This window comes from Lutra lutra, chromosome 1, assembly GCF_902655055.1.
Source record: "Lutra lutra chromosome 1, mLutLut1.2, whole genome shotgun sequence".
NCBI classification, from domain to species: Eukaryota; Metazoa; Chordata; class Mammalia; order Carnivora; family Mustelidae; genus Lutra; species Lutra lutra.
Window position 1 is genome coordinate 26,366,304 of NC_062278.1, and position 65,834 is coordinate 26,432,137.

At 38.8% G+C, this 65,834-nt stretch overlaps 1 protein-coding gene and 1 long non-coding RNA gene across 4 annotated transcripts; one reads left to right on the forward strand and one right to left on the reverse strand.

Moving 5' to 3' along the window:
* Window positions 1-21,570: 21,570 nt before the first annotated feature.
* LOC125095399 (uncharacterized) lies at window positions 21,571-26,758 on the reverse strand. The gene is made up of 4 exons (XR_007125866.1): window positions 26,625-26,758; window positions 24,925-24,959; window positions 22,570-22,688; window positions 21,571-21,785 (listed from the first exon to the last, which is right to left on the reverse strand). It is a non-coding gene; the product is annotated as an uncharacterized LOC125095399 (long non-coding RNA).
* A 47-nt stretch (window positions 26,759-26,805) lies between these two features.
* On the forward strand, window positions 26,806-57,011 carry C1H21orf91 (chromosome 1 C21orf91 homolog). Of its 3 annotated transcripts, none has more exons than XM_047721732.1 (5): window positions 26,806-27,076; window positions 27,982-28,115; window positions 51,815-52,351; window positions 53,783-53,845; window positions 55,034-57,011. In XM_047721732.1, exons 1-5 carry the CDS (start codon window positions 26,943-26,945, stop codon window positions 55,198-55,200), a joined length of 1,035 nt encoding a protein of 344 aa, XP_047577688.1. In that variant the 5' UTR covers window positions 26,806-26,942; the 3' UTR covers window positions 55,201-57,011. The 3 variants fall into 3 exon arrangements, with proteins under 3 accessions (XP_047577688.1, XP_047577705.1, XP_047577696.1); XM_047721740.1 differs by lacking the exon at window positions 26,806-27,076 and adding an exon at window positions 27,519-27,605; XM_047721749.1 differs by lacking the exon at window positions 53,783-53,845 and having other exon boundaries at window positions 55,034-55,172.
* The last annotated feature ends 8,823 nt before the right edge of the window (window positions 57,012-65,834 follow it).

Here is a 65,834-nt window from a genome sequence, read left to right on the forward strand (position 1 = left end):
CTCTCCCTCTCTCTCTCTCTCTCTCTCTCTCTCTCTCTATATATATATATATATATATATATACATATATATATATATATATACATATATATATATATATATATATATATATATATAAAATAAATAAATAAATCTTTAAAAAGAGAGAGAGACCGGGGCAGGGAACCCGGTGGTCAGGGAGGGTCTCAAGGAAAAGATAACATTTGGGCAAAGATGAAGCAAGGGAGTCAACCATGTCAATACCAGTAGAAAGAGCATTCTGGGTATAAAGAACAGAACCTGAAAAGACCCCAGGTGAGGACCTGGTGGTCATGTCGCAGTAACAGCGAAGCCAGTGTAGCTTGACCTCAGTGAGTGAGGGGAGCAGTAGTAGGGGTCAGAATTGGAATGGGAGCTGGATCACGATGTAGAGCCTCACAGGTCACTGGAAGGACTTGAAATTTTGCTCTTTTTTTTTTTTCAAATTAATTTCTTTTCAGCGTAACAGAATTCATTGTTTATGCACCACACCCAGTGCTCCATGCCATATGTGCCCTCCATAATACCCACCACCTGGCTCCCCCAACCTCCCACCACCCACCCCTTCAAAACCCTCAGATTGTTTTTCAGAGTCTATAGTCTCTCATGGTTCGTCTCCCCTTCCAATCTCCCTCAACTCCCTTCTCCTCTCCATCTCCCAATGTCCTCCTTGTTATTTGTTATGCTCCACAAATAAGTGAAACCATATGAAATTTTGCTCTTAATAAAATGGAAAGCTACTGAGGCATTTTGAAAAGTTTACCTACAATGCTCTATCAAGAATAGACTGAATGATAACCAAAGCTAGAGAACGAGACCAGTTAGGAGGCTGCTAGTATAACGCAGGAGAGAAGTGACAAAGATTTGGATTGGGAGAGTAGCAGAGGAGCTAGTGCAGAAAAGAAGTGGGAGAGTATTTTAAACATAAAGCTAAAGGAGTTGCTGACAGATTAGACGTGGGCTGAGAAAGAAAGAAAGGGAAATCAAGAGTGACTCTGAGTAAGGTTTTTTGGTCCCAGGAAACTGGAAGAATGGAATCATCACTCATTGGGAAAAAGACAAGAGAAAAAGTAGACTTGAGGTTAATGGAAAGGAAAATCAGGACTTCAGTGATGGACATGTTAACAGGCAATAAATGGCCTGGATCTGGAGTCCAGGGGCAAGCTTTGCTTAGACTGCAGACATAAGTTTGTGAGTCTTCAGCATACACACAATATTTAGAACCATTGACTGGATGAGATCAATGGAATGACTACCAGTAGAAAGGAATCCCAAGTCACTCTGGAAAATGATCCAGCAATTCCTCAACAGGTTCAAAACAGAGTTACCCTAGGATCCAGCAAATCCACCCCTAGATACACACCCAAGAGAAATGAAAACACACCCATGTAAAATCTTATATATTAATGTCTATAGCAGGAGTATTAGTAATAGGCAAAATGTGCTCACAACCCAAATGACCATCAACTGATGAATGAGTAAACAAAGTATGCTATATCCATACAATGGAATATTATCTGGAAATTAAAAAGACTGTGGTACTTAGTATAGTGTGGACCTTGAAAACACTGTGTGAATTGAAAGAAGCCAGTCACAAGGGACCACATTGTATGATTACATTAACATGAAATGTCCAGAATGAGCAAATCTATAGAGGCAGAAAAGTACCTAAGGCTGGGATAAGGCACGGGGTGGGAGAGGAAAGATGGGTAGAGGTACATGGGATTTCCTTTGAGGGTGATTAAAAAATGTTCTAAAATTTGTTATGGTAATGGTTTCACAACTCTATAAATATACTAAAATTCATTGAATTGGATACTTCAATTGGCTGAGTTGTACACTATATGAGTTACATCTCAAAAATGAAGAAAGGAGGGAAGGAAGGAAGGAAGGAAGGAAGGAAGGAAGGAAGGAAGGAAGGAAGGAAGAAAGAAAGAAAGAAAAAGGAAGGGAGAAAGGGAGGGAGAAAGGGAGGGAGAAAAAGGGATGGAGGGAAGGAGGAAGGTGGGGTAAAGGAAGGAGGGAGGGGAATTTGTAAGGTTTGAGCTTGTAAGGTTTGAGCTCTGGAGTCACTGGACATTTGGGGATTTGTGATGCTTATTAGACATCAAAGAGGAAATTCTGAGTAGGGGTGTGGGTATGTGAATGTGGAGAAGAGAAAAAAGGTTTGGGCTTAGGAGTGATTTGAGACTAAGTCTGGGGTATGTCAATGTAGAGGTTGGAGATGTATAACAAGGCCCAGAGAATGGGGCACAGAGCAAAGGAGACTTGAAAAGGAGGGTAACGAAGTCCCAAAAGTCAAGAAATAGTTAAGGGAAAAGTGATCAACCCTGTCAAATGCTGCTGAGAGCTCAAGTGAGATGAAAACTGAGATCAAGCACTGGTTTTAACCATGTAGAAGAGCCAATGGCAACTTCACAAAAGCTGTTTCGTGGAAGCCCTGAGGATGAATGCCTGATTAGAAAATGGGAGACAAGTACATTGCAGATATCAAGTAGCTATAACTACTGAGAAGATTTGCTTTTCACAATAGCAGAGAAGTGATCCAGTAACCGAAGGCAGTTAAAGAGTCTGGAAAATTCTGCCTCCCTAAGATAGGAGAAATAATAGAATTGCATAAACTCATGAAAACGAGCAAGCAACAAAGGAAACGTGATTATACAGAGGAGAGAAGCCAATTGAAGATGTGATATCCTTGAACACATGAGAGAGGATGGAAAATCATGAGCGAGTGGAAGGGACTGGCTTTAACTAGGACTGTGGAAAGTTCACTCATAATAATGAAAAACAGGGGTTGCCTTTACAGCTCAGTTAGTTAAGCATCTGACTCTTTGTTTGCCTCAGGATGTGATCTCAGGTTCTGAGAGTGGGGAGTCTGCTTAAGATTCTCTCTCTCCCCCTCTCTTTGCCCCTCTCCCTGTTCTCTCTAGCTGTCTCTCTAAAATATGTAAATAAAGCTTAAAAAATAATGAAAAACAGAGTATGTGGGCACAGAGCAAGCAGGAGATGGAGGGATGTGGTGGCAGAAACGCTGAAATATCTTCTGGAGGCTTTTAATATTCCAGTAAAATAGGAAAAAATATCTTAGCAGAGTGAGAATGGGGGAAGGGCCAGGGGAAGAAACTGAGGAGAAAGAAGGAAGAAGAAAATAGTGCCTGGGAATTGAGTGAGGGGAGGACTAGAGGAGTAGAGGAATAGTGAAATGCAGTATGGTTGCCAGAGAGTATCAGTGTGAATTAAAAGTGAGACCAGTCAGCAAAGGGTGTTTTTCTTTCTCCAGATCTGTTCAGCCATACAAGGAAAGACTCTGATAAACTTACAGTTGCCTTTAACCAGGGCTGGGATTAAGAAAATGTGAAAACTCTCCCAATTTTGTGAAAAAGACAGACAAAATATATTTTTTAAGATTTATTTATTTGACAGAGAGAGATCACAAGTAGGCACAGAGGCAGGAAGAGAGAGAGGGAAGCAGGCTCCCTGCTGAGCAGAGAACCAGATGCCGGGCTCGGTCCCAGGACCCTGAGACCATGACCTGAGCCGAAGGCAGAGGCTTAACCCACTGAGCCATCCAGGCGCCCCGACAAAATATTTTTTTAAAAAGGTTTTTATTTACTTATTTGCTAGAGAGAGACACCACAAGAGAGGGAACACAAGCAGGGGCGCAGGAGAGGGAGAAGGAGGCTTCCTGCCGACCAAGGATCTGCATGCGGGGCTGGATCCCAGGACCCTGGGATCATGACCAGAGCCGAAGGCAGATGCTTAACAACTGAGCCATCCAGACATGGAAGGAAATTTACAAATGGGTATAGTTTTCCCAGCAATTTTTATTTTCTTAGATATTCTCTAAGGTTTTTTGCAAAAATCAATGTCCACCCAGTCTAACTTAAGTAAGCTAGTATTCAAGACTGTCCCATATAACCAAAGGCAGGAATGAGGGCCAGGTCTGACAAGAAATTTAAATCTGAAAGCAAGAAGACAAGATAATTCCCTTTGTCCCTTCTCTCTCTGAGAACATCATCTCTTATGTCTGCTTCCTTCTGGGTATGTGCATCATTCCCTTGACCTGTTTGTAGATCAGCGCACAAGAGCCTAACATGGCTGCTCTTGCTCTTGCTCACAGTTCTGGAAACCACATCACCTCACTAAGTCTTCGTCTTTCTCAGACAAAAGTACAAGAGGCAAGGTGATTGGCTCAGCTTGAATCAGGGCTCTTTGTTTGGTTCAGTCAGCTGGAATCAGGAATGGAAATGCCAAAAGGTCAAAATACGGCAACCCTCTAACTCCTTTCCTTCAGGCAAATGTTATGGAGAGAGGCACTCCAATGAAACCAGCCAAGCAGGACCCAAACAGAACTTTTTTAAAAAGCAGGTATCACTTTTGTAATAAGAACAAGTACTTTTGTTTTTTTTTTTTAAGAATAAATAACTTTTAAATATTGATAAGAGATGAAAGGAGAAAATAGCAAAATGTTAAAAAAAAAAAAACTTAGTTTCCCCTTGCTTCTCGAATATTCCTTCTCTGTTTCAGGTAGATGTTTCATCATGGCAATTTCTAAAAAGCTTCCGTTGAGTGCCTATTAAATGCACAAGGCACCATTGCCTTCACTGCACAGAATGAGTCTGACAGGCATAAAATCCTATTTAACAGTAAAATTTACATTTTTGAAGAAAACGTTGAGAAGGTAAAATGTACCCCTAACTGCAAAAGGGAACTGTTGACAATATCAAACGTTCTCTTTTTTTTTTTAAAGATTTTATTTATGTATTTGACAGACAGAGATCACAAGCAGGCAGAGAGGCAGGCAGAGAGAGAGGAGGAAGCAGGCTCCCTGCTGGGCAGAGAGCCCGATGTAGGGCTCAGTGCGGGTGTCGATCCCAGAACCCTGAGATCATGACCTGAGCCGAAGGCAGAAGCTTAACCCACTGAGCCCCCCAGGCGCCCCAATATCAAACATTCTTAAGAGTCCCTCCCTTCTTCAGTAAATGCCTAGGGAATATTTCTTGCATGTTATTAGACTTGAAAGTTAGATTGGAGGTAAAAACAACAGGATAAAATTGAGAAGTAAGTCTACTAGTGATATTCCCTTTTAAGATTATTTTCAGTTGCACCAACTGTATACACATTTGTGTACATTAAAATTCAAGTACATACCAAAGCATATAGAGGGGAAAGAAAGCGTCTTTGGTTTTGCCTCTGTCACCCCCGAGTACCCCCAAATCCATGGGACATTACAGAGGAAAACACACTGAACAGTTTGTGGACTATACCCTTTCTTTTTCTAAGTTAGTTTTATTTGTTATTTTGTTCTTAAGGCCTTTTCTTTCTCATTGTTAAATGTGCCTTTCTTTTGTAAGGCTGATGACTTACTGCCAGTGTTCATGATAAGTTATATAACCCAGTAGCCCTGCATCCAGGCCCTATAAAGACATTTTTAATAGTATCCCAATGATCTTATCTCTTAAGGCTCTCATATTTCACCTGTTTTTTGAAAATAGACATTTTATGGACTGGTGAAGCAGTCATTTAGAAACATACATCTCTGAAGCCATAATCATTTTATAATTTGTTCTGCCTCACAACAACCATAGCCAGCCTTCCAAAGGACAATCCTTTAAGGCAAATCTCTAACATTAAAGCAGCTTACAGCTATTTCAGATAATGGGAGCTGCCCAGTCTGTGATGTGCTCAGTCTCTACCATTCACGGAGGATCTGCTGTACTAATAAATGACTTGAAAATGAACTCTGCACTAGAAATTCAGCAGGGATGACAAAATAAATGAACTTACAAAGTTTATTGGAAACGTCTTTCTGAAGGTCAGAAGATATATGAAACACAATACCAAATGTGCATTTTTTAAAACAGTATACCATATTCTTATGAGATTCTAATATAAAATATTATGGTGCTACCCCTTCAAAAGAACTGATTAAAGATAGCTCAATCAAATCTACCTTGTAGATTTGTCTAAATTTCTGAAATAATAATTAATATGCAATAAGAGGGGAAAAATCTCTACAGAGCTCCCTTAGAAAAATTAAAATTCCCCACAACATGACTTTCGTAGGCCTTGTTGTGAATCACATTTGTATAGAAAGACTTTATCACGTAGGACCTGTGTTACTTAATGTTTATTTCACAAGTTCTATTAATATATACATAGTACGGGCATTGCCACGTGCCAGTCCATCACTGATTCCAATTCAATTCCAACTAGTGGTAGATGATTCCCATGTTATGGCAAGACTCCATTCCAAGGGTCTGTCTCACCTCTCACCTCTTCTACCTCAGGATGGGGGTACTCAGGGAGGAATGTGGATGTGACTAAGTATATTCAACAAGATGTTTAATTATATGTCACAGAAAAAATTTAGGCTGATATCAGCAAAGAAGTTTTCACTGAAAATAAAGGAGGCTCCCAAAACCTGGTTCAAAGAACCACACTTAGAGTCTGCACAGTTACATAGCATGTCTGCAGGTTGTCCACAAAAAATGGCTCCAACATTTCTGTCCCTATATCCTTGTCCCTTTGACAATGGGACATTGGAGCTCCTCCCATTAAGAGATAGAGTGTATGTCTTAACCTCTTGATTCTGGGCTGGCCAACAGAAGCAGAAGAAGTAATTTACATCAGTTCTAACTGTAGGCTTCGCAAGGCCACTCCTTAGAGCTGTGCTGTGCAGTCATGGGAATAAACCTAGGCTGGCCTCCTGGGTGATGGGGACATAGAGTCCAGGTGTCTCCATAACCTCAGCTGACTGTCACCCACATCACCAAAACAGAGCTGTCTCACTGACCAGAAGCGGCTTGCAGATATGAGCGGGCTCAGAGCTAGCCAGTTAAAGCCGGTCCAAACTGATGATTCCATAGACTCTGGAACTCAATAGCCTATCAAGTTTTGAGACAGCTTGTTCAAAGATCGACCTGCAGATTAGCTGAAGAGGGAGGGAAGGACTTTTATTCAGTAGGAACTGCAGCAGTGAGGAAGAGGGTCCAGTGTGAACTGAACTCTGATCGGCGCAGAGTGGACTAGGAATTTTAAACGGAAATGAGGGAAGAAACAGGAGGAACAAGCAAAGATCAGGTTTGTTAACTGAAGTCTATTTGGAAAAGAAGGAAATTTCTTGTAGCTTTATGCCAGAAGGCAATCATGTAAGTTAGAGCTGAGCACCCTCCAACCTGGCAGGGAGAAAAGTTGTTTCCCTGACTGTTTGCATTTCAAAGAGATGATTTTCTGGTCAGAGAACTGTCTTCTTGGTGGCAGAAGAGCTAGGGCTCAAAGGGGGCAAAGAAAGGATTTACAACTACAAGCTTTCTAAAGGAAGTGCTCTATGAGAGGTGGTTCAGAAATCTATCTACTTATTACCAGTTTGGGCTGGAACAAACAGTAATTTGTCAGGCAGTCTTGACTATCTCAGGCAGGCACACCAAGGGGTTAAGTGTTATCCCAGGGATGTGGCCTTGCGTTAAAAATGATAGTTTTGTTCAAGTCTTTTAGTGTGCATGGTAGCACAGGGAGAGGAAGTAGACAACATCATCTGTCCCTATCGTCTGCTGTTTTTATAGGCTAAAGTTGAGGCCTCGATGAAAAGAGAACTCAGAGGAGCCTGCTTAAACTTTAATCAAGAAGAGAGTCTCTGTTACTTGTCACTTAGTTTTAGGGTGGTCTCTTATATAACAAAATCTAAATAATACAAAATGGAAGCCATAGGACTGGTCCAGTAGAAATTCTACCACCTCCTCCTCCATACCTAGAAACTGCAGCTTGTACTGCTGGACACAGCATTGCCCCTAGTGCCCATGAAAAGTGCATGCAGTCAAGTGGCCAACTTTTGATTTCAGCTCAGGTCATGATCTCAAGGTCGTGAAATGGAGGCCTGTGTCAGGCTCCATGCTCAGTATGGAGTCTGCTTGAGACTCTCTCTCCCTCTCCCTCTGCCCCTTCCTCCTGCTCACATTCACTCTCTCTCTCTAAAATAAATAAATATATCTTTAAAAAGGAAGGAAGGAAGAAGGGGAGTGGGAAGAAGGAAGGAAGGAAGGAAGGGAAGGAGGGAGATGAAGCTGCCGCCACCACTGCTGGGGCCCACCAGAATGGATTCCGTGTCTCAATGTTTTTTGGTATCACTTCCTTCAACTCAAAGCCCGTAGAAAGCACTGATAGAACTTAAGTCACATGCCACTACTTCATATTCCAGCCTCTACAACTGGATATGGGTTCTGTTTAATAAAATAAAACATTCTCCAATATAGGAAGTGTGTTCAGATGCTAGATCATCAAAACAGAAAACAGTTCCTATCATATGTACCAAACATAATATTTCACACCTCCACTGCCTTATGGATGCTGAAACTCAGGCTTGAAACATATCTTTATCCTTTTCTATATGAATAATTCCTCTTCCTCTGCCCTGGGAAATCTCTGACTTCCCTCCACCCTCTTTCCCCACCCTAGCTGAATATAAAGGGAGGATTTGAATATGACCCTCCATTCCAGGTGTGTAGCCTGGGGAGAGAGAAGAATGGAGAAAAGCATGGTGTTCTAGTGTGTTACATCAAGTTGGTGTCCTAGCATCAGGGAAGAAATGGTAGTGTGGGTCTCTCTGCACCAAGAGACATCAGGCCAACAATTAGACATGGCTGGGTGTGACATCAGGAACGAAAAAAGAGGCTCCTACAACAGCTTTGATTCTACCTTAAGCTCATCAGTGAGCAGTGGACAATACACTTTCCCCACTTCCCCAAGCAGGATTCAGATGTTAGTTAAAGAAGAAGGCCAAGGGCCAAATTACTTGAATTTGTAAAGGCCAGTGTGAATCATGCAACTGAGGCCTTTCAATTGCAGAGATTTCACAAGGTCCCTTTTGGAAGAGTGCCAAATACCAGGACCACTAGAAAGCTGACACCCTCCCTCCCTGACTCTCTCCCAACTTCCACTCTGTCATTACCATAAATAAACCTTGGAGCAGGAGTGTCACCCTTAAGAACAGGAGGAAAAGGTAAAATCCAGGAATGACATGATCTTAAACTTGAACTGACTGAAAAAGCATGACAGAGACTAAGTTCACCTAGAAATGCCGACATATAGTTTCATAGCATCAGGAAAAACGGAGCATAGAGTCGAAACTGAGCTCAAAAAATAAAATGTTACCTGTTGCACTTGTATGACTTTAGAGCTTATGAAAATTATATTTACAATAGGTATAAAGCTGTTTATTGTATTCTTTTTGTTGTTTTTGTTTTTAATTTTTTATTTCTTTTCAGTGTAACAGTATTCATTGTTTTGCACCACACCCAGTGCTCCATGCAATCCGTGCCCTGCCTAATACCCACCACCTGGTTCCCCCAACCTCCCACCCCCGCCCTTTCAAAACCCTCAGATTGTTTTTCAGAGTCCATAGTCTCTCATGGTTCACCTCCCCTTCCAATTTCCCTCAACTCCCTTCTCCTCTCCATCTCCCCTCGTACTCCATGCTATTTGTTATGCTCCACAAATAAGTGAAACCATATGATAATTGACTCTCTCTGCTTGACTTATTTCGCTCAGCATAATCTCTTCCAGTCCCGTCCATGTTGATACAAAAGTTGGGTATTCATCCTTTCTGATGGAGGCATAATACTCCATAGTGTACATGGACCACATCTTCCTTATCCATTCATCCATTGAAGGGCATCTTGGTTCTTTCCACAGTTTGGCAACCGTGGCCATTGCTGCTATAAACATTGGGGTACAGATGGCCCTTCTTTTCACTACATCAGTATCTTTGGGGTAAATACCCAGCAGGGTCATAGGGAAGCTCTATTTTTAATTTCTTGAGGAATCTCCACACTGTTTTCCAAAGTGGCTGCACCAACTTGCATTCCCACCAACAGTGTAAGAGGGTTCCCCTTTCTCCACATCCTCTCCAACACATGTTGTTTCCTGTCTTGCTAATTTTGGCCATTCTAACTGGTGTAAGGTGATATCTCAATGTGGTTTTAATTTGAATCTCCCTGATGGCTAGTGATGATGAACATTTTTTCATATGTCTGATAGCCATTTGTATGTCTTCACTGGAGAAGTGTCTGTTCATATCTTCTGCCCATTTTTTATATGATTGTCTGTTTTGTGTGTGTTGAGTTTGAGGAGTTCTTTATAGATCCTGGATATCAACCTTTTGTCTGTACTGTCATTTGCAAACATCTTCTCCCATTCCGTGGGTTGCCTCTTTGTTTTGTTGACTGTTTCCTTTGCTGCAGAAGCTTTTGATCTTGATGAAGTCCCAAAAGTTCATTTTCGCTTTTGTTTCCTTTGCCTTTGGAGACATATCTTGAAAGAAAGAAGTTGCTGTGGATGATATCGAAGAGATTATGGCCTATGTTCTCCTCTAGGATTCTGATGGATTCCTGTCTCACGTTGAGGTCTTTTATCCATTTTGAGTTTATCTTTGTGTACGGTGTAGGAGAATGGCCGAGTTTCATTCTTCTACATATAGCTGTCCAGTTTTCCCAGCACCATTTTTTGAAGAGACTGTCTTTTTTCCACTGTATATTTCTTCCTGTTTGGTCGAAGATTATTTGACCATAGAGTTGAGGGTCCATGTTTACTGTATTCTTAAGAGGATTAAAGCTCTCTCGAGGGAATTACACTGTATTTATTTTAAAAATAATAAATCATTGATGAAGTGTTTCAACACTAAATTGAAAATAACAAAGTCAATTGCTATTTTCTTCAAGCCTGGCCTTCTCTCTGAGGCATGCTCTGATTCTAATTTAATGCTGGGTGGAGGTCACCAAAGTGATAAGGGTTTCTAAGCGATATTCTTCAGTACGGGGCATTTCAAAGATTTCCAGTCCATTCGTGGGTCAGTTGAAGTCCAGACAACTCCAAAAAGGTGCATTAGGTACCAAAACTGGCCTGATAGTTAAGACAAACCCTACAGCACTGGTTCTTGGTGGGTAAAGTAGAGAGAAGCAGCTGGTCCTTGGCGATGGGAGGCTGCTCCCCATGGGGAGAGTTGACACTGTCTGGTGATGGTTTGGATTGTCACATCTGAAGGTGGTGCTATTGGCACCACCTCTGGTAGAAGCCAGAGATTCTGCTAAATGTCCTGCAATGGACAGACAGTCCTCAGTAACAGCAGTAATAGCCCAAAGTTTCAATAATCTTATGGTTGAAAAATCTGCTCTAGAGGTGAGTTAGAAGCTTAACCACTTGCAGGATCCCGACAGCCTCCTAAAGTGTCTTTCAAAGAGCAGAAACTTTGAATTTTGATAAATCCAATTATTCAATTGTTTCTTTTATGGTTAGTGATTTCTAGAAGAAATCTTTATCTACCTCAAGGTCACAAAGACAGCCCTGGGTTTCTTTCTTCCAGGAGCTTTACACACACTGGCATGGCTAAAAATAAAGGCTGATGATATCGAATGCAAGAAAGGACATGGAGCAACCAAATCTGTCATAAACTCCTGCTGAGCGTGCAAAATAGTACAAGCACTTTGGACACTTTCTTGGGAGGTTGTTATGATGGTACTCATACTTCTAATCTAGGACGTAGCAATTCCACTCCAAGTATTTACTTGAACTAGTGCTGCATCTAATAACATAGATGAAGCAAAAACATGGTGAACAAAAGAAGCCAGACACAAGATAGCACTTGCTTCATGTCCCATGTGGACAAAATTCAAAACAGGTAAAAACTATTTGATGTAGATAGAAATTAGAATAATAGTTGCCTTATGGTGGAGGGAAAGGAAAGAGATTGACCAGGAAGGTGTACAAGGGAATTTCTAAGGTAATAGATGATTTACACCCTGACAATGGTGTGGATTACATGGACATACTGATTCATTAATGAATTGTGCACTTAAGATGTGTGCATTTCACCACACGTAAGCTATGCCTCACAAAATGTGCACCATACTGCATTTTAGAAGGATCAGTATAAATTTGTCCTAAATGTACAGAGCTGAGAGAGATACATGCATTTAATGACATTTTGGTATTACAAGTCACAAGCATTCTGCTGGAAAATGTTAAACTGAGAGAAGTTCTCTCATATTTTTCCTATATACCTGGAAAGATCTGTGCTTGACTGTGCCCTTTAAGATACAAGTGGAGAGTCAGTTGATGTGCTAGAAGTGGTTACATTCTGGATTACAACATTTTGTAATGTGGGAATCTCAACAGTGGGGCTGTGTTCTCCCCGTTAGATCTATACTACTGGCTTGTCAAAAGATAATTCTAACTATTGTTGTAAATACAGAACATGGCTTAATAAAATTTCATTTGTAAAATAACGAAGTTGAAAAATATCTCCCGTGCTATAAAATTAAATGTAATCCACTCCATCTTCTCAAGGAACAGAGAAAGCATATCACTCGTTGAGTGAGGGATATCTGCTAAGCTTCCAACCTAGTCTTGATAGTACAAAAGAGGCAGCATAACTGTGGGTAAAGCATTAACAAAACCTTTTTTCCTTTATGAACAAATCCGACCTTGGGTTAACTTTATGACACTGTCTCTCTGGAAACCTGAAAAAAGTAGAATGGAAGTGGTACTACTAAGCAACACTTCTTATGATAATAACGGACAAATTGCATCTAGCAGGAGAAAAACTATAAATGAACCATAAATACCTTGTGGAAAATCATAGCTTTAGGTTCCCTGAGTGTGATGATTCTACTAATTTGACAGGCCCCTTGCAGGGACTCGGCAATTTATGCCCCTTGATTGGTGTGAGGAGCGCTGCAAGAGGTCTTACTGAAGAGGGGTGCTAAATGCTGCACTTCTAGCAAGTTCCATTTCCTAGCCTGTATTCCTCTTAATGAATCTGATGCCAAGTATACGCTATGGAAGTCCTGTGAGTGAGAATTTTTAGAGACAACTCTGGTGGGCATGGCAATAACTCAGTTCACAATACCGGATACCATCTATGGAATAAATAGATCTTTCATGGGTATGGGAAATTCATTGTTGGTGGAAACACTCTCATCTCTGTCCTATGGACACGTCATTCTTCAATGCCACAATATACAGATGGCATTTGCTTCTATACAATAGTAGGAGTGTCATAAACATAAAATAATACCTGAAATACTTCAACTTCCTTACAAGAAAATCATTATAAAAATCAAAATACACTTTTGGTTCAGCCATAGTTGCTCTTTTTACTACCTCTGACATTTTTTTAACTCCTCCATTTGTATTTTCATAACAGGTACATATATAAGTGGTTCCTCTCTTTAAAATAACAAGTTTACATGTATCACAAATGACAATTATAATCTCTCTTCTACATTTGGCTAAATGCAGCTAGCTATTATACTTCACAAAGCAAAAGCAAACAAGGAAAACCATCAAATACCATTAGAGAAGTCAGGGACCCCCAAGGAGACAGGAATAAAGAATGGAAATTCCGAAATATTCCAAAACAGAAACGAAAAAGTTAAGGATTCTTCGATTTAAAGGTACTTAGTGTAAACTTTCAATAAATAAAGCAAACCAAGAGTACCTCCTGAACAATTTCTGTGGGCACAGAAATTAATCTACCTATTAAATCTGTCAGAAGTCAGTGTAGTACCCTGAGTCACTACCTTTTCTTGAGTTTGCTATATAAGCTTTTTTTCTACGTAAACATTTAATGAGCCTAACATAAAATGTAAGTCAGTGAACCAAATATTATGTAATACACTTTTGAGAGATTAAGACTCATCCTAAGGATACATGCATTTGTCATTTGAAATTTAATTATGAAAAAGAGCTGGATAGTCAACTTCCCTTATTGAGCTCTACGCATATAGCCCACATCCTCATTTGGCACTTAACATTATCATTTGCACACTGAATGGCATTGCAAAAAAAAAAAAAAAAAGAAAAAGAAAAAAGAACAAAAAATTCAATATATCAATGACTAGACAGCTAGCTTTGGATGATAAAGCTGCAAAGTTTTGTTGTTTTTCAGACAAACAAACAAAAACACTAGTTTTCCAGATGATTAAACTGAAATATTTAACACTCTGTAATTCTAATTTATTCTCTAGGCACACATGAAAATTTTATCAATAGCATGTAGCAAGCAGCATTCTTAAGCTGCCACAAATTAATCAACACATTCTAACCACAGTCAGTTCCATTCTCCTGGGTGTTTAAGAAGGACCCATTGAGGGATGTGGAGGAGAAAGAGGCAAACTATCCCTGATTCCCACTATCCCAGCTGATTCATTAACTCTCTTATCTTCTTCACCCATGAATTAATGCCTGAATAAATAGGAAATAAATAATATGGTCAAAATTGCCTACATCGGCGCTACTCCTTCTTTGACAATAGAAAAAAGCCTCCCTCAAATGGTGACTGAGAGTAAACTCCACATGGACCCATTGCAGAGATGACAGGATGGACCACCTCTACCCATGTTGGTCTACCCAGAAAACTAACCAACTACTAGTTATACTGAATCTGAACGTTAATAAACATGTGCTCTGTGATAACAATGTGCTAGATATAGATCATCTACTTACAATGGGGTTACAACCTTATAAACCCATTCAGTGTAAATTAAAAATATCTTAAGTTAAAATTGCTTTTAATAAAATGAACCCATCAAACACCATAGCTTACCCTAACCTACCTTAAACATGCTCAAAACACTTAAAATTGGTCTACAGTTGGACAAAATCATCTAACACAAAGCCTATTTTATAATAAAGTATATTTATTTTGCAATAAAGTAATAATAAAGAGTGTCTTGTGAAATTTATTGACTATCTATAATTATATATATATATATATAAAAATTTATTGACTATACTGAAATTGAAAAACGGGGGCGCCTGGGTGGCTCAGTGGGTCATGATCTCGGCTCAGGTCATGATCTCAGGGTCCTGGGATCGAGTCCCACATCGGGCTCTCTGCTCAGCAGGAAGCCTGCTTCCCTCTCTCTCTCTCTCTCTCTCTGCCTGCCTCTCCGTCTACTTGTGATCTCTCTCTGTCAAATAAATAAATAAAATCTTTAAAAAAAAAAAAAAGAAAAACGGAATGATTATATGAGTATGAAGTGGTTGTAAATGTACCTGTTGTTTACCTGGTGATCGTGTGGCTTACCAGGAGCCATGGTGACTGCTACTGCCCAGTGTCATGACACAGTATGGGACCACATATCACTAGCTCAGGAAAAGATCAAAATTCAGAATTCAAAGTATGACTTCTACTGAATGCCATATCGCTTTCATACCTTTGTAACTCAGAGGCTGTTACATAACTCTTTGTTTGTACCCTTACTGTCAGTTCTTTGAGGATATGCATGAACTGTATCTTATTAACCTTCTTACTCTGAGTTTTGCATATATCCTGGTATATCATACACTTAATGAGTGAATGGACAAATGGTTAAATGAGCAGCAGTATAGCGGCCAATTAGTTTGAGCAGCTACTAAAAACACTGCTACTCAGGATGCTTTCAGCTGCAATAAACAAGTAACAGAACAGCAGACAAAAAGTGGATTAAGTAGATACTTATTATCTCACTTTAAACAGAAGTGATTCAATTATGTCATGAGTCCCCATTCTTTTTATCTTTCCATCTTCCAACCTCAGTACCTCAGCGATATCTGCCTTCATGGTCACAAGATGGCTGCTAAGGCCTCAACATCTCACTATCACAAGAATAAACAGCCGCCAAAGCAAGAAGGGAGTGAGCAGGAAAGAAACAACTTTCTTCTTCCAGATGTTCTCCATCTTACAACACTTTTGCTTACCTCTCACGAAGCCAAGACTGGGTCACTTGTCTATTGTTAGGCTGAACAAAGAAGAATGGAATTTCCACAACTGGCATAGAATGTCTATGATTAGAGAACAGGGAACAAAGATGCATCCTCCCTGCCTACTCTACCAAATAAACAAAACAAAGATTCTGTTTACATGGAAGGGGGAGAAATGGCTATAAACCACTATTTGCAGAGCTTACTAACAGCATGATATGTAGAAGATCTTAAAGAGTCTGCATAATCTCAAATCATCCATTCATCCATCATTCAATGAATATTTGCTGAGCACATACGGTGTGCCAGACAGACACTATTCTCAATCCATGAAGTATATCATAGAAAAAAATATAACTTCCTAACTTCATGGCATTTACATTATAGAGGAGGAAAATAGACAATAAACAATAAGTATGACAATTAATAAAATATATATCTCATATATATATTTCATATATATGTGTGTGTATATATATGTGGTGTGTATATATATATATGTGTGTGATAGGTCCGTGATCAAAGGACCGAGACTGCTACACAGCGAAGGTTAAGCAAAGCTTTATTTTACGCCAAGCATCGAGAATTGAACCGACCATTCATGGCCACCTCTTACAGAGAGAGTGAGTGACTCCCAGCCTCATAGACTAACTTTTATACAGCAAAGGCCATATGGTTGAGCCTGGCCACACACAGGTGGCCAATGAGATTGCAACACAGAAGAAAGCTGCACAGTCATGCTAGGTCCCACATGGGTGGCCAATTGAATTACAATTCACCCCATAGTAGCTATTTGAACTAGCCTATCACCTTGGTCAGAACTGGTGCCCAAAAGGCAGGGCCTACACTCCTTGGTAGCTAGGGAGATAGTTTGCGCGCTCCACTGATTAGATGTCTCCACCTGGCCTGACTCATCCCTGCATTCAGGGCTCTGTTATCTCCACCTGACCTGACCCGCCCTTGTATTTGGGCTCTGTTATTAGGGACTGGTCGACCGTATTTTACTGGTTTCCTGGACTTGGTTTTAAGTAAGTTCTCCTGGGGAGGAGTGGGGCGGCCAGAGTGAGTTTAAGTTTTACTTTTTTAAGTTTTACTGCAAAAACAACAAAATCACTTGTTTAAACCGAGACGAAATCGCTCTGGCTAAATAGGCCCTTACATTGTGATAAGGTGTTTTTGTCTTTTTTAAGATCAGGGTAAAGTGGGACTGGGTAGAACATTTACAAAGGGTGATCAGAGAAGTCCATTTGAGAAAGAGACAATGATTTGAAAGGTGAAAAAGAAAAGATTAAGACCCCTGGCCTGAATCACTGACTGATTCTGGATCCTAAATGGCCAAAATTCCAATTGTGCCCTTCCCACGCTCACCGAATTTCTCAGATGGCTTCAAGATAACTGCCATTAAAATGAAAGACCATATCGGAGGTAGAGCAGAAACTGAAGCACTGTGCAGAATATATTCAGAAAAATTGGGGACGGCACCTGGGTGACTCAGTCAGTTATGCACCTAACTCTCTGGATCTCAGGGTCTTGAGTTCAAGCCCTGAGTTAGGCTCCACACTGGGTGTGGGGCCTACTTTTACCAAAAAAAAAAAAAAAACCTGCTTTAAAAAAAAAGGAAAATTTGGGGTGGTACTTAGACACATTTTGGAAGCAAATAAAGTAGGCGCTTACTAAAATCAAGGAAATTTTGTTCTTAAAGAATCTATGAGCCTAAGAACCAAGGAGGAATGTGACTCTTTGAAGCTTAGAGCAACCTACGGACCTATAAACACCTGCCAATATATCTCCCGCCCAGGGAGAACAAAGCCAATTCCAGATGTGACCAAGAAAAATAACAGACAAGGTTTAAGTCCTTCCAGAGAACAGAGCAGGGGCTACAGGCAGCAATGGACAAGAATTCCCTTCCAGAGAGCAGAAACCGGATCCAATCAAGGGCCTCATCCAGGACCAGAGCAGAGGTCTTTGAGACTCCTGCCCTGCTGATCTCCATCAGTGCTAGGAGCCAGTGACTACTGTTTCTCATTCTTTTCTCTTCTGAATAGAAGTTTTAATTTTCTGATCCATTTGAGCTACGTCTGGACCTGAATGAAAGGACTGAGCATCACCAGGAAGCGTGGGATTTGAGCTGAATACAGCAGCTGGATGGTCCTCGGAGTTGTCTCCTTTGAGAAGGGGTGAGTGTGTCCAATGTGTTTTGCTTGGAGAAAGGATGAGTGTGAGAAGGATCCCACAGACTTGGCAGCCAGGAGAGCAGGCTGTGGGAGAGACAGTAGCCCACCAATAGTCATCCACCCCTTCTTCCGAGGCACATAATTAGTTACCTCCCAGTCTCCCTTGCAGACTGACACAACTGTGAGACTAAATTCTCAGCAAGGATGCATGAGTAAATGTGATATGTGCCTGCCTCTTCAGGACTGGGGCCTGTAAGAGAGGTATGCCTCTTCCACACTGTTCCCCTTTCCAATGGCTGAAACCTGGATGCGAACAAGCCTTGACCATGCACCTGATGACAAAGTCGTGATGGATGAAAGAGTCACAAGACGGAAGAATCCTGGTCCTTGGCAACATTCAAGAGAGTGGAAGAGAGCCGCTACCCATCTGCAGCACCCTCAACTATTATTTGCTCCTTAAGTCACTGAATTTCCAAGTCTGTTTTTACAACTTAGTGTACTCTAACACAGAAATTTAACTCCCTGGCTAACACAAAAGTTATCTTCTCTCTATTTTAAGATGGCAAAAAAGAATATAATTCACTTCAGAAACCTTTTGTCTTAGTCAGTTTGGGCTGCTATTATGGAATACTAGACTAGGATGGTTATAAAAAACCCAGACTTACTTCTCAGGGTTCTGGAGGCTGTCAGCCAACGTTAAGGGGCTGGTAGATTTGGTGTCTGGTTAGAGCCCACTTCCTGGTTCATAGACACACATATTTTGCTATATCCTCATGTGGCAGAAGGGAAAGGGAGCTCTCTAGGATCTCTTTTATAAGGACACTGGCTCCGTTCATGAGGCCTCACCTCGCCTCACCTCACCAAAGGCTTCTCCTAATACCATCACATTGGTGGTTAGGATTTCAACATATGAACTTTGGGAGGACATAAACATTCAGTCTATTATAGCTTCCTTTCAAAATAGCCAAAATTTTTAAAGTTTTGAGACCATTATTTTCTAGTTATTTTGGAAAAAAAAATAAACTATGGTGGAACCCTTCATTTCCTACAAGATTACAGATAAATGAATCCTTCCTAAACATGTAAAATTTAGAAAAATAACAGAAGACAGAAAAATATTATTTGCCAATGTGGTACCCAGACATCTTTATTGTGCTACAACATTTAAAATGCAAGTATATTTCAATATCATTAAAAACTCCAGTTCACATGGCACCTGGGTGGCTCAGCCATTAAGCATCTACCTTCGGCCGACGTCATGATCCTGGGATCCTGGGATCGAGCCCCGAAGAGGGCTCCCTGCTCAGTGGGAAGCCTGCTTCTCCCTCAAGTGTGTTCCCTCACCGTCTGTCTCTCTGTCAAATAAATAAAATCTTAAAGAAAAAAAAAAAGAAAAAGAAAAAAACCAGTCCAAAAGCAATCACGTAATGCCTGTCTCTTCCACTAGGTGATAAATTTCTCAAGAGGAAGGACTGTTTTGCTTTCTACTGTAGAACTAATACCTACCATATTATCTCACATATAATGAGCATTTAATAAAAATGTGTTCAATGAATGACTGAAAAAATATTTAAAATGTTTGATTAGTTGAAGTGCCTGGGTGGCTCAGTGGGTTAAGTGCCTGCCTCCTGCTCAAGTTATGATCTCAGGGTCCTGGGATCTAGACCCTCACTGGGTTCCCTGCTCAGCAGGGAGTCTGCTTCTCCTCTGCCCCACCCCCCAGCTCTCTCTCAAATAAATAAAATCTTTTAAAAATAAAATGTTTAATTAGTTTTACTTTTACGAAAAAGTACCACATTTACCAGAAAAACAGACACAAAAGTTGTATTCTTTCTCACTTACCCTTAATGCTAAAGGATTATTCATAAAGGAAATTATGAAAATTAGAAATGTAAAATTCTGAAATTTTAAAGTATATCTAACTCAACAGGCACACCAACAGTTAACTCAGAAATATGTCTGGATTTCAATTTCTAGCTGGGGTATTCCACACCCAGACATCTGATATTTATACAATGAAATATAAAAATAAACATCTAATAAAATTTTATGAAACAGACTCTTCTCTAACTTCAGATATCAATCCCCAACTTTCCTTTTATCACCTTGAATTTAACAGTGGGAACTGTGCACATTACTAAAGACTGGATTTGGCCCACAGTGAAAAAAGAATCAATAGCTTGGTAGTTAACTCCCGATCTCCTCCCAGCAATGCCAACAGTGAATTTATCCACAGACTGGAAATAGGTTTGGTTTGTTCTGCCTGCACAACAGGACAATGGATCAGCAGACAGTTAACCCATAATGTCAGCATTACTGAAACTATACGTGGTAAATCCCTTTAATGCAAATACCTGTATCCCAAGCTGTCAAAGGGACGCTTGTCTAAGCGTAAGAGGAGACATAATTTTAAGAGAAACATTTTCATTACAGTTAAGGATTCCAATATGGCAGCACTAGACTCTGTCCGGAATACTGTGAGGGTTAGACTTTCAGAAAATGGATCAAGAAAACTGAAAAGAGCCTGCCAACGCGGTTCAATTTGAACTCAGAGCAAAAAGAATTCTAAAACAAATCATCCACTTTCGCTTTCTTGCTTTCTAAAAATAAGAAACTGCTTAAATAGGCATTTGAAACCTCAAGTGTCTTCCTTAAGCCTGCCTTGCATCTAAGGACGAAAGTTTACTCTTCGGGGTTTATTAACCAACTTTAATTTTTAATATGTGATTCAGCCACTCACACTCTGATACAACAAATATTTATTGAGCACTGCAGCAGAGACAGCTTGTTGTCTACTCCAAAATCCCCACCCCCTCTTTCAGAAGCCCTGGCTTTTAGGTGGGCACAAGATGCTGGAGGAAAGACCTGTTCCCTGAGCTTCCCTTTCAGCAAGGCTCTTCCCACCACAAGAGTGAGGGGTGAGCAGAAATGTTACGTGGCGGCTTCTGAGAGATGCTCCCAAAGCAGCTAGCAGGCATTCTTGCTCTGCCCTCTCCCCTTCCTCCACCCTGCTGTTGGGAACGCGGTGCGGATGAAAACCCTAAGTCTGCGCACCAAGAGGAGCCTCACCTCGCAGGATGACTGCACGGATGCCTAAGGACTTGGCGAATCAGAGCCACCACACCCACCCTAGACTGCCCACCTCTAGACTTTAAGGCAAAAGAAAAAATTCCCATCGTTTCAAGTCACTGTTGTTTGCCGGTCTCATGATACTTGTGGTGAAACCTAATCTTAACTGATATAAGACATTTGTGAGATACCTCAAGTGTTGGAATAAACACAAAATGAGTAAGGCAGAATTCCTGCACACATCAGCTTAAAATTTAGCTGTGAATATGGAGTATAAAGAGCACCAGGGTAGATTACGACAGTTTTTGCCTGTTTATTACATTTTCAAACCAACTCTCCTCCTCTGATTACACCAACCACTTTCTTTTGGAGTAACTCTTCTCCCATATCACAGGATCAAATTTTAATACCTGTAACCCCATTCCTTAGCCAACCTCAGTTTTTTGGGGAGGTGGAAGAGAAGGAAGAAATGGAAGGTAATCCAAGCCTGGCCAGTTAAGGTACCAGCCATTGTAACAAATTCAGGAATGAGCACATGGATTGAACTTGGCCATTTAGAGTCCCACTGCATTAACAGCTATCACTGCAATATATTGCATAACAAACCAAACCACAATTCAATACTTATAGCAACCAACTTCTATCCAGTGTCTCTAGGTCAGCTGGGCCTACCTAGCTTTCGGCTGCAGATTAAGCCCAGGTCTGCTCCACATCTCTCCTACTGCTTGGACCAGCAACCATCTGGGTGAAATTCTTGGCCACGTGGCAGAGGCACAGGAAGCCCAGCTAAACCACACAAGCACATTTAAGGTCTCGGCTCACTGTCATGTTTGTTAACATTCCATTACAGTAGGAAAATATATTCTGCCCAATGTAGTGAATTGTAAGGTCATGTGGTAGAGGGAGCGTAAGAAGAAGTAGAAAAGACAACGTAACAAATTGTGCCACATCTTGAGTTCCCAGTACCTTCAGAGTCATGGTATTAAAAGGCTCTAAGCCAGTGGCAGCACACACCCCATCTTCCAGGCTAAATGGAGGCACATTGCCAACAGCAGAGAAAGAGATAATGTGATGAGAACTGAAGACAGAGGGTGAGAGATGAAGGGACAGATACACTAAGTATACTGACTGCTTTACTTTAAAATGGAACAATGCATGAAAAAAATACCAAAAAGAGTAGTGGCATGAGCAAGAGTTGTGGGGATTCAGAAAAGTGAGAAGATGAGAGAATTCCTTATAGCAGACATTCATTGAATGATAAGTAAGGATTATTTTCATTGTTCCACATACAAAAATGACTTTTAGAAAAGTATGTAAACTCTCTAGCAGTCATTGTTGGTTTATAAATCTCTCTTCCTTGCCTTCTGTCAAAGAGGCTGGAAAATCTAAATACTCACTTTCCTGGAATCCACAGTTGTCATCTAAGTTCTGGTGATCAGATATAATCAGAAATCCTCCAGGGTTTCTCAGGAAAGCTTTTCCTTTCTTGCAAAAATGAAAGAGGCGGCTTTCCCTCCAAATTCCCCTACACTTCCATCACTATCTTCTTGCCTGTTAGAAAATAGGTTACCTAATTGTAGGGTACATTCTCCACTCTTCAGAGAATACTCAGAATAGTTCCAGAGAGGATAGTCTTAACAAAAATTAGCCAATGAACAACAGCCAGCAGTTGGTTCCTCTGACTTTGTTCTGTGAAACAAATGATTCAGATACTGTTAATCAGGTTTTCTGTTACTTGTATTGGAAAGAATTCCTACCTGCCATAGGCCTGAAGTCGAGTTAATACCTGTTTCAGGTCAAGAACCAATCATACACCTGGTCTTTGTACATTATTTTACAGCTTATAACACATTTTTTGCACACTCTCTTGAGTTACCAGAGTTGAAAGGATTGCAGTTGAAGACAAAATCTTCACTGTCCAAGAAGTCAGGTTTTATCAAGTGAGATGGTAAACTGGGAAGCCCACTGTAGCCGTCTAAATGGTAAACAGATTTATGTATTACTGTTATGAGAAAGTGAGAAAGTCATGACAAGTTTTTGGGAAGAAGACTTCATCTGTGTTTGTTTCAGGATGGATTGTGATGGGTGAACTGAAAGAATAGGATCAGAAGCAAAGAGACCCTGTGAAGAAGCACTTGACTGGTGAATGAAGGATCTACTGACAAAATAAGGCATTCTAGCCAGGCTGGAGTAAGGAGCACCAGAATAGCTGTTAAAAGTTAGAAAACTGGGCAAAATAGATGAAATCTCTATTTTCAAATACTAAAACACAAGAAAGCAAAAGATGTGTTCACAAATACAAAAGAAAAAAATGAGATGAGCCCTACAGTTTACTTCTACAGTTACCCCAGTTTTATGCCCGGAGGTACTTTTGGACCATGGTCAACATAGGGAGATGCAAAGCTGGGCTGAGGGGACAAACACTGAGTTTGGGGAGAATGAGATGTCTGGAATTTGCAATAAGTAGTTTTCGAAAGGAAGAACTATACAGAAAGAATTTCAGAATACTCTTTAAGTCTGTACCTGGATACTAAGCCATGCATGCATAGGGTGAGGGGCTCTGAGAGACTGGACAAAAATTAACTACCGGGGTGGGGGGGAATTACTGGGGAGCTACAATCTGAACAAATGGAACTCACAGAGGAAGAAGTCATTTGAGTTTTATCCAATGAGGGTATAGAAACTTTGATGAAGACCTGCTACATACAACAGAAAGCCTAAGCAAAATTCTTCAGGAAAGGACAAGAAAATCCTTAAAACAAAAGGATAATCTAGATCCTTGGGAAGTTTAAAAACAAGCCTCAAAAGATCAAGCTGATCCACTACTAGATATGGAGAATGACTTCTCCTAAGAAATAATACAATCTTAGGGAACATGGAACAACATCATTAAAAGGTTGAAAGACAAAAAGCTATCTTCATCGTCCTAGAATTCTATATATACAGAATGATTCCTTCAAAACTGAAGGTGAAATAAAGACATTGTCAGACAAACGACAGCTGAAAGAAACTGTTACCAACAGAGCAACACTACAAAAAAATAATAAAGGAAGTTCTCCAAGTAAAAGAAAATGATATGAGCTGCAATATGGATAAACCAGAAGAAGAAAGAACATTGAAATTGGTAAATACGTGGATAAATATAAAAGTTCTTTTATTCTCTTATTCAATTTACTTAAAATATAGCTTATTAAGGAAATAATGCATTTGGAGTATATAACACATTTGAAATAAAACATATAGCGATATATGATCAGAGTAGAGAAATATATTATTGTAAGCTTCTTACATTTTACATCACATGTTATAATTTTATCCCAGGTGGGTTGTGATAAGTTAAAGATGAATCCATGAAACCATGCCTATATTCCAGCCCGCAAATACATACATATATCCACCTACACATAAATGAAATGTAGATAGTAGAGGAGATAAAATAGAGACAAAATACTAAACAGAAAAACAAAACAAAAAACTAATCCAAAGAAGCCCTGCAAAAAGGTAAAAGTAACAAAGAACATATAGGACAAATAGAAAACAAAAAGCAAGAGGGTAGATTAACCCAATATATCAATAATTACATTAAATGTAAATGGATTGGACACACCAATTAAAAGACAGAGACTGTCAGACTGAATTTAAAAAGCAAGACACAACTATGTTTGTGTAAAAAAAATGTAGTACTATAAAGAGAAGGGAGGTAAAAATAAAAAGAGAAGGAAGAAACACATGGAAATATTCATCATGAGAAAGCAGGAGTGGCTATATCAACCTCAGAGAAAGAAGATTTCAGAAGAACTATTACCACAGATAAAAGGAAAAGGGTTAATTCATCAAGGAGACATAACAGTACTAACTGCATAAAATGGCATAACTCCTTGGGAAAGCATTTGGCAATTTCTTTTAAAAGTAAATATGTACTTACCATATGATTCCACAATTCCACTCCTAGGTATTTACCTACAAGAAAGAAAACATGAACACGTAAAGAGATTTTTTTTTAAAGATTTTATTTATTTGACAGAGATCACAAGTAGGCAGAGAGGCAGACAGAGAGAGAGGAGGAAGCAGGCTCCCCGCTGAGCAGAGAGCCCAATGTGGGACTCCATCCCAGGACTCTGAGATCATGACCGGAGCTGAAGGCAGAGGCTTAACCCACTGAGCCACCCAGGCGCCCCACGTAAAGAGATTTTTAAATGAATATTCATACACTAAAAACAACTGAGGGGGTAACAAATTGTGCAATATTAATAATAAAAAGGAACTACTACAAAACATCATCATGAATCTCAAAGTAGCCAATCACAAAAGAATATATACCATCTAATTCCATGTGCAGGAAGTTCTAGAAGAGGCAAAACTTGCCTTTAGTGATATAAATTAGATCAGAGGTGGGGGGTGCTTGACTGGGGAGAGGCACAAGGGAATTCCAGGGTTGTGGAAATAGTGAATAAATTGATTGGGGTGGTGGCTACACAGTGTATACATTTGTCAAAATTCCTACCTTTAAAGTGTGAATATTTTATTTCTGTAAATTAGGACTGGATTTCTTGACTTAAAAAAAAACAACAAGGGTCGGGAGTTTTAGGAAGATTTAACAGGGCAAAATGTCACAGAAAAAAACAGATAACTGAAAATTGAAAAGAACTTGTTTCGCTATAGGGAAAGTCTTGGTGATTTTATAAAGCACTTTCATTGAAAAGATGTGTAGAATCCATGATGCAAGACATTTTAGTTATAACTACCTAGACTGAGAAATTCAAATAGAAAAAGCACAAACTATTCTATTTCAGTTAATGCTTCTCAAACTTTAGGGTGCATAGGAATCACCAAAGATCTTACTAAAATACAGGTTCTGATTCAGAAAAATCTTGGGTAAGGGCTGAGGTTCTACATTGCTAACAGAACACCAGGTGATGATGATGTCACTGGTTCATTTACTGCACTTTGAGCAGCAAGAACACATCATTTTCCTGAGGCATTGATGGTTTGTATCAGGCACCAGTTTGATCTAGAAGTTTCTCGAACCTATGGATTCCATTCCTATTATCAGGTGCAGACTGACAACCCAGCCCGCTTCCTATTTAGTAATGTAACCAGTCCAGGTGCTTACGATGCTGTTGAAAATAACAGTAATTTTCCATCAGCAGCCTAGAGTTCAAGTCCCAGGTCTCTTCCAACCAACTATAATCTGAGTTAGTCACTCCTAGGCTGCAAAACAAGAGAATAGTTTCTGTTTCTCCTCTCTAAGCGGTTGTAAAGATTACATAGAAAATGTAACTGAAAGTACTGCATGAACTATAACCTAAAGTGGGGGGGGGGGGAGGCTTAAAACCACAAGCAAAGTGGGCAAAGGAATTTAAGTACCAGAGATTGAATACTGGGCGCGACCTAAAAGTAATGGGGACGGGGTGTCCTAGGATTTTCCCCGTGGGCGTGCAAGGAATGGACCATATTATAGGGGAGGGGAGCCCCATCTAAAAAGTAAGGTTCTGTATTTAAATTATCCCTAAATTATGAAACCTGAAATACGAAAATTTCCCTTATTACACATTTCAACTGGAACCTAACTCGACGTTCAGTGATACTACTGCTTCAGTCTACTTATTTCAAACAAAATCCTACCCACGCATCTCTGTCCCCTTCTCCCATCCAACCGTCACTTTTCAGCCCCCGCCCCGGGGCAGTAGTTTCCACTACGCAGAAGGGGGAGGTGGCAACGGACTCCTCTATCTATTCGCCTCGAAGAGGGGCCGTATGAGTCTCCTGGTTCCGGAGAACCATGAGAGATACGGCCGAGAGAAGCGGAGTCACGAGAAAGTCCTAGTCCAGGACGCGGCGTCGGTGCAGGTGGAGAAAAGGAGAGTCCGCAGCCGCCGCGCTGGCGCGCGGCTTTACCGTTGACGGTGCCTCTCCGCGCCTACCCCCAGAAGCCTTCGCGGGATGGCATCGGCGGGAGGGGGCGGGGCCGGGCGCGCGGCTGCAGCCTCCGCCGCGGCCGCCTGCGCTGCGGCCGGAAACAATAGTGGAGGAGCCCGAGCCCCGCGGAACTGCTCCTGCGGCGCGCGGAGCCCACGGTAAAGACCTCGCGCCCCGGTTCCCGACCCGCCCGCGCTTCGGCCCCGTGGTCCTGCGGTCCCGCCGCCTTCGCGCTCCGAGCCCCGCGGCCCTTCGCACTGGTCCGCGCGGGGCGCCCCGACGGAAGGAGGGCGGACTCCGGTCCCCGGCATCCTGAGCGGCGGGCGCGCGCCCCCAACGCCGGATGTGGAGTGGGGGCCTGGCTCCCCGGGGCGCTGAGTCCGGGGCTGACTTGGCCCTTGGACGCCTTCTTCCTGGGTGGGAGAAAGTGCGGGACGAGGGGACCCCAAGGCACCTCCTAGCCCGGCTTGGACACCCCGGCTCCAGCGGTGCCGGACCCGCACGGGGGAACCGCTGCCCGGCCTTCCGTGCCGGTGCTGGAGACGCTGCCGGGACGTCCTCGGGTGTTCGCGCCTCCACGTGTATTTTCCTGCCGCGCATCTCCGATAGGAAGCCTCGCTACGTCGAGTTAGCGAACCGCATCCAAGGGTTCCCACAATGAAGTTAGCAAAGCGGTGTCCCGAACAGGTCGTTTTTCCCGCATTTAACAGCGTTAAGTAGGTTGAAAGACCCCTGGCGGCGCCGCTAAGCTCTCTGTGCCTGGGCCGGGATGGGGCAGAGCAGACCCCCCGCAACTGCTTTCCTTCGGATCCCCTCCTCAGCCGAATGAAATACAGGAATCGGAAAAAGGCACTTGGGCATATGACGCCTATGGCAAGCCTTTAAGTTTTACCAGCTTTGTGTCATTACACAGAAAGAGTGATAGGGAAGCGCAAGTATGGCGATGCTTGTTTGATGAGTCTGTTGCATTAGAGAAACAGCATCTTTCTCCTAGAAGTTCCTAATACCACCGTACTGTCAAGTTCTGGAAATTGCATAACTCTCCCTTTCTGTTTCTTAACAGGGGCACTATGAACGAAGAGGAGCAGTTTGTAAACATTGATCTGAATGACGACAACATTTGCAGTGTTTGTAAACTGGGAACAGACCAAGAAACCCTCTCTTTCTGCCACGTTTGTTTTGAGCTAAATATTGAGGGTAAGGACACGGCGTAGATCATTTTATGGCATAAACTTTACTTTTGCTGAACTAGTTTATAAGGTAAAATAAAATTTCTTGAATGGTTGGAAATTGTGCCAAGTATGAAATGTGTGAAGATCTGTTAAAGGTAAGGATTTATGGAAAGGAAGCTGAAGTTCTCACCGCTGTGAACTTAATTTTTTTTTCTTAAGTCCCACAGTACTGATCCCGTTTTTGCTAATCTAAAAACAAAGTATGAGTATTGACTAGTAAACATGTTTTCTGGTTTGAGACCTTATTAAGTTGTCAAGTTTAAAACTGACCTGTGTGGATGGTTTTATTCTTTACCTTGATGGGCAAATGTAATTGAATTCCTTTGGCCTTCTATGCTGGTACCTGACTGAGATGAGCTAGAACTCTTTTCCCTAGTGTTGTCTTATCTGGGAAAACTTTTTAAAATTTTTAGATAACCTCTTTTCAATAATCACACACATTTAATAATTTTTAAAAATTAAAAAGGTTTTTTTTTTACATTTCTTAATATTATCTCTGAAAGCATATGAAAAAGAACTCTCCAAATATTAAAAAAAATATGTTACCATGTACTATTTGTTTGGATTGGCGTACAGTTGATGCGTGTATGGACATGAATAGTTTGCCCTCAAGAAACATGTGGGAGGTGTTTCTTTAATATTAATGTTATGGATCTTGATTTTTAAAAAATATTTATGACTCTAAAAAGAATCTTTATATCTTTATAATAAAACATATAATTATATGATATTCATTTTCCATTTAAGATCATATCGGTTATAATAGTTTTGCCATTTTACTCTCTAGAAGAATTATAGTTGCTGAACATGATCACCGATGGAAGATCTTGAATTTCTTGGGGGTAAATAGAATACATACAACTTCGGCTTTAATGACTGTAGTAATTATAATTAATTTAAAAGGGCTCACTTAGAAATCTGATTCTTGTATAGCATCTGAATTACTATGTCCTTAATAATACTACAGTGAAAGATCTAATTTTATGTTCTTTGAAAATAGAGTTGGCCCTATATGTTCTTTTACATTGTAGATTTTAATTTGGGGTGGGCAAAGGCATTAGAAATGATCCAGCTCAAACCTGTATTTTACATGGAAGGAAACTGAGGGCCAAATAGGACTGTTCAAGGTTGCTGTAGTGGTGATACCATGCTGTTGTTAGGGCCAGACACTATAATAAAACACCTTACATGGATTACCTTATTTAACTTGGAATAGCTCTGAGATGGCTTCTGTAATCCATTTTAAAGGTGATGGATCCTAACCGTTGAGACCTAAGAAGAGCACTTTGAAGTCACACAGCAGTAATTGACATGCTGGGGTTTGAAGCCTGGTGATCTGTTTCCAGCATATATGATCTTAATTCCATTGATCTATTGTCAGTAGTTATTTTAGTTGATAGGGCTAATATTAGAAACCCCTTTTCCTGAATCCTAATTAGCTATCCTTGCTACTCCAGCAGCCAGCTTTTCTTAACCAGTGCTTCTGACTAAATCATTAGTGGTGATCGTGCTGTGATAGACTATTTCCACAGAAACCTAAACTTCCATAAGTTGCTTTTCTAGCCTTTTTAAAATATGCCTTTTAACTGGTTTTTTTTTTGTCATTATATAGAGAATATACAAATACTCCTCAGGTACCACTTCTGTAAATATTTCATTTCTGATAATTCTATTTTTTCTTTAAAAGATTTATTTCAGAGACGTAGCACACTTTCTGAGAGCATGGGGGGTGGAGGGCAGAAGGAGCAGAAGGAAAGGGAGAGAGAATCTTGAGCAGACCTCTCACTGAGCATGGGCTATATTTCAGGACCCGGCGATCATGACCTGAGCCAAAATCAAGTCTGACACTTACCAACCAAGTCCCCCAGGTGCCCTGTAATAATGTATTTCTTTTAATTTAATTTTTTAGTTTTTTAAGATTCTGTTTATATGAGAGAGAGAGCATGAACGATGGGGGAGGGACAGAGGGAGAGGCAGACACCCTGCTGAGCAGGGAGCCCAACATGGGGCAATGTAGGGGTTGATCCCAGAACCCTGAGATCGTGACCTAAGCCAAAGGCAGATGCTTAAACAGGCTGAGCCACCCAGGCGCCCTGCCCCCTGATAATATTTACCTTAATATATAAGTAGAAGTTATATGTTGTTGAAATAATAGTTACATTTACCTTAAAAGACAGTTCTCAATTTGAATTACAACTGTTCCATTTTGTATTCTACTACACTCAAGATTTTATATTTTAAAATGTGAATTAAACCTTCATGAGGAAACATTATTTTAGAATTAAGCTTTCATCTCAATTTGTTATCAACATTTTTATATTTATTGCAGTGACAAGCTAGTTCTTTTTTTTTTTTTTTTTTTTTTAAGAATTTATTTATTTGGGAAGCCTAGGTGGCTCAGTCGTTAAGCGTCTGCCTTCAGCTCAGCTCATGATCTCAGGGTCCTGGGATGGGTCCCACATTGGGCTCCCTGCTCTGCAGAGAGCCTGCTTCCTCCTCTCTCTCTCTCTGCTTGCCTCTCTGACTACTTGTGATCTCTGTCAAATAAATAAATAAAATCTTTAAAAAAAAAAAAGAATTTATTTATTTATTTGTTTGTTTGTCAGAGAGAGAGAGCACATGCACACACAAGCAGGTAGAGTCGCAAGCAGAGGCAGAGAGAATCAGGCTCCCTGCGGAGCAGGGAGCCCGATGCAGGACTCAGTCCCAGGACCTCAGGATCATGACTTAAGCCGAAGGCAGCGGCTTAACCCACTACGCCACCCAGGTGTCCCAGTGACAAGCTAGTTCTATCATAACCACTTTAACTTATAGGAGAAAAGGGAGGGAAATGAGAACTCTGAATTACACAAAATTTTGGTTTTCATATCAGTATACAGGTTTTTAAAAGTCAATTAAAAAAATGTGATAATAAAGTAATCATATACCTGAAAAATAACAAGGTATATTCTTGTCTATGTCAGTAAATCTGTTAAAGTCTTTTAAAGTTTCTTTCCCCTGCAAAGCTGTTAGCACAATGACAATTAATGAATGTTAGAATGTAAGAGAACTTGTAAAAATATGACATTTAACTATTAGTTTGGTGTAATATTTTGCAGTATGGAAATGTTGATCTTACCTGGTTTCTTAGTTTACTAATGACTAAATTTGCTCTAAAGCATTCTGTTTTCTCTGCTAAGAGACCAGTTAAAAATTTTCTTGAGGAATAATAACAATTTACCTAATTTTGAGTCCACACATTTGTAGTAAGCAAAAATATCTTATGGCTTTGGGATTGCTGATTAGGTCACATCAAAACTGGTCTAATCAGATGGGCTCTTGTTTAAAAGTTGTGTGCATGCATATATTTATAAAATGAAAACAAAAGGAGAAAGAGAAATAACAAGACAGTTAAATCTTACTAGATTTCATATTCAGTCTGAGCATGGCCTTAATTGCCTTTTTTTCTGTGACTTTATAGTAATTAAAAGGAAATAGTACCTACATTTTGAATACTTCCTTGTATACTTCAAGGACCTAAGAAGCGTATTTGAGAATTCAACTCTTTTAAAGTGCTCATAAGATTGATTTGTCTTTGTACCTGTAATTCACCATTAGAATAATTTGCCTATGGATTAGAAGACAGATGCATAAACTTCGTAATACTCGTGGCCTATATCCATGGCTTTTAAAACACTATAAACTTGTTTGTGCATATACTCTAATATGCCTCGTAGTACATTATGCTAAGATCTCTACAGTTAGTGACGAAATTACTACCTTTCCCTAAGCTATTGAGCCTGGGAGAAAGTTAGCCCAGGACGGTCAGGAGCCGGTAATGAGACTCAGTTGTACAAGGTGACAGAGTCAAAAATGCAACTGGGGGGAGAAAGATCCAGAATTCTGATGTTACTTCATGCTGTCTGTTTTCATTTTGTGCCCAAAAGCTGAGCAGATAATTCTTAGAGCATCCCTACCTTCCTCTCAGAATTGACTTCCTTTCTTTTCTGTGGAGATAATTTTTTTTCCCTAAGACTGGATCAGTTCCTCTTATGCCAAGCAAGGTTCTAGGCTAACTTGATGGTTGGTTAGTAAGCATCACTAATGCTTACTAGTGCATCTCGGGATTCTCCCCCTAATTTGTTGAACTTTCTAGGAAATTTTCTAGAAGCCAACCCAAATTCAGATCCTCGGTAATCTTTCTAGCAAGTAAAGTCCTAGGTGTTTTCTTGGTTAAGGCACTGGTGAACTTAGTGATTACTATTAATCTCGTTCTTTCTTGATTCTTTGTCTTTGACCAAAACACTGTTCACATGGTTCGTAGTCAGGGAACAGTTTGAATCTCATCAAGTCCTGATTCGGTTTGGACGTGAAAACTGGTTATTTACTACTGAGTCTGTCGTTAGTTCTTCCACTGTCCTGCTTCTGACATTCCAGGATCTTTCCAGCTCAGTAAAAGGACCCACCCCTTGTGATAGGGAAACAGTGTAAGTAGCTGACTGAATCTACAATTAGCCTCTTTCACTTGTGTCACATAATGGCAGATACCTTACATTGGTATTAAATAAAGAGAGCACTTTTAAATATAAAACTTACTGTGACTTTTGAACTTTAACTGGGTTATCTTTGATGTACTTAGAAATACAGCCACGACGTTATTATTTTTTTTTTCTTAACTGCCTTTTTGATGCCTTTAAAGTACCTGTGACACTTTAAATAAACTGAATACTTTTTAGTGGCAGTAACAGTAAAACCTCATTATATGGTCAGGAAGAGGAAGGATGGAAGTGGCAAGTGGGTTTGGCTGGTGATAAGTTTAAATTGTAGAATATTTTTAAAGAAAAATAATTGAGTCTAGGCTAACAACATCTAATGAAGACTTGGGACTTAACTGGTAAACCATTTATGAGGAACCAGGTTCCACAGTCTTGTCCCTGGCTGCTTTGTAGTTGTTCCAAACTTTCCCTCCCTTTTAACTTTGTTACATTTTCTAATTCTAAAGTCTAGGATGAACTTAAAACTTAGATTGTACACAAATTTTGGTTGGGAAGTTTTATCTGTTAGGAATGAGATCTGGCTGTACATAACAGGAAATCCAGGTAATAATGGTGAAATAAAATAGAATGGATATTTATATCTCCCATATAAAAAGAAGTTCAGTCTGAAGTTGGTATGGTAGCTCCATGATTAGAAGATCTTGAGCTGTTTCTGTTTCTCTATCCCACCTTCCTTACCACATACTTAACCACCTTCAGAGTCATCTGTTAGTAGTCTCCTGCATCTAAAAAGGAGTTTTTCCTGAATTTCCACCTAGTAGTTTCTTACACATTTCGTTGCCCTTTAAGAGAAGCTGCTCCAAGTAAAATCAGTGTTTTTCAAAGACAGGGACAAAGAATATTGAGTAGGCAATAGGCAAAAGCAGCCATAGAGAGGCCTTTCTAGTAATTAAAGGTTATTCCACATTGAGAACAAACTATTTGAGCTCCAGCTCATACCAACAAGTCATGCTCTAATGATTCTTCTAATCCTGGAGTTAGAACTAGAAGGGATTTTAGCAAAATGAAGGATTGTATTCTGAGGATGGGTATGCAGCCAGATCACATGTGGACTTGTTGCCAGAAGGCTTTAAGAATTTTCAAGTTTTTGACCTATCTCGGTATATAACATGTAATGATTAATGCTACTGCTCTTAAGAGACACCCTCTCCCAATATTTTACTCTGTTAGAAACTTGTGTGATGAAGGAAGTTAGAGATCAGAATCTTGGGAAAAGCTCTTCCTACCTTCTCCCTGATTCTGTTGATGATAGACCAACATGGTAATTCCACCTCCCTCATACCTCTATAAGGAAGATTGCTTTTCTACAGCTGGACACATCTGTCACTGCTCCACTTCTGCTCTGCTAATGAAACATGTGGGCCCTGGACTCAGACCTGGCCTTGAATCTTGGTCCTACCATATCCTAGTTGGCTTTTCTTATCCAGATCTCTAAGTTTCTGTGTCATACTGGTTCTCACATGTAACCAGGAAGAGCAGTTTCATATTTGTATTTCTTAATCTTGAAATTATTGTGCCAGAATCTATTTCAGAAGGCCGAACCCAGTTGTTGCCATTTGTTCCAAGAAGAGTACTTGGCAGAATAACTGTTGGAGCACAGATTTGTTTGTTCCTGATGCTCAGGCTGGGGCTGCACAGTCACCAAAGGGTAGTGATCAGGAGCACAGTCTCCTGAGACCATGCTCCAAAGGTCCAGAAATGCCAGGTTGGGCAGACATTCCAGAGCAGACTGTCAGCATTCAAATTCCCATTTATTAACTGGGAGAACTTGGGCAAATTACTTATGGGTATCATTACTCTTTCCATTCAGCTAGAGGTATATGCCCATCTAAGTTTTATTTTTTATTTATTTATTTATTTTTAAAGATTCCATTCGTTTATTCATCAGAGAGCACAAACGGGGAGCAGCAGGCAGAGCAGACAGAGGGAGAAGCAAGCTCCTGGATGAGCAAGGAGCCCGATGCAGAACTCGATCCCAGGACCCTGGGGTCATGACCTGAGCTGAGGGCAGGCGCTTAACCAACTGAGCCACCCAGGCATCCCGCCCATTTAAGTTTTAAATAGGAAATGATTCATATTTATTTTCTCCCATTTAGAGACACAGTATATAGCTAAAGTGCCAGTAGAAATGACTAGGAAGGTGGGAAACCCTCACTTTGCCAACGATTTTTAAGCTGAATCAAGTGTTTATTATAGCTAACAGAGCTCTGCCATCAGGACTAAGAGGTAAGTGGTAGTAGGTCCATTTGTATGTGATGAAATGAAGGCTCTGAGGTCAAGTACAGTTGCCTTAAAGTCACATTGATAGTAAATGACACAAGGGATTCAGGTCAGGTCTCTCATGTCAGAGTTTTACCACTGTGGGGAATGAACATTTCTGTTTGCCCTTTGTCATATTTTAAGAGCTTAAATTAGAGACCATAGCTTGTATAATGATGCCATTCACTCAGTGGTTTTCCTGATGTTTCTGATTAGTTCTGATAATCTATATAGGTTTTTGTTTTTCTGTTTTTTTCAGTGTTAGCATACTCTGTCCTAGGCTTTTTATCCTCAATCTTTGGGCTTTCCTAACCTTTTATATAATGAAAACTAGCAAAATAACTCCTTCCTCCTTTCCCTCTTTTTCCCCAAGCTACACATCAAAATATGCAGCTAATTTTTAGACATATTTATCTGTATAACCCATAAGTTCTTCACATTAAATGTCCAGATCTAAGCTATTATTCCTACCCTATCCACATCTCTTTTCAGAATGAGTGAATGAATAAATAAGCGAATTCCCCCTCCATCCCTTTAACCAAAAACATCAGGGCTGGAAGTCAAGCGTGGAGAAGGTGAAGACTTTACAAGCCTAGCTAAAAGATAGGCAAGGTGCCTCCACAAAGAGAACCCAGCTGTATCTTAATTCTTAAAAAGTTCCTTCTCAAAGCAGCCTTCCCTACCTTTCACTGCCCCTTCACCCCACCACCACTACTCTCCCCAGTGTTCTTTTCCTCACAGCACCCTTTTCTTCATGGCACTTGTTATAATTATTTACTGTAGTTGTTTGTTTGTGTGTGTGTTTGATGTGCTTCCTCCCCGCATTTGTAATTTCATAAAGGCATGGATTTCTTTTAGAGTCTCTTTTATTTGCTAGTACCTAATCAACAGCAGCACAAGGACTGTCAAGGAATAATGAATATCTGACTGAGAGAAAATCAGTCTAAAGGAGACTTCAGAGTACTGCTTTTCTTTACATTTCTTTCCCTTTAAATTGCTCACAGTGAAACTTCTCTGCTGTTTTTCGGCCCTTTTACAGAATTTCATGAGATCTTTCTGTCTACTAAAGGTTTTATGAATCTTACTAGTAGAACTTTGTACCATATTCAAAAAAATAAAATGTAGCCAATAATACTAACTGATGATAATTGGCTCTTTTTCAATAAGGAGGATAAACAGTATTTTTCCCCAAAGACTTTTAACAGGGCTGTGTTTAGAAAGAGGATTTCTAGATTCATTTGATATGTTGCATTTCTCTTATTCTGGACACCCCAGCAGAGCACAATTTGTGCTCATAATGATGACCCCAAGGCATTGGATGATCCTGAGTCCTTTTTAAATCAGTGATAAAAGCATATTCCTTCAATCAGTATTTTAAAGTTGAAAACAAGGAAGCAGAATATACAACCGAGAATATCTTAGAAATGGCATCACAATTTTATAATTATATAATTATTTATAGAAAAAGGATTAGTTAGAATATTTAAAAATGGCATTCTGTTCAACTTCATAGTTATGTCATCCCATCCTGTGGTCAAAGATGAAAAATGTTTTATGAGATATGGAAATAAGTCTAGATTGAAAATCTTTAATATGTAGGTCAAAATTATTCTCAGTGAAGGGATATAATTTTTGTGATTAAAATAATTTAAAACTGTTACTGGAAAGTTGATAAGGAGAAATCAGCTACCCAGAAATAAGAGTAATTTTTCTATTGCATGCAAAGTAATATTGGCCTGTAAAGAAAGAAGACAAAGATAGGTTTCTCTACTCTATGGAAAAAGTGAAATATCTCTCTCAAGTTGGGAAAAGCTAGTTCAACTGTCAGTAGATACTTAAGGCACTTGGACTTTACATAAGGGACTTATCTAAATAATAGGTATTGTTTGTCCAGTATTATGAACTTTATATGCATTGTTTTATTTCTTAATATAACTGTATGAAGTACTATGTTATCCCAATTTGATTATTAAGGAAAGTGAGCACAGTGTTTAGGTAACTAGTCCAAAACTGCACAGCTAACTTGTTCAAACCCAGAGCCTCCAGCTCTAAAAACCAAGTGCCTAAATCATTTCTGCCACCAAAGAAAACTATGCGAACTATTAAAATTTAGTAGATACTAACTAACTTTTAGGCAGAGTTAGAGATGAATTATACAAGTGTGAATACTGAGGCAGGGAACGAAATGTGGGTCTCAAGAGACATGTAATTTTTTAAAATTATTTCTACCCATATATTATTTGATTTATCCATGTTCATTGGTATATCTGAAAATGTACATTTCTGTTGACCAAAGAGAGTGGAGTGATGCTGTCTCCATATAGATTATAATCTCAACAAACAATCTGTCAAGAAAATACAGTTTTTAGAACTCTTGGGTTGGACTGGTAATGATCAGAGAGAAGGGACACACACATGTTACTAGCTAGTAGAAGAGAAGAGAAGAGACTAGCTAGTGGAGCGTAGACTGACATTTGTTAGAATCATGCAGATGCCAGCTGGTAATGAGGGTAGTGGTTCTAATGCTGTTCTCTTCCTCTTAACCATCCAGGTAATGGAGGCTCACATGCCCTGATTAGTCTTTCTCTCAAGAAGAACTAGGGTTCTGAGTAAAGGAGGCAGGCAGTGCAAACACAAGTGAAAATGTTAACACCATTTCTGGAATTGCACACGATGTTCCTTTTGCTCATCAGCCCCAATAAGTGCCTGGGGATGCTGTGAGAGAGAGAAACGGGTAGTTTATGAGGTGAGTTTTCTAGTTTCTGAGTTTAGAAGATAATGAGCAATGAACTTAACTGTATCAATAGAACATTTTAGAAATATTTAGGACATACATAGAAATATTGCACCTCTGTTGACATTGTAATAATAAAACTTGTAATTTTCAAGGGTTTATTACTAAATATATAAAAACAACATATCTTTATATTTGTATAGCACTTTGGAAATTAGAAGGTACTTTTACAGCACCTTAAATTTAATCTCCACGTTATATAGGAAATTAACATTGTGAATTTCAAATATAGTTGAATTTCAGATATTTTCAAATATATGAAAAATGTATGGGATTGAAACCAAAGTGGCTAACACTGAAAAATTGTGAAAATGTGATATTAACTATAGTTCTACTTAGAGTGGATTTAAATTATGCTAATCCAATTTGGCACACCATCTGTTAGGCTTTTGATAAGGGGAATAAATCCATTAAACATAGCCTTGGATTTATAGTTTGTGATAAGGGAATGTCGTTTATTTACAAATAATTTTAAATTAGTGTATCTATTTTTGGTTGCTTTTTGCTTTTTGCTTTCTCAGTTGAATACCAGTAAGGCAGAATAATGATTTGTACATACCCATTAAAATCTAAATATCATAATTAAAGCTATGTGGTTGGGTCCATGGCAATTCTTTAAGCTCAATTATTTAGTAAATATTAATTAAGCAACTACCAGAAATTATTCCAGTTGCTGAGGATAAAACATTGAACAAAACAAACCTAAATCCCACCATTGCAAAATTTACTTGAGAGGAGGTAAAAGACAGTAGAATAAAGGAATTATATAGCATGTTAGAAGAGGATAAGGGATTATTTCCCTTTATGAGGCATAAATTCAGTCACTAATATATTTTAACATGGATTATCTTACTTAAAATTCACACTTAATGTTCATTTCCTATGTAGTAATGTGGAGATTTTAGTAGACACTAAAAGCACCTTCCTGTCTCTATAAAGTATTCTATAAATATATTTAAATAACATTTTTAATATCTAAAACTTAGGATAACTGGTGGAATAATATCTACAATGAATTTAAGGAACAAAAATTGCCAGTCTGATTTGAAAACAGCCCACACGTTGAGGAAGTTTAGTGGCATTGGGGAATATTTCAAAATTAATGTAAGATACTTACACATACATAAAATATGTTAAAATTTTTGTATTCTTTCTAATTCCTCATTAACACTGTTAATATTTACCCTGAGAACATTTCTGTTTATTATTATTAAAAAGTCTCCTTTATAATCTTGACTATGTTACTTTGGCTTCTCAGAATATTTTCAGGATATCAACAGTTTTCAACTCAATGTCAAGCAACATTCTGGCTGTATTTCTACTACAAAGTAGAATAAATACAATATAGATAAAATACAATTCCTGCATACTGTATCAGAAAGTTCTCCAGAAAACTTTTAGGTTACCAGTGTATTTATTAACTGTGTCTGATGAATACTAGCCATGAGTGTCTTGAAAAAGAAATTAAGATCTTAATTAATCCAGTTAAGTGTAGATATAAAAAAATTTCATGCTTTTTTATAGACCGTCTTCTTCCTCCCACTCTTAATTCATTTATTTACCCTCTCCTCCATTTGTTTTAACTTGTGCTTACTCATCATCTTACCTACCTACAGTTATCATCTCTGTACCCTGCCAGATTGACCAAAAGGATGATTAGAAGGGCAGAAATGCTTTTGTCTACCATATTTAAAAGGAAAAATCAAGTGAAAATTCTTTCTTTCCTTTAAACCATAGTTCTTAAAACCAGTAGTGTTCATTAAAGGTCTCCTCTGTCTGTCCTCCCATCTCACTCTTCAGCGCCCTATAATTGGTCACCATTTTCAAAATCTGACATTTAACATTTCCCACTTTCTTGAAATACTTGACTCCCTGGATTCTATGATAAAATATATGTCTTCTAGGGGCGCCTGGGTGGCTCAGTGGGTTAAGCCACTGCCTTCGGCTCAGGTCATGATCCTAGGTCCTGGGTTCGATCCCCACATCGGGCTTTCTGCTCAGCAGGGAGCCTGCTTCCTCCTCTCTCTCTGCCTGCTTCTCTGCCTACTTGTGATTTCTCTCTGTCAAATAAATAAATAAAATCTTTAAAAATATATATATATATGTCTTTTTATTTCTATTCAGTTTTCTGTCTTTTCAGGTTCATTGACTGTTATAGGTCCCTGAAATACTAGTGTTTCATTGAATTTTGTTCTTGTCTTCTCATATTGCACTCCTCGATTTCTTTCACTGCAGTGTCTTCAAGCATACCTTTAACTTTACCACAGACACAATGCCAGGCCAAACCAAATCTTTCTTCTAAGTGCCAGATCTGTACATTCAACTGCTTGCTAGACCCCTCCAGTTAGATATTCTGAATGTGTCTTGAATTTGTTTTTTGAACTAAATTTATCTCTACTTCCATATACACATGTAATTTATATTTCATTCATCTTTTGTTCACATGAAACTGTGGGCTCCTTATGCAGAGATTTTGGTTCAGTAGGTCTAGAGTTGAGTCTAGAAATTTGCATTTAACAAGAATCCCAGCTAACTCTTGGGCAGGTGGTCTCAGGAGCAAGCTTTGAAAAAGCACCATTAGTGAATGAAGATTTCCAGGTTCTTCAGGACTTTCCATGTAGAGTTTTGTAGGTGCAGGGATGTATAGAGCAGAAATCTTACCTAGGCTCTGCTGTTCAAGCTGTGTGCTCTGGCCGGGATGATTTTCTGATATACAAAGGCGCATTGGCCTGTTAGTTAGCAACAGGTCCTATCTGCTACCCGGCTTCTTCCACCCACCCTCTTTTTGCAGTTTGTCTTTGAGTTCTATTAGTTCTCTCCCATTTGTTCCCTACTTTTCATTCCCACTGCTAGAATTTTGTCCAGGCCCTTTTTCCTCCTTAACCAGTATTTCCTCAAGACCACTTAATTCATTTCATAAATTTAATCCCTTTATCCCCATCACTGCCCTGCACCCCCAGTTCTCTCTCAGTATTGAGAAAGGTCTTTAAAGTACAGATCTCTTCGTGTCATTCATTGTCCTAGAACTATCCACTGACTCCTTGCCATTTTCTTCAGGTTAAGTCATTAGCTCCCTAACATGACTTTTTTTTTAAGATTTTATTTATTTATTTATTTGACAGAGAGAGATCACAAGTAGGCAGAGAAACAGGCAGAGAGAGAGGGGGAAGCAGGCTCCCCACTTAGCAGAGAGCCCGATGCAGGGCTCGATCCCAGGACCCTGAGATCATGACCTGAGCGAAAAGCAGAGGCCTAACGCACTGAACCACCCAGGTACCCCTCCCTAACATGACATTTAAGATGCGTTATGATATCCGTTCAACTGGCCACTTGGATCTGTCATTACTCTTCCAAAGGGGTGCCCCCTCCATCTCTGCCCTTTCCACTCCGGTTCCCTCCCTTTCTTTCTCACTTCCATGTCTTTGTCTAAATTTTTCCTCTGTTCTAAACACCCATTTACTTCTCCTTTCTCCTAATATGCGACAGCTCAACTTTTGGGAGTACATGTATTATATAGAGGAGATGATGAATATAGAAGCCCTGTGGTAAATATATTTAGTATGTGATGCAAATGTTAGTATTTAAATTCAGATATAGAAGGATTCTGTTTGCATTTCATCTCAAAAGATGAAATAGTACTGAAAAGATTCCTGTGATTTGTATATTGAACAGCTTCTCCATTGACAAAATAATGTTTTATGTACATTGAGGAGGCTTGAATTTATTCTGAGTTAACCTTTTTCGGTGGGGGTGGGAGGCAGAGAGAGAGGGAGAGAGAAAAATCTTAAGTAGGCTCCACACCCAGCACAGAGCCCCTTATGTGGCTCAGTCTCCTAACCCTGCAAGATACCTGAGCTGAAATCAAGAGTCGGATGCTTAACCTGCTGAGCCACCCAGGTGCCCCTGAGTTTACCTTTCTGTGATTTGATTTCACTAGGTTTTTCTGCTCTAGCTTTCATCATTTCCTTCATGTAGCAGCTGCTGATTTTTGGGGGCGGGCAGGAGAACTGTTTTCATTTGAAGGTAGATCCTTTTCCTTGCTACATACATTTTTAGTCTAAGAAAATTCTCACAGTCTTGATAAAACTTGAGAATTTTAGGCATGTGTGTGTCTTTTACAATTTCAGTAGCTCAGTCTTTATTGTTTCACTTAGTCAGTTGGAACATACAGTACAATACTTAAAGCATAATTTGTCTTGGACGAAGGAATGCTGTGTTCTTTCCCAAACCAAAATGTATTTCTTCACAGGCATTCTTTAAATGTTTTTCATTGAAAAAGCAAATTATGCTTATTATAGAAAAAATCAAAATATAGGATGCAACAAAAATGTTAAGATTCATAGGCCCACCTATCTACCATCAATCTCTTGATACTTTTGGTATATTCTAAATTATTTTCTGCAGTAGATTATGTATGTGCATGTGCACACAGGTATAGTATATTGTATTTAAGATTTTATTTATTTGACAGAGATACAGAGAGAGAGAACACAAGCAGGGAAGTGGGAGAGGGAGAAGGCAGGCTTCCTGCTGAGCAGGGAGCCCGATGGGGGGGCTGGATCCCAGGACCCTGGGATCCTGACCTAAGCTGAAGGCAGATGCTTAACGACTGAGCCATCGAGGCGCCCCAGTATATTGTATTTTAAAAATGAAATCAAACTGTATGTACCAATTAATAAGCAGCCTTTTCATTTATAATATTAGGAACATCTTTTTCATGTTAAATTCTACCACTTTTTCTTTAAGGTTGCATCCCATTGTACCCTAATTTATTTAACCACTATCCTATTGATGAATGTTTAGCTTCCTTGCAGTTTACCAGTACTAATCTTTATATGTACATCTTTTATGCTTGTCTGATTAAATCCCCATTCCACTGTAGCTTAAATTCCCAGAGGTAGACTTTTAGATCAGAGGCATGTCCCAATTTGCAGTCCTATCATTTGTTTTAATGGCTTCCATTACTGCTGAATTAATACCGTGTAATCTTCCAATTAAAAAAAAAAAACTATCTGTTTCATGATGGGAAAATTTTATCATATGTCAGTTCTCTGACCCCTTTGTTTCGTTCTTTCTACTGTAGAATTACTTTGATGCAATTATAACACATGGTCACAATTTTCTATTTTAGCATTTTGCGGTATGATTTATCAACTGTCATTGCTTTTTTTTTAGCTTTAGTTTCTATCAACTAGTTAATGAATTGTAATGATTGTTTCCCATCAGCCTGAACTTTTACCATTTACTACCTATAGTAATAAGTGAATTATACATGCTTTCAAATTCACTAGCTAATATATCTCTTATTAGATTCTGCCATTTAGCATTTACCTAAGGAATAGAATTTTAAGAATTTTAAGAACTTAGAGTTTTAAGAACTGTGATTCCAATGTATGCACAAAGTTGAGATGCAAAACTGAGATTTTAAAATAACTATGGGACAGCTTTTCAGTTTGTTTTTCTTATTTGTAAGAGCAATCATTCAGAACCTTAACCAGGTTTCAGGAGATAAAGGGCAAAGAATTCATACCCCTATCACATTTCTGGCTTTTGAACCTGTAATTTTAGGAAAGCTGGGGGTTTGGGGGGGGGGATTCTGCAAATTAGAGTCTTTCTGTGTCACATATAAGTAGATATTTAAAACTGATAGCTCACAGTCATACTACAGTTAATTTGAGTAGCTTTTCAGGAGTCTTTTATGACAGCTTGTGCACAAAAACAATTTTAGAGTAAATGTCTACACTCAGTTAAAGCTCTTTTGGGGAAAATGGAACAAGTAGGGGTTTACTTGGGTCAGCTGGATTATTGACTTAAAACTTTTTATCGTGCAGCTTTAATTGTGCCACTTAAAAAATAGTCTAAATTTGACATATTTTAATGTACTAGAAAAACAAATTTAGCTCTTTGTATTGTATGCTACTGTGAGCTTAGTATCCCATATGACACCATCAGTAAGAACATGGGTAGCTTCCATCCATGTTCTCATGCCAAGTACCCTTTTGCTTAATTACCTCTGGACAAACTGCCCTGTCCAATTTGGTAATCTCACTACAATGTGGTAATTAAACTTAACTAAAATTAGATAAGGTTAAAACTTTAGTTCCTTGGTCATATCAGCTACATTCAAATGCTTAATAGCTCCAGGTGGCTAGTGGCTACTGTTTGGCTCGCACATATACAGAACCTGTCCATCATCACAGAAAGTTCTACTGGACATTGCTGTTAAAAAACAGGTAGCTAAATTAGGGAATTGTTGCTTTTTTGTACTGTTAGTAATCAACAGTTGTTATGTAGGTGTGTCTCCCAAGGGTGCCAACTGTTACAGTGAAAAAGTAAAATTCACTGAGAGGTTCTCTTTTTAACAAGTCATTTGCAGTTTATAGATCTCCTTTCCATCCCAGACCTCAGTTCCTTGGTTATTAGAGATGGCGGTTTATCTTTTTACATTCTCTCTCTGAACTCCTGCTCACTGAAATTTGCCCTTATAATTCATTCACTGGATTAAGCTGTTTAACTGCTTAATCCTTCTCTTAGCACAAACAAAACTTTAGAATGGAGTAAACATCCTAAGCTGCAATCAGTCTGCTGTCTAAAGTCCACCTGTTGGTATATTTTCTTTAGGGCAATGATTCTCCAAATGTGGAAAAGCAAGTTGCTGAACCCATCTGTGTGTATTGGCTTATTGTGGTTGCCAGCAATTCCATCTGCTAAATGCAGAGATGAGCAATTACCTATTACTTTTATTTTTTTTTTAAAGATTTTATTTATTTATTTGACAGAGAGAGATCACAAGTAGACAGAGAGGAAGGCAGAGAGAGAGAGAGAGAGAGGGAAGCAGGCTTCTTGCTGAGCAGAGAGCCCGATGTGGGACTCGATCCCAGGACCCTGAGATCATGACCTGAGCCGAAGGCAGCGGCTTAACCCACTGAGCCACCCAGGCGCCCCTACCTATTACTTTTAAACAGTATGTTTGGTACTTGAATTTGACACACTCTTAAGTGACTCTTCAGCTAAAGGCATGGAGTAGGAGGGAATAGGACACTGTTAGAACCACGGTACTTGGGGTGCCTGGGTGGCTCAGTAGGATAAAGCCTCTGCCTTCAGCTCAGGTCATGATCCCAGGGTCCTGGGATCGAGCCCCGCATTGGGCTCTCTGCTCAGCAGGGAGCCTGCTTCCCCCTCTCTCTCTGCCTGCCTCTCTGCCTGCCTCTCTGCCTGCCTCTCTGCCTACTTGTGATCTCTGTCTGTCAAATAAATAAATAAAATCTTTAAAAAAAAAAAAAGAACCATCATACTCATGAAGGCATGTAAAACAACCAATAAAAATAGAAGCCTAGCTTGTCATGGGCGTGGGAAGGAAGCAGGTGCTCCAACTTTCTATTCCTGCCTTCCCACCGTTGGTCTAATTTCCTACCTTTAGTCTCATGACAGGATAGACTATCTGAGCATCCTCCACTGTGATTGGCTGTGATGGGCAGTAGATACAATAGTAATAACTCTTCTTGAATCCTAGCTTGGCTGCTCCTGCTTGCTCATCAGATGGAGAATAGCCTGGTCAAGTTAGGTGTCAAAGCATCATTGGGAAAAAAAGAAAAGCATCATCAGAACAAGCAGTTTTTATACCAAAGCAGTTCAGACCTGATATCACTGCATAGTCTCAATACAGTACAAGTGTCACTAATGAACACGGCTGCATAACCTGCTGGGTCACAGGTTCCTTACACGGTCATGAAGGAAATGATAAAATGGTTTCGAATTAAACAGCTCTTGCCCTGTTTTCAGACAGCTTCTTCTCATAACTAGCCCGTTGCTGCCAGACTTCTGATTTGGTTCTTAAGAGAAACCAAATTCTAAGTGGATATATATATATAAATCTTTCTCTTTTCAAATGTGTGTGTGTGTGTGTTTCTTTTTCTTTTCAAACACTTGTAGGCTAACCAAGACTTGTCTGCAATATGGCTGTGGGTGTGCTATCCCTGCTTATAGAGCTATAGAGCTTTTCCTCTCTTCCTTTGGTCCAGAATTGGAATCATCCTCACAAAGACTTAACCTCTTAATCCCTTCAGTCTTTCTTGGTACAACAAAGTTTAGCTCCCCTCCCATTTTTACAATGAACATGTAAGCTCAGGATTCTTCTTCATATGGCCAGCACATAAATGTGCAGGTACTTGTCCTTGCTCTCTTAGCAACCAAGATCATCAAATAAAAACACCTTTACTCGTAAAATTCTTTAAACTGGGCAAAATGTGAGCATCCATATAAAAGATTTTGAAGCAGAACTGCATGAAATGTTGCACAAATATTGGTCATATTGGAGGGCAGTGTGTTTAAAATTTCTTCACAGCATGTTAACAGCCTGGAACTCAAATTCCTAACTCCATTTTCTTGCCTTATTTAAATATTAAGAAAGAACACACAAACCCACAGTTTGGAAAACCAATACCACGCTGTGCCTGGGGAGCACCAAAGTGGAAGAAGCCATTCCTTTGATTGGGAAATGAAATAAGTAATCAAATTCAAAATGAAGTCTAATTGACAGAGAGTAAGCACAAATAAGGCAGCTAGATGATAAGATTCAAGAATGTGTGAAGCATAATTGTTTTGATGCTGGAAGTCCTTCCCTTCCAGGGAGTCCTGTAGAAATTCACCTACATTTAAAAAAAAAAAAAAAAAAAAAGAATGTGTGAAGCATAAAGCCAGTAACATCAGTGTAGTCAGCTGAGAAGCATGCTCTTTGACAGGACCAGCTGGTGGACATTAAGAAAAGATTGCTTAGCCTACCTCATTACCACCAAATCACAAATGAGAGGTCTTCCAGATGCTGGAGGTAAAATCCAAGGGTGATGGGACATGTAATAGGTCTTGATAAGTGTTTGGGGTTTGTGCCTATTTTGTAGCACCATTTAGAGTATCATCTGACTTGGGGGGGAAAATATGTTACTACAAAAGGCAGATTAAATATAAGCATGGAGATATCCTTGTTTTAAAAGGGCCCAAGGTGGTTGGTAGACCAAAAAAAAAAAATTGGATATTTGAGTGGTTTTTGCACTTCTGTGGGTTTAACCAAATTTCTTAAAAGTAAATTTATCTTAAAGAATAGAAATGAGGATAGCATGCCAGATGGGTTAGTGGGAGAGTTTTCAAAGTATGTGAGAATGGTATAACAAAATCAGAGCTGAAAGTTGGAAAAGATAAAAAAGAAAGCTATTGAATAGGAACAGCTTAACTTTAAAAGACCACTGTTCATATAGAAATATACTGCCTATATAAATTTCTAACTGGCCTTTATCCAGAGGAAACTAGTACTTTAATAAAAGCAATTATGGTTGCCAGTTAAAGTCTTGGTTCTCTAATAATGATGACCTTATGACAAAAAAAATTACAAGGACATTTTTGAAGTATGTTTTAAAGAAGTTTTCATAATAGTTAGGATGTCAAGTACATTGGCCTTCAACTTCTTTATTAGTAAGGGAGTTGTAATGCAATTTTTGTTGACCTGGTTTGGAAACTCCTTATAACTCTGCTCCTCAAAAATATCAACTCATTTAATTGTGTTTAGATTCATTCCCTCTCAAAAGCTGCTGAGGGAACAAATTAGTGCTCAGAGCTGTTTACACTTGTAAATGCAATTAAAATTGAAAAGTCAGTAGGCAAACTCACTGGGATCTCTGATAATAGCAATGGTTGTTTCGCTTACAATAATTCAAACTGATGAAGTGGAAAAAAACAAAATCGCTTCAAGAGTTTATAAAATGGCATGTATATCACGGATACAAATTAAGTGTGCTACAACATTCTTTGCTAGACTAAAAAGTATCTGTTCAAATATACGTAGTCCCTGTATTATATATGTATAATGTGTTATACTTTTACTTTTTATATTTAGTATAATGTAAAAGTATAATGTGTTATACTTTTACTTTTTATATTATATTTTTTAATTTTTTGTTAACTCTGCTACTGTGTAGGATATTTTTTACCATACAAACATTTTCAAATTGAACCTTAAAACTCAGTCAAGTTTTAAATTGTTAGAGAGTTTAACAAAATTAAAGGTATTGAGCTACAGTCAGCATAAAACAGCCACCTTATATATTCACTGTGTGTAAATTCTATTAAAATTATACCACAGAGAAGTTCATGATTTTGCCTGTCAGATTGAATGATGCCACAAGATTGCCATCTCTTAATCAGCGCCACTCATGAGTTCTTCAGACTAATGGCCCATTAAACTCAATGTAGGAGTAACTTCACTGGAAGATGGCTTTTTTTTCATTAACCTCTGAGTACCCTGGCAAAACTGCACAGCCTGGCTCCCTTTACTTGGATGGGCAAAAGTTCATTGTGTAGACTTTGAATGATAATTGGTAGTAAGTTTTGTTTGTTTGTTTTAAATATAATTTAAATTTTCCCTTATTTGTTTAATGACCTTTTCTTGAATACTTACCATGTGCTAGGCATGATGCCGAGGATGCATGTAAAACAGATGTGGTCCCCTTTGTCACAGAACTTACAGCTGGAGAAGAGGCACCTGCAAAATCTAGTCCGATCAACCAACCCGGGTGTATTGGTTAAAAGAAGCTTCTTGAAGTAAGAACTAGACAGGAGATGGGGGTGACCTGACAGTGTCGTGGGAGAGGTGATCTGCGGGTGAAGCGAGTTGGGGTGCTGTACTGCTAGATTTTACAGCAGAAGAAAAGCCATCGAAATGGACGGCAAAACATTTGGGATGGGTAAAGGGAGGAGCTGTCAAGGACCGTAGGCTTCTTCCTTGAGCGGTCTGTGGTGCCAGACTGAGGAGGAGAAATGGATTTGGGATTTGGGTACTGAGAGTGGAGGAAAAGGCATTTGGTTGAGGCAGGGTTTGTTTAAGGAACCACTTGTTTTCATGTCTTTTGTAGGTGACTTTTTCTTGTGAGTGTCTCAGAGAATCTGACATTTATGTTAACATTTATGTATTTGCACAGCAAATTGAATATTGTAGCTCTCTGATTTGCTCTTTATCTCAAAAGATTATTTATATGCATGTAATCATATTCTTTTCTTATCTGGGTTCCTCACATTCATTGGGGTAATTTAAGTAAAAATTAAAAGAAAAATTATTTTTAAAGAAAGAAAAATTATATTCCATGCACCTGAGTGGCTCATTTGGTTGAGCGACTGCCTTCAGCTCGGGTCATGATCCTAGAGTCCTGGGATCGCATCCCACATCAGGCTCCCAGCTCAGCAGGGGGTCTGCTTCTCCCTCTGACCTTCCCCCTCTCATGCTGGCCTGCTCTCATTCTCTCTCTCTCAAATAAATAAATACAATCTTTTTTAAAAAAAAAATAGAAAAGATGGGACGCCTGGGTGGCTCAGTTGGTTAAGCGGCTGCCTTCGGCTCAGGTCATGATCCCAGCGTCCTGGGATCGAGTCCCACATTGGGCTCCTTGCTCAGCAGGGAGCCTGCTTCTCCCTCTGCCTCTGCCTACCACTCTGTCTGCCTGTGCTCATGCTCTCTCTCTCTCTCTAACAAATAAATAAATAAAATCTTTAAAAAAAAATTTTTTTTTTTTAAATAGAAAGGTTGTATTCCACAAATTACTAAGAGGGAACATTGGATAAGGAAAATCTTTACCTTCAAAAGTCCACGTTATTCTTCAAACAGACATCTATTGACCTGCTGTTAAATTGCTGGGTATATCACAAAATTCATCATTTCGTATAATTTTTTATTTTTTTATCAATAAGTTTTTGAAGTTTCTACATAAATACCAAAAGCCCACAAAAGTAACAGCAAAAAGTAATTTCTGTAGCATAATTTAGAACCCGTTTTATTTGCCAAAGAACTTCCTTTCATATAGACAGAAGGAGAAACCTATAACTTACCGTGTTTATTAGATTCAACTAAATCATTGCTCAATGGATTAAGCTGTGGCCTTGGGCTAATGAGACTGTTGGCTGTTTCAAGGATTGGCTGTGGCCGCATGTCGGCCGTGAGACTGAAGGGGGCTGCAGAGTAAGGCGGCTCCTTAATCGATCTTCGATTAGTAAAATAAGCAAGTTCAGGTTCTCTCTGCCCACCCGCTGCTTATCCAGAGCAGTACTATTAGAATCAAATAGCAGAGTGGAGCTCTTCATTTGGTCTATAATTTGTACTACCTACTTGTTATCTTACCTATGGTCTTAAACATATATAATAAAACTTTAATGTTTTTATTCTAATAAGCCAGATTTGTAAATTTCCTTTTTGTGTTAATGTATGGCAGTCTCAAGAGTGTACACTGTGTTATCAAATAGAGCTTTGAGAGTTTGCACTTTAAATATCTTAATTTTGCTGGAAATTTGACCTCATCAGACAATAACTGGTTAAAATCAGAAACATACCCACACACACAACTGCAGTACAAGTAGCAAAGGCATAAATAAAATGGGTTTGAAAGTCAGTTTAAGTTCAGTTTTTGTGCTCAGTGGAAGACACAAGTCTGAGATATTTGAGTTTCCCGTATGCTTATTACATTATCACTGCTCAGCAGGTGCACTCACATAGCTTGCTTATGGAGGAACCAGTAGCCCATTTGCACTGGTTTTGGCAGACTCAGCAGGTCCCACCATTGGCTGATGTTACATCATTTTAGAATAAATTAATACAAGCACTTTTATACCTGACTTAATACCATTAAAGTACAAATACTTCATTGTCTTACTATTAGGCCCAGAGTTTGGAGTTCAGTTAATAAAGTTGTTACAGCTTCAATTTTTAAAACAAAGGATGAATGCAGAATGTAATTTTTTTCTGAGGAGTCAGCTAAAACCTTTTTTCTTTTTTTTTTTTTAAACCTAGCACCAAGTGGCTCTCTACTTACCCTATTGTCAACACTAAGCAGATTTACACTGGTTAATTCTGGCAGGTGTTAAATTTCAGCTCCCCATCCCTTACTCACCTTCAGTATAAAAGCACTGCTGTTTGACTTTAATAATACAGTTTGAATTTGTGAAAATGTATGAAGGTATTCTGTGTTAAGAAGTGTATTGTGTTATTTGAAAATGTATTCAATACCTATATCTTAAAAAAACAATTGAAATGACCTACTTAAGCTCTATTTAAAACTTGGGAGATAGAAGGGTGCCTGGGTGGCCCAGTCAGTTGGCATCTGACTCTTGATTTTAGTTCAGGTGGTGATCTCAAGTTCATGAGATTGAGCCCTGCATTAGGCTCTGTGCTCAGGGCAGTCTGCCTGTCCCTCTCCCACTGCCGCTCTCCACACTCAGCGTTCCCTCTCTCTCTCTCTCTCTCTCTCTCTAAAATAGACAAATAAAATAAATCTTTTTTTTTTAATGGTGGGAGGTAGAAAAGTGTAATAAGACTATTTCTGCTACTTACGGTATATAATAAACATTTGTGAGTTAAAGAATTATACTTGTTATTGTGTCCTAGTGGATTGACTTTACTGCTGTATGAAAAATTGTGTGTAATGTGTTTCTTCTAGAAGGTAAAATTATCTTGATAAAGTTTTAGTAAGCTGAAACAGAAATGTGAAGACATTTTAGATGCTTTCATTTTCTTAAAAAAATAAATCTAACCAGTTCATTGACTTTTTGAGGCTTTCATTAGTGTGTATTTTTCTGGTTCTGGTGTATCCAGTGAAACATGACTAATTTAAGAATATGATTGTGTGTTTATTGGAAAAAAATGGTCACACATTTCTCTTATAGAGCCTTACAATAGAAATTATTACAAGTGTGTACTTGGAGGAGAAGTAGTGAACAAAGCACCATACTGTAAAGGCCCACATTTTGTGAATATAAATTGATGGCTTGGTAGTACTTGTTTATAATTCTACACAATAGCATACCTCTGGACCAACATCCTTGGGAAGGCCTTTATTATTTATAAGAATTTAGTTTTACTGAATATGTAGTTCAATTGAAAAAGAAATTATTAGACCATGTTTTATATTATTAACAATATTCTTCAGCATTTTTCCTTTAATATACAAACTACCACAAACTGACATCTGTGTTTTACTAAGATTTTTGTATATATTGAAACTTTTAAACAAAATGTTAAGACTTCTATTTCTTTTTTTTCTATAGGAGTACCAAAATCAAATCTCCTGCACACCAAATCACTAAGGGGCCATAAAGACTGCTTTGAAAAATACCATTTGATTGCAAACCAGGATTGTCCTCGATCTAAACTTTCAAAAAGTACTTATGAAGAAGTTAAAACCATTTTGAGTAAGAAGATAAACTGGATTGTACAGTATGCACAAAATAAGGATCTGGATTCTGATTCTGAATGTTCTAAAAATCCCCAGCATCACTTGTTAAATTTCAGGCATAAGCCAGATAAGAAGTTACTCCCACAGTTTGACTCCCAAGTTCCAAAGTATTCTGCGAAGTGGATAGATGGAAGTACAGGCGGGCTCTCAAACTGTTCACAGAGCATATTGGAGCACAGGGGAAATACAGACTTCGAGCTTGCAATGTTGCAAGATTCAGGTGCCACTCTGTGCCACAACAGTGTATTGTGGCCTCACAGTCACAACCAGGAACAGAAAAAAGAAGAGATAATCTCTAATCCAGAGGCTGATGTCCGGATCCAGCATCCACGGTACAGCAGAGAGGAATGTAAGTAAAATAGGGAGAAAGGTAATGATTGCACTTTTTGGTGACTTTTCTTTTTACATTTTTATACATGTGGTATTTCAAGAATTTGGCTGTAGAATTATAGATTTTTATAGCTTAATTAAATGACAGGATCACCCTAGCAAAAATGAGGTGTCTTAGGTACCTGGGTGCCTCAGTTGATTAGGCGTCTGACTCTTGATTTCAGCTCAGGTCGTGATCTCAGGGTTGTGAGATGAAACCCTGTGTTGGGCCTGTGCTGGGCATGGAGTCTGCTTAAGAGTCTGTCTCTCCACCCCATCTGCCCCCCAAGAAGATTCTCTCCCTTTCCGTCTGCCCTTTCCTCATCTATCCCCCCCAAAATGAGATGTCTTAGATTCTCCATCAGTTCTCTGAAATACTCCTTATTGTGTCATAAAGCATTCGAATTCTACAGTCCATAATATCTTTTGCCATTTTAAGTTTATTAAACTAAATGCAGTTGACAAACAGAAGGAAGTTCAGAGTTCCTGTAGTTTTACAAGTACATCTTCAAACATTGGCTTACACACACTGTCCCTATTGCTCATCCCTACAACACTTACTGACTGGGGGTGGCATTTCAAAAGCCACAATCTGACATACATTTCACTAAAGGACAAAGGTAATGTGTGCACTTATTTTAAAGTTGGAAAAAGTGAGCCTTTCAGTTTGTGTTTATTTCTGCAAAAACTCACAGAAGCTGAGACAATTTTTTTTAAAGATTTTATTTATTTGACAGTGAGAGAACACTAGTGGGAGAGGAGGAAGCAGGCTCCCTGCTGAGCAGGGACCCTGACTCAGGGCTCGATCCCGGGGATCACGGTGTGACCAAAGGCAAACACTTAATGTCTGAGCCACCCAGGTGCCCCAAAGCTGAGATAATTTTTTTACTCTAAGTCAAGGGATTTTCAAGCTTGAAGGGATTTTGGGTATATTTTTGTGCAATTTCTCAATTCTACATATGAATTACCTAAGGTTACATAACAAGGTAGACAAATCAGTTTTTCAAACTATTTCCGTGGTACTTTTGTGTTTTTCCAGCTGTGCATCATGAACTACGTAGTGCTTAAGTATAATCAACTTGATGAGTAGTGACTTCTAGCACTTTTTAAAAACTGAAACAAAGGGAAATAACAGAATCCAATGGATATAATATGCCAGTATTCTCTGGCATAACTTTTAATTCAGATGGTGGAGGCATACTGGGAGTGATGTAAAATGTTTCTTACTGTGGGTTGAAAATGTTCTCCATACTTCAGGAGTTCATGAATGGCTCCTACTAAAGTACCAGTGAATATTGTAGTGGCAGATAAGTGCAAATGTTTTTTTAAAAATTAACTATTGTATTAGTGATGTAGACGTTTTATTTCCCCATGTTACTATGGTAATAATTAACATATTTTCATGTTTCAGTGAATTCGATGACTCTTGGTGAGGTAAAGCAACTGAAAGCAAAGCTCCGACAGGAAATACAGGGTAAAGAATCAGTGTTAATGTTTTATGCTTGTGAAAATGTTGGTACAGAAAATCCCCTGTGACAGGACACTATTAGCTTTATCTGCATTTAAATTTGGAAATGGGATTAGAACCTATTGGAGTTTCCAGAGCAAAAAGAATAAGAAAACAACTTCTTCATGAAATCAAGAGGACTTAAGTTTTTCTTGTTTCAGTAAAAATGGAGACCCGAAGACCTCTACCTTTGAGCTGAACCTCTGCCCTTCTTAACAGTTTATTGTGCCAGGCACCATACACTTGTACTCCCTAAGTTCCGCTGGGTTGTATTAGCCCTGTTTTGTGGATGTTTTCAAATTATAAACAATTTCAAACACAGAAGTAGCAAGAATGGTATAGTGAACCCCTTGACCCATCTTTAACAGCTTCAGCTATTATCAAAAGCATAGCTAATTTTCTGTCATCTCTACTTGCACCCATACCTTCGCCCCACTCCCACCCCCAGCATGGATTATTCTGAAACAGGTTCCAGACAACATATTGTTTCTCCACAAATACTTCAGGATTTTCTCTAAAACATAACTTTTTTTTTAAAGTAATCACAACCTCATTATCACCCCTAAAAAAAAGAAAAAGACAGCTAGTAATCAAATAGTATGCTAACACTAACAACAGTTAGTGTTCAAATTCCCCAATTGTTTCCCTTTTTTTTTTTTTTTTTTTTTTTTTAAATATTTGATTTCCATTTTGGTGAGGAAACCACTTCAAAGACATTAAGGTGCTTACAGAGATCACACATTCAACAGATTAAGGATTACATAACCTTCCTTCCTTAACTTCACAGCCAGTGTCACAATAATAATCGTAAATTAATAATAGTAAATAGTAGTAACAATTTCTGTTTATCAAGTGCTTATTCTGTGGAAAGAACTTTACAGGTGTGATCTCATTTACTTCTCCCAGTAGCCTTATGAGGTGCTTACTGTTAATATCGAGGTTATACATAAGAGGAAATGAAAATGTGGTTTAAGTTACTTGCCTGAGACTCATAAAAGCGTAGGAACAAGAATTCAGAAATGAAGGTACTCTGATTCCAAAGCCTCTTAGAGGGGTTTCCAGACCTGAGTATGAATAGGCACTTCCTATCCATAAGCCATAGTAGATACTAATTGAACCCATTTATGTATTCAACTCCCTTTTAAATCTTTACAGAAGTTTTTGAAGAGTTGACACATCAAGTTCAAGAAAAAGATTCTTTGGCCTCAGAGCTCCATGTCCGCCACGTTGCCATCGAACAGCTTCTCAAGAACTATTCCAAGTTACCGTGTCTGCAAGTGGGGCGAACAGGAATGAAGTCACACCTACCCATAAACAACTGAACTAAACTTACACTTACTTCCTTTGCCCTCATGCCCCTACCATTTATTGGTCTGCTAGGCATGCCAACTTTGAAGACGTGGAAGAAAGTCACAGTCCATTTTTTTATGGTCATTAAATTTGCAAAGCTGAAGGCAGTATTTAACATCTTTGTCAAATAAAGCAGATCATTACAGTCTTAGTCTTCTAGGATTAATCATTATGGTTCGTTTTGGGAATCTTTCTTCCCATAATTACTAAATGGCCCTGCTTAATTTACCACATGTGACTATTGTTACAGTGTGATTTTATTAAACATATTTTAATGTAATTCACCTATCAAAACAATAGAAAAATTTTTAAAAACTCCTTAGGTTAGTCTGAACTACTAAAGATAATTTTAAGAGGGAAATGGAATTCATAATACACCTCTTATTTATTACGAGCAATATTTTAATATGAAAGTTTTATATATAAAAATGCTATTTTAGGTACCTTTCCATTCTCTTTATAAATGTGTATTTGAATGCCACTGTATATTATATTTACACTTTCCTGTGTGAATATGTTCATCCATATTTCATATCACTGCATTTTATTCTCTTAATACACTCTTTTTACTATTACCTTGTTTTCCAAAGATAAATGTATTTTGGAGTAGAAATCTATCTAGTTGAATTGTTTTGACTTCTGATAAATCTTATGAAAGAGGAATTAATAACTTTTTAAAGCAAGTATCCAAGGAAAAAAAAGGACGTTATTTTTTCCCAGCAAAAGCGGTTCTTAGTTAAGAAAGAAAATGCTAATCTGGTTTTCATATGTCACCTTGTCTCCATAGAAGTAAAAGCCTCTTCTGCTTCATTATTATTTCCATTCTAACGACTTCGATGTGTTAGAATTTGGACAGAGTAAGTCAAGCCTCACTTCCAAGTCAGTCAAATGTAGTATCTGTCAAATTGAATGTGCTGCAAGATTGTTGTCCCGTCTTTGTAAAAAGCTTCAAATTCTTCTGTTTGCCACTGCAGATACAATTCAAGAATCCTTAAACTGTCCACATTCTCTTAGCAGCATCACTGAAATTAGTGCCCAAAGAAAACATTGTGAGGTATTTTTTTCTAAACTTTAGAATTTAAAGGAGGAGAAGAGAAGACTGCTTGACACAGAAAAAACTGATTCAAAAAAAATAAGCCCATTTCGAAGGGATATTCTTGTAAGTTGCCTGTGATGCTTCCAAAGAATTCTGAACTAGCTGGTCATCTCAAACAGCTAGATATGTTTTTTAACAATGTGTTATGTAGTAAAAGCTATAACCAGTGCAGAATTAAAATGGGCTCTAAATTCTGTTTTTAGTTGGTGCTTAGAATGTATTTATGAGGTAAGATTTTTGCTTGAAAGAATCTGCAGAAAAGCCCATTAGCTTGGCAGCTTCGTGCATAAAGATAGGAATGACTTCTGTCTTAAATCTGGCAGCCTGCCCTGGCTTGGGGTCAGATTTTAGTCTTGAACACAAACAGTATTTGACTAAGCAGAGAAACGCCTCAATCTAGTAGAAAACAACTTTTTGTAATGCTAAGATGTGTTAAATTTGCCTCAGAGTATTGGTTGATATCGCAGTTGATTTTGTTTTAAGTATGATGTAACTGTTTTTAGAGCTTTTGAAAAATGTTTTCAATTTTTCTCCATTCTTTGAGTCATCCAAAATGAATTTAAAATCCAGGGAGTGGGGATACATTGCCTTAGTTTTGATAAGCTTTAAACTGAATGTGTGCAATATCAAAATCTTTATAAATTTACAAGTTGAATAAAGACATTTCCTGATGATGCCAGTAAAGTGCTTAGTTGTTAGGTCACATTTTTTAATTTGACTTTACTCTTATTTGGCATAATTCATCAAGAATGTTACAAGCCAGTGTGCTTGCACACGTTTGTGCTTCTACTTGTATCGCTTAGGGACAGCCGTAAAAGTTTGGGATGTGTTGCATTTGATACCAGTTGTAGCCTATTTCCAGAGTATGAGCCATATGGTGCAGTCCTAAATGCAACGGTGTTAATCCAAAGAAAAGTGTTTGCTTTGTTTCTGGCAAATATGTAGCTTTACTAATTGAGTTTGGAACAATTGGGTGCGATTGTGCATGTACTTATGGTCTTAATTGGAGATTCTGGTTTATTCCATTTAGATATTTCTACCTAAGCTCTTCAAAGGAAAGGTGCTGTTAAAAAAAAAAAAAAAATCTGTGGTGCTGGTACTCACATTAGTACTTTACGTGGATGAATATGGTAGTAAAAGAATTTTTTCTTGAAGGATTCTGTACAGCAGCTTATCCACATATTTGGTAAACTGATTCCTGGGTTAGTTTTCTTTTCTTTTTTTTTTTTTTTTTTAAGATTTTATTTATTTATTTGACAGAGAGAGATCACAAGTAGGCAGAGAGGCAGGCAGAGAAAAAGGAGAAAGTAGTCTTCCTGCTGAGCAGAGAGCCCCATGCAGGGCTTGATCCCGGGAGCCTGAGCTGAAGGCAGAGGCTTGATCCATTGAGCCGCCCAGGCGCCCCTAATTTTCTTGATTAAATATGCAATTATTGTATATGCAAAAATAAAAATAAGGGACAGAGTTAAGTTCTATCTTGAGAGAACATGAAATACTACATATATTAGTTACCATACTTGGCTATTCTTCAGTGCAGTTGTTAGTACTTTTTGAGGAAGTTTAGAAGAAAATCTCGTATATACCATCAGTTTCAAAAACAGCAAAAGGAAGAAGACTGCCAATCAGCTGTTACTAACATTTTCAGAGCTTATAATGATTAGGAGGAGTGAAATAAGACTAATGTTTTTTCATGTTAGATTTCATAATTAGACAAATTGAGTTTAAAAAAACCAACTTGAAGTTTAAAGCAATTTTGATCACACAAGACTATTCACTTTCAAGATTAAAGTTTTCAAATTTGTTCAGACTTTTAATTAAGTTAAAAATCTATTTTAATTTGAGATTATCATCCTTTGATCAAAGCATTTAATATCCAAATTGATCTTTTCTTTCTTTCTTTCTTTTTTTTTTGTTAAGGAAAAAAATAAGGCATGCACTTAGGACCCAGTAACAGGTGATGCAGAGAGCGTATTAGTGGCGTTTTGTTCCATCATGTAGTTCCTTAGATGTTGGAGCAAAGAAATGTTCTTAGTTCTTCAAGTTTTATGCTCATTTCACCACAAAGTGCCCATTTTTGTATACACTTGAAAATTATTTTTTAAAATAACAAGTTCATATTGGAAAGTGATTTCAAAATGTAATCAAATTGTCTTCTATTTTGTTGGCATCTCGACAGGCATCTTGAGATTTCTTGGGTTTTTCATCTGATCACATTCTTTACCACTGAAAATGGTCTAAAAGTGCTTTTCTTGTTGATACATATTTTACCTTGGTGTTTACACTGTTGAAGCTTGTCAATTTTTGCTAAGTTTTTTTAAATTAATTTTGAGGATCTATTTGTATGTGTGTTAATGCTTACCAGCTTGGGTTTTATTTTGTTTTAGAAGAAGTCTGCTTGTGTTATTAAATATTATAAAATGCAATTCAAAATGTATATGCTCTAAACTTAAGAACTTTTTTTTTTTTTAAGATTTTATTTATTTATTTGACAGACAGAGATCACAAGTAGGCAGAGAGACAGGCAGAGAGAGAGGGGGAAGCGGGAAGCGGGCTCCCCACCGAGCAGAGAGCCCGATGTGGGGCTTGCTCCCAGGACCCTGGGATCATGACCTGAGCCGAAGGCAGAAGCTTTAACCTGCTGAGCCACCCAGGCGCCCCTAAACTTAAGAACTTTTAAAGAATAAATTATTTGTGTAGCTTAGAAGGAGGTTCAGTTGGTGACCATAAAATTAGGTTGTGACATGAAAATTTTCAAATGGTACAGTGTAAAGTTCTTACAGTGTTTTTTTTCTGATTTACTGGGATATTGCTTATGCTAAAGTAAGATATCTGAGTATTTTTAAGTACTTAATAAAAAGTTTAGTACCCTACCAACTTTTTAAAGATCTGTTGTTCAGATGCAGCTGTAAAGCAAGAGCGATTGATTTTCATCTCAGTGTTTAATTGCATTTTTAACTTAGGGTTGGTGGAAATAATTATTTGAGGAAATTTGTGGTGAGAATCAGTAAGGGATAAGACCTTCAACAGGTTATTCTTGCCACATTAAGTCTTGTGGTAGGGAGGAAAGAGTTTATTTAGCAGAATAACAAGGTACTAGGGCTCTGGCACAAGCAAAGGGGTGTTGGAGGAGGGTTCTACTACTGCGGAATAACGAGGTCTTTTCTGACACATCAGTGTTCGCCTTCACTTCATCCCTTCCTAATTGCTCTTGTTATAGTTTAGTCTCACCCCTTCAGCAACTTGGTTACCTTGCTATGAAACAGTGGTAGCAAGTCTTTAGCACTAAGTTTTTTTTAGCACCTAGTCTGTAACATATACATGCACTATCCTTGTTAGTTTAAAAAGAACCCAAATTATTAATGCGTTTTGGCAATATTGAATTAGTACACAATTTTAAGCTTACCAAAGGAAAACCAAAAAATCATGAAGATGAATATTGAGCCCTCACCCCCTCCACAAAAGTGTTAGTTGGACTTCCCTCAACTGCACACCCCTCAAAAGGAATTTTAGTAAATGTGTTTTTCTTCAAACATGTAGAGTATTTCCATTCTGCTGCCTCCAAAAGTGGCAATTTAGAAAATGTTCCATAGTGATTTCTGTTAAGTGCCATCATCCCTACTTTTATAGTTTGTATGTGTGTGTTAACCCTGTTTTGAAGCTGAGTAACCCATACTGTGGCCATTGAACCTGGTCTCTCTTTGTTGTTAGAAATTTACTTTACAGAATTGTGCTAGGGTCTTTGGGAAAAGAAAACGAAACTAGTGGCGAAAAACAAGTCCGTTTTAAAAGCGTTTTAGACATTACCTTGCATTTTTTTCTTTTAAAACTGCAATAATTTATGTATTTGTATTGTTCTGCCTTGGAACTGTAACTACATATGCTTGTCTACTTTTTTAATTTTGCAACAATAAAATAATATTTTGTTATCAGTTAGCTTCAGCGTATGTTTTTAAATGTGCTTTTTTCTTCTTAAATTGTTGACCTCTAAGAAGGGTCTGGTTTTGCAGGCCTAGGGAATCTACTTAACCATCATTTTCTAACAGTTTATCTTAATGTTTTGTGAAAATCTCTTTTTGATAGTTAACTATTGCCTCTGTCCCAAGAGTCCAGAAACAGGAAGTAAGATTCCTGTGGCTTGTTAGATGTCTGGGCAACTTTTTAAATTGGAGTGTACTTTCCATACAATAAATACACAGATTTTACGTGTGGTGTTTGAGTTTTAACAAATATACATAACTGGAGAACCATCAATCTTTGCATCCCTTGCTAGTGTCTGCATTCCCTATTTCCCTTCCACTGTTCTGATATCTAGCCCCATAACTTGCATTTGGCTGCTTCAGGACTTCACATAAATGTTATCATAGAGGATATTCTACAGTCACTTGCCTCTGGCTTTTTTCACTCAACTGGATGCTTTGAAATTCTTGCATAGTAACTCAGATCACTAGTGACGACTTTTTTTTTTTCTGACTAGTGTTCTTTTATTGTATGAATGTATTATAATTTGTTTATTCATTCACCTGTGATGGACATTTGAGTTATTTCCAGTTTGGGGCTAATATGAATAAAGCTGTTGCGAATACATTTAAATTGGCTGTGAAAAGAAAATTAGAAATAGAAATTAAAGTATTCAAGGTCACTTGTGGTTAGCATCATGAATCTGACTATTTACAATTAACAATTATTCCCCACAAATGATTTTTAAAATAATGTATATCCTTTTGGATAGCTTAAAATTAGGAAACAAGGACAGTTATACAGAAGAGCAGAGGCAGAATACAAAACAAGGGATGATGGAGAAATGGAACATTTAATGGGTTGTAAGAGAACAGGAACCATCCTTGAAGCTCTTTTGAATGTCTAACGGTCTAAGTCACACCACTTTGTTTTCCAGAGGAGGCAATGAAGACCAACTGAGTCTGGTTTGAAGAACATACTGGAAAGAGCACCAGACCACAAATGACATTGTTCTCCTGTCTAGCTTTAACTACTTTGTGATGTTAAGGGAAGTTGGTCACTTAACTTTTCTAAGCCTGAATTCACCAAGCTGGAGCAAATAGTAGGTAAAATGCAAGCCTGCTGCTCCTTTATCACCTTTGTTCTTGCCCACTTTCTAAGCCTTCATGGGAATTCTTATAAAATGATTTGTTCTCCCTCATTTTTAAATGTCATTATCGGGCCTGGAATTCTTTGCAGGTATCTTAGAGCCTAGCAAGTAGGTGTGCATGTGTTGGATAGAAAGGAGGGAGAGCAGCAGGCAGAATAATGTCCTTTTCATATCACATATACTGGTATTCTGAGTTAATGTAAAAGGTTTTACAGGTTTTCTGGTTTCTGATACAGATGATATCTTAGATCACTACTATCTTAAATTACACGACTTGCAAGTTTGTGTTAGTGTTTTCTCTCGTGTGTGTGTGTGTGTGTGTGTGTGTGTGTGTGTGTGTGTTCTGCATCTGAATTCCATTCCATTGTTCAAATGGCACAAACCAAAAAAATAAAAATAAATGGCACAAACCACCTTCACCTCTAGAAGCAAAAACTTAATCCCAACCTCTCTTGCATCTGAGACACCTTACCCTGATTGGCAGAGCAGAGAATCTGGGTAGGGGAGGATCCATCTTGAGAACAGCAGTGTCCATCAATAGGAGAAACACCCAGTATCCAATATCCAGTGAGGGCAGCAGGTAAGCTCCTGGCACTTAGTATTGAGTAGCCATTGCTCTGTGTAAATCTGCCCATGAATCTTGGACGTTTTGTTCCCGCTGGTTTCCAAGCATTCTGGGTGATCTCTGCCCATTGAATAAATTCCTTTTCCACCTAAGTCAACTAGTTGCTTTCCCTGGCTTGTAACTGAGAAGTCAGTTACTCCTCACTTCATCCACTGGGTCCATGTCCAATGCCCTTTTTTTTTTTTTTTAAGATTTTATTTATTCATGTGACAGAGATCACAAGTAGTCAGAGAGGAAGGGAAGCAGTCTCCCTGCTGAGCAGAGAGCCTGCCTCGGGACTTGATCCCAGGACCCTGAGATCATGACCTGAGCCCAAGGCAGAGGCTTTAACCCACTGAGCCATCCAGATCCCCCTGTCCAATGCCCTCTTGTTCTGGGATCTTAACACAGTTGGTTTCTAAAAGTGAACTGCTGAAAGCCCTCAGGACCCCCTGGTCTGCCTATTGGGTCAACTGAAAATGATGGGGGAATTCTGAAAAGAAAGTAAACTTTTGGTAATGAGGATATCCATTTTCCTGTTAAGCGTGTTCATTGTTCACACTTGGGGTGACACCATTCTCCACTAATTACTGAAAGTGCTCATGGTTTTTATCTACCAGGATCTTGGAACAGATGATTTAATATAAACAGTGAAGATCATAACTTTAGCTCAGGGCTTTGCCTGTGTGCTCCCTGATAATACTTCAGCCCGGTAAGTATCTGTTGAACAAATGTGCAAATGAGATCTCAGAGACAGCACTAGGATTGCATGTCCTTTAGAAGTAAACCAGTAGTTACCCAAAAAATGCCTAAGGCCTTCATCCAGTGATTGACTACATTTCTCCACATATCCCACTCTTCCCAACACCTCCATGACTATTTCAGGCCTTTGATAACTCACACTTGTTCTGTCTCTCTTTCTTTTCTATAACACTGGTTCTTCTGAATTTCATAGGACATATGTCACTTGACTGCACCTCCAAAGTTTCTGAATCAATAGGTCAGAGGTGGGACCTATGAATTTTTATCTGACAAATTCCCAGGTGATGCTGATGCTGCTGGTCTACATGGCACTTTGCAAACACCAATCATCCATTGCCCCAGAGTTTACTTTCCAAAAGATGTAATAATATTACTTCCCTGCTCATACTTTTCTAGATGACCACTGCCAATAAAATGAAAATTAATCCTCAGAGCTCAGTTTTAAAAGCCTTCACCATTTGGCTCCTGCCTATTTTCCATTTAAATTTTTTCATCAGATTGAGACTTGGTTATGTGCCAGGAACTTTCACAAGCCCTGTAGGCTTTGGGCCAAGGGATACAAAAGCCAACAAGACTTTCTTGGCCAACTGAAAAGGATTCCAGCCCATGGTTAAGTTAATAAGGACTGAAAAATGTCCACTGGATTTAGCAACCAAAAATTCAATGAGAACAGTTTTAACGGACCTATGGGAGCAAAAGATCACAATGAATTTAAGTGTGGGTAAAGAGGTAACATAGTGGACCTGGGTGTGATCTCTAAGAATTTTAACCATAAATGAAGTTGAAGTCAGGATGTGGATCCAAGGTTATGTTTTTTAAGTTGAGAAGTACTTGATCATGAGTAAATACTGAGAAGACAGATGTAGTGGAGAGGCTACAGATGGAGAAGTAGTCATCATAAAAGCAGTAAAGTAGGAAGAGGCAGAACACAGTAGCACATCTAGAATGGTTTGTCTTTGAAGAAGTTTAGGATCATCTCAGGCTTTCACATTGGAGAGAAGGCAAAACTACAGATGAACGTGTTTGAGGGAGATTCATTGGAGAGTAAGGTGAGAAAGCCTCCACCTGGCTGATTCTATTTTCTTTGAGAGAAAAGGAAAAGATGGCGGGTCGGAGACTCAAAAGTGGTAAAATGCTAAATAGCTGCTTTCTGAGGAGTGAGAGAGGTCCTGGCTCCAAGATACAGGCTTGCCAGACTGTTCAGGAGAGAGAGAGATTGTGGTCCATGACTTGCCGTTGATTGAGTCTCTCCATTTGCGTTCAGATTTTGCTGCTGTCAATATATACAGAGTAGGACTGTTTTTGCAATTGGAGTAAACTAAACTGAAAGCGCTACTGAAAATCGAATCTGAAACTCAGATAAATTTGTGGCTCAAAAAGGAAATTCACAAAAACCTTATCCAAGAGATAAAATTTCAAACACGGGAAAAATGAGAAATTCGGAGAGCTACTACAGATAGTGTGTAGCGGGAAAAAAATCAATTCTGGAGCTTTAACTCAAGCAAGCTTTTCAAGCAATTCTTTTCATTCGAAGAGCAGATTAAGACTCTTGTGAAGGCCAAGACCTTCTAGGCCAGTTGGTTATCAAGCATCAGCAGAAGGAAGTGGGACGTGTCTAACCCACATAAAAGGCAGTTTATAAGAAGTTAGTCGGTATACAGAATGTGAAGGAAAGCCGAGGTGCAGGTACACAGAGTTTCAGATCTGCAACTTTGAAGCAAAGAGAAGGCAATGTAAAAAGAGGATAGCACTTCTAAGGGAAAGAAGTAACAAAATGGGAAGTGATGGAGGTAGAAGAGGAAGTTCTAAAGAGGAAGGCCATTGCCACACTGCATTGGAGAACTTGGGTTTTAACCCTCCTCTGTCACTGCCGGGCACCACTCTACCTCTCTTCTCTTAGTGTCTGTGCTCTCAGCTGTGAAGAGTGGCATTGAACGTGGTGCTCTTTAGGGGAACTGCCAGCCCATATCCTAAAAGGATCACACACTTTATGAAGGCTGTCATGGAAAATCTCCCCCACCCCTGGTATGAACAGCAGAACTAAGCTGAAAAGAACATAAAGGAAGTGTGGTTTCATTCAAGAAGAAACTGTGAGGTGTTTTTGCAGCAAGATATTTCTATGATCATCTGTGACAAAAGAGAAAAGATGGCAGAATTATCCTGGCTCATAAACAGCTATACGATTGTCTATGTAATGTCTGGAGAAAGGAAAACCCAAAAAAAAAAAAAAAAAGACTAAGTCCTACACCTTATTACTTTCCCACAATCTTATATCCGGGAAAAGTATTTCTCTTAGGAGTAAGGGTGGGATGATTCTGCCACACAATCAGAAGTTGGATCACCTGCAGCTCAGCTCCTGAGACCTGGCTCGGACATTCGCACCTGTGTGCGGAAAATGAAAATGTCAAGCAGTGTGATAATCTGTGTAGTAGAATATCACTTATTCCATCAGCAGAACTGCCATGTATCCTGAGATTACATCTTTCCTATTACAGGAGTAGAAAATTAATTGTTCTTTCTTTCAAAAAGTAATAGCCACAGTAGATGGTAGGTTTTTATTTTTATTTAAGTCCTTAGTCAGTAAAAAGTTAAAATCACAATCTTATGTAAGTGATTAACTTAGTGTTCTCCAGAAAAACAGAACCAGTGTGTTTAATATATATATATGTATATATTCATATCTGTATGAATATGTATATATGTATATATATGTACACACACACACAGAAAAGGAGATTGACTGATTTTAGGGAATTGGCTCACACAATTGTGGGTGCTGGCAAGTCTAAAATTTGCAGGGCAAGCTAGAAATTCCAGAAAGAGTTAATGTTGCAGTCTTAAACCCAAAAGCAATATGGAGGCAGAATCTTCTCTCCTTCAGCGCACCTCATTCTTTTCTCTCAAGGACTTTAACTGATTGGATGAGACCCACCTACACTATGGAGTGTAATCTGGGTTTTTTTTTGTTTTTGTTTTTTATTTCTTTTCAGCATAACAGTATTTATTGTTTTTGCACCACACCCAGTGCTCCATGCAA

Excerpts from the sequence above, each read along its gene's own strand:
- C1H21orf91 (XM_047721732.1), top strand. The coding sequence starts at position 26,943 with ATGGCATCGGCGGGAGGGGGCGGGGCCGGGCGCGCGGCTGCAGCCTCC. Across the intron at positions 28,116-51,814 it reads TTTTGAGCTAAATATTGAGG|GAGTACCAAAATCAAATCTC; the intron begins GTAAGGACACGG and ends TTTTTTCTATAG. Across the intron at positions 52,352-53,782 it reads ACGGTACAGCAGAGAGGAAT|TGAATTCGATGACTCTTGGT; the intron begins GTAAGTAAAATA and ends TTCATGTTTCAG.